General features: G+C 43.6%; 2 protein-coding genes across 2 annotated transcripts; one reads left to right on the top strand and one right to left on the bottom strand.

Annotated features, from left to right (window-relative positions):
• Window positions 1–22,265: 22,265 nt before the first annotated feature.
• On the bottom strand, window positions 22,266–32,979 carry FIS1 (fission, mitochondrial 1). The gene is made up of 5 exons (XM_075206368.1): window positions 32,873–32,979; window positions 26,284–26,416; window positions 26,075–26,151; window positions 25,718–25,823; window positions 22,266–24,978 (listed from the first exon to the last, which is right to left on the bottom strand). Exons 1-5 carry the CDS (start codon window positions 32,915–32,917, stop codon window positions 24,884–24,886), a joined length of 456 nt encoding a protein of 151 aa, XP_075062469.1. The 5' UTR covers window positions 32,918–32,979; the 3' UTR covers window positions 22,266–24,883.
• Window positions 32,980–36,069: 3,090 nt separating this feature from the next.
• Window positions 36,070–69,453, top strand: LOC142150512 (phospholipid scramblase 2-like). The gene is made up of 9 exons (XM_075205709.1): window positions 36,070–36,137; window positions 43,101–43,143; window positions 45,372–45,427; window positions 47,248–47,372; window positions 56,314–56,341; window positions 57,059–57,216; window positions 60,290–60,448; window positions 63,590–63,730; window positions 69,181–69,453. The coding sequence occupies exons 3-9, from the start codon at window positions 45,418–45,420 to the stop codon at window positions 69,451–69,453; spliced, it is 894 nt and encodes a 297-aa protein (XP_075061810.1). The 5' UTR covers window positions 36,070–36,137; window positions 43,101–43,143; window positions 45,372–45,417.
• Window positions 69,454–72,089: the final 2,636 nt, after the last annotated feature.

Here is a 72,089-nt window from a genome sequence, read left to right as displayed (position 1 = left end):
TTTACTGCACAAATTTTAAGAGTTTATTTAGAGATCAGTCTGCTGGAATTGTGTGCTGATTGATTGGGTGTCAACAAGGGAAGAGTAGACAAGCTGTGGCTACTGGTTGTAATAGTTTATTATAGTATATATAGTATAGACCTCTTTATTTACTATTTAGTGGAGAAAAAGCAGGGTGCTGTTTGATTCTAAGCAGCACACCCCAAAAAACAAATAGATTACTTGTTTTTAAAATCCCAAGTGTTTTAATCTGAAAGCAGTCATGTGAATGGCAGTATCACTAGTTAGTTGACCAAAATCAGGGTGCTCTTTGACTGCAGCCCCCTCCCCTGCTAGTGCAGCTGCTCTTGATTTTCTCTCGTTCCCATGCTGGGGGCATATCTGCCTGGTACCAATGTCTCCTGACAGCTCCGGATCATTGTAAGCTGCAAGTCCAGGTGCAATGGGAATCTGACTTTGGTAAACCCCTGTCGGATGAGCACTGGGATCATATCTTTAAGAACATTTACACAATGTCAAAATGTATTAACCATTTGGAGATGCTCATTTAAATGATTCATAGTCTACACTACACGCCAGACAAACTGCATAAAATATGGCATACACTGTCCCAGTCTTGCTGGAGGGAGTGTGGGGAAGCCTGTTCCCTTTTCCACATTTTCTGGACTTGTCCCAAAATTAAACTTCTATGGGATGAAGTGATTAATCCGACAAGTAACTTCAACAGCCATGACACCACAGCCTTCTCTGGCCCTCCTTCAATTATATCCGCCTGATTTCCCAGCTTACCACAGGTATGTTGCTGGACATATCTTAATTGCCACTAGAGCAACTATTGCTCAGTATTGGAAGAACCTGGCTCCTACACCTCTTTCCATAATTATAGTGAAAACTCAGTTCAGTTATGTGATGGAAATCATAGGTTTCAAGTACTCCACCTCAGTGTCCTCCTCCCTGATGAAGTGGTTCACCATATAATTACAGCCTCCCGCTCTAGTCCCAGTTAGAACTCATTCCCAGTGTCGGACTGGGGCATGAAGAGCCCACCGGGGGACTGCAACACTAGAGGCCCACCCAGTGGGGGTGTGGCCAGTCATCAAGGAGGCGAGACCAGCCACTAGAGGGAGAGTGGACAGCCCACGAAGGACAGCTAGCACCATAGTGTAGTATATAAAGAATGCGGTGTGTTTATAAAGAATACACAGTCTTGACCTGCCCCTTAGATTGGGCAGAACAGTCACCAAAAATCAGGATTGTCCGACTAGACTAAGAACATTTGACAGACTGTCCTACCTGTTCTTGTCACTTTCACCGCCTGTGGCTGCTGGTTTCTTTAGTTTGCGGCTTGTCTGGATCCTGGAATGTTGGGGGCCCTATTTGGAAAAATAAATGGGTACATTTAGAAAATTCCAACCAACCCCGGCGTTAAATCAATAGGACCCACAATTAATACTTAGGCCTTCCTCCAGCCCCAACATTAAAATAAAAGTATTCCCATTTAATAAATAAACCTATTTCCCTTCCTCCAGACAGCCCCAGCAATAAATTAATAGCATTTACGTATAATAAATATACCTATTTTCCGCAACCATTACTACCATTAAATAATTCATATTCACATTTAATAAAGAGACCTCTTGCTCCTCAAACATCAACCCACATTCAATTAATAGCGCCCAAACCACCCCATCTTAAATTATTAGTGCCCACTATAAAATTAAATTGCCCTACCATCACCCCACAAACAAAATAGTACCCATTATCACTACATACCACACACACATTACATTGCCACAAGTCCGCTGTGCCATCACACACACATTACTGTGCCCCTTCATCACCATGCTGTACCTCCTTATGATCCCACTGCGCCCTCCATGCTGCTTTTGCTCCCCCCTTCTCCTGGCTCCCATTTATCACACTGTGCCATGCTGCTTTGCCCCCCCTTCACACTCTGCCATGCTGCTTTGGTCCCCCTTCACACTCTGCCATGCTGCTTTGGCCCCCCTTCACACTCTGCCATGCTGCTTTGGCCCCCCTTCACTCTCTGCCATGCTGCCTTTGCCCCTTCTCACTCTCTGCCATGATGCCTTTGCCCCTTCTCACTCTCTGCCATGATGCATTTGCCCCTTATCACTCTCTGCCATACTGCCTTTGCCCCTTATAACTCTCTGCTATGTTGCCTTTGCCCCTTCACTTGCTGCCATGCTGTCTGTGCTTCCCCTTCACTCTCTGCCATGCTGCCTTTACTCCCTCTTGCTTCCGCTCTTGCACTTACCTTTTCTATCAGCTTCTTTCTTCTGTCTTTTCTCTTCTTACTGACTCCTCTCTGCGCCACTCCTCACTAAACGTCGGGCGTGATGACGTCATGCCTGACATTCAGTGCGAACGGAGCAGAGAGGAGTCGGCAAGAAGAGAGAAAACAGAAGACAGAAGAAGAGTTACCAGCTCCCCTCACCAACGAAGAAGGGAGCGATCAGGGTCGGGGCCTACTGTGGGATAGCCCGGGCCCCATGGTGGCCCAGTCCAATTCTGCTCATGCCACTTTCCACTACCCTCCCCTCTCAGAACGCTCATGGTGATGTCTCACCACTCCCCTTCTACCATCCCTGGCTCTCTCCTTTAGGTTGTAGCCCACCCCTGTTACTGTCATCCTTGGTTCTCTTTTTTGTTTCTTGTATATCCCTTTTTTCTGTTGTATTTATGTCTATTGTAACTGACATATTTAACTGCCATGTGAGAAGTGTTTATCTATGTATACTGTTTACTTTGGAAAATCTAATAAAAATCTTTTGAGTTAAAAAAATATATATATCGTGTATGGGGTCTCTCACCATTTGTCTTCTGGATATAGCTCACCTTCAGCTATCTACTTGTCTAAATGTCTACTGATGCCACTGCTGTCCGTCTAATGACCTCTGACTCTTATTGCTTCTTTACTTTCCATTATGCATGCTATCTAATGTTAAAATTATAGTGTCCGTGGTCTTTCTCCCATTATTTTTCTTCTGGGTGCAACCCACCTTCGGCTATCGACTTGTCTACAATGACCACACTATCAGCCAGTGCTATACCACTATGTTTCATAGGGATTGTAGCATGTTCTGCCACAAACTTGGTTGTTCAGATTTTCTTAAAACATTAGACGTCAGTGCAAGGGATGCTGTCTGTGGCCTGTAAAATATCTGGGCATTTTCGGCATTCAGCGACCGCACATAGATCATTGCAGCAGCTATAGAAAAAATTGACCTGCCATACCACCAACTGAAGAAAGAGGGTATGCGGTGGATGGCTAGACATTCATTTGGTCATTATTCAGAAAGTAGACAATATTTGAGTGTCGACACTAAAGATCAACAATTCACATGGTCAACAGTATTAGTATTTCGACAATTCAAATCTCGACAGTATCATTAGGTCGACAGTTCGGTCAACAATTCACATGGTGGACAGTATTATATGGTTGGTGTTAAGGTTAGTGTTAGGAATAGAGTTAGGGATATTATTGTCAATCTAAAAATACTGTCTACATTTGAAACGTCGACCTAATAATACTGTCAATGTCATTATTTGCTGACTTTCCAACCATGTCTATATTATGGGGTCGACCATATAAATGTCGATCATATAACTGTCGAACATATGTAACACACCCAGCAAGATGTAGTAACCAGGTGGAATTCCAAACTATATATGCTTCAGCGATTTTCTCAAACCATTTCAGTTGTGGGGTGGCAGTTGTAAAGAGATCTTTAGAAAATAGACTGTAAATTAATGCTAATGCTATAAACAGGAACAAAAACAGCTAAAAAAAAAATCACATGATTTTACCTATTTTTCCCAACGTTTAATTAAATCCAGATACAAAATCAAAATCAAAACCAAACTAAAACACATGAGGATTTTAAGGCCAAAACCAAAACACGAAGATGGTTTTAGAACCACAAACAAAAAGATGGGGGTCTGCACACATCTATTGTAAATATACAGATAAACCCCGTATCACTGTAAGATGACCTCAGTGGTGACTCAAGATTGTTGGAGATATTAAAGATACCCAAGAGCTTAGTTACGAAAATGAGGAAGTCTCGTCTGGTGTGCTTGGGTGCACTCGTTTGACATGGTCAGAGCACATATGAGTTACTATCTTCAACCTGTAAAGCAGCAATTTTGGAATGCCTAGAGAGTCATCCTGGCTGATGATGATGCCCAATTAATACACTATGCGGCTGATTTACGGGTGGACACTTTTGTATGTTTAACATACGTAGGTGCATATGTTCAGCCAGAAACATCTCAAGATGTGAAATAAAAGAGAAAAACATTGTGAAAATAGTGCAAAAAATGTTGAAAACACTACCACAGAAGGAGGAGCCAGAAAATTAGCTAGGGTATGTGTTCATCTATTATTAATTATCATGGTTCAAAAGATCGTCAACCCCTAATATGAATATGAAAGGGGGATATTGACGGACCAAAAGACTTTCAAAAATGATATAGATATGAGACCGGTTAATCCCTCAGTGGATATGATAAATAACTGGTCATGGAACAAATACCCTGCTAAATAAATTATGGTTAGATATACTAGTGCAATATGTATATGCAAGTAATGTTACTTGCTATAATTATCTCCCTCAAACATCAGTATAGCAGTTATCCAATATAGCCTTGACAAATGGACTATTGCTACCATTAAATATTAATAATTGTATCTTTAATTCACCAGAGCGCTAATGATAACAAATGGTTGTTTACATATTTGTAATATATCATTAGTTCACCAGAGCGTTAATGATAACAAATGGTTGCTTGCAAACAGCAAATATCAAAAAGTGACCTGTTTATAAAAATTCTGAGGTATAAAGAATATTGGGCCCTTTAATAATTTGCCCCATATTTATACTTTCACTTTATTATTGTATATTTATTGTTGGTTCATGAGAATACTGATAGTAGTGGGTAATCACTTGTAAACTAATAGTGTAGCAACTGCCCATTAGGACTTATATATATATATATATAGAGACTCAAAAATATGCCTAGAGAGTCATCCTGGCTGATGATGATGCCCAATTAATACACTATATGGCTGATTTACGGGTGGACACTTTTGTATTTTTAACATACGTAGGTGCATATGTTCAGCCAGACACATCTCAAGATGTAAATGCAAGAGTCACATTCACCATATTAAGTATAAATAATACACACATCGGCTGTATTTCTTTTTAAAAATCAAATGGGAGTGTTCTTTCCTCTTGCAGTCCAAACAGAAATATCACGTAATGGATAGTCTGTAATAGATGTGTGCAACTTCATATAACATGGTAGCCACACTTCATTGGTTATGTTGGCACCAATCCTCCACCACTCGCAAGAGATGTCTACCGACAGTGGTAACCATGTCTGCTTCCAGGTCTGAGTTGCATTCACGTGAACGTGGCCTTACTGTACTCAGCCTGCGTTTGCCCATCTGTGTCCTCCTCTCTAGGTGAAAGGAGATGTGAGTGAGTGATACACCAAAAAAACTATATAAGGACGTATACGTACGCCTTTTTGGTGTGCATGCGCAGAACGACAGTACGTACCTTATAAAAACGTATGTAAAACTCTTTATATCAACAAATAAAAATGTCCCAATTGCGCACGCAGTGAATGAATATTGTCTGATGCAACAAAAATATATATACTGAATGTTAAATGCTCTGACAACAGAGATGAATAACAGAATGTTTAAAACAATGGAGTGACTCAAGCTCATGAATACATTATATATTCATTTATGTGACACTTGCATTGTGCAATATTCATTTGCATCCTTTTTGTATAGAACATTTACAGGTCAGTAAATACTATATCCTACCTGAGCTTGAGTCACTCCATTGTTTTTAAAATTCTGTTATTCATCTCTGTTGTCAGAGCATTTAACATTCAGTATATATATTTTTGTTGCATCAGACGATATTCATTCACTGCGAGCGCAATTGGGATATTTTTATTTGTTGATTTGTTTGTTCAAGGAGGGATACCTTGGTCCCACTGCTGCTGCACTTTATCGCCCAGCCTGTTATTGAGCGCAGTGTGTATCCTTTGGTTAAAACTCTTTATATACTGAAGATTGTGGAACGCGTGAAACAAACTTTTCCACTTTTAGGTGGTCAACTGAAATGACTAATTCAGGGGATCCCAAACTTTTTCAGTTCAAGGCACCCTTAGGTTCTCCATAATTTTTTGAAGGCACCCCTAAGCCAAAATAATCACCAATTAGTCCCCCCGCCTTGCTTACCACTGGCCCTGGCTGAGGCACCCCAGGGAGCCTAGGCACACATATTGGGAACCACTGGACTAATTCATGGAAGACTCATTTCCTAAAATGTTGGTGGACTCTGCCATGGTTCATAGGACCTGCCCATTGTTCTAATATGTGACACCACATTGGTATAACAGTATAACTATAAGCATTGTAGCCCACACGAGTTGTGATTGCAATTGGGCGCAACAGTAAACAAAATATGCCCTGTTATAGGGTCCACCAGTTTCTAGTTACACCTCTGGCAGAGTAAACTGCAGATAGTCTGTATCACCGTAGCCTACACTGTACACAGTTACAGTGAGATATTCTGCACTGAGAACAGCCTCTTGCTCATTAATAATTGTTTGTACTTTTAGTGTGATGTCCCAAGGCCTCCAAATATTGATCGTAGCACATAGGCGTCACTAATTAGACACAGATAAGGGTGACTGGCAGTTTTCCTAAGGGGCCTCACTGAAACCCTTCCAAGCTATAGTACATTTACATTGCCCTCTTGTTTTGGTTACAGGTGACGTCCTGTCTCAGGAGCTAAACATTTACCGAGTGAACACTTATGTTTGCCCTTGTAAGCTTGGGCATAGCTCAAAAGCTACAAATAGATCTAACAAAAAAAATGAGGAAAGATTCCCAAAGCACAGACTGCCCACAATGGGCCTGATTCATCTACAAACACAACCTGGAAGCACATTTGCGAAACCAGCACGGAACCTAAGCACTTGCGCCCGTTTTCAAATCCAATTGGCTCTCAAGATACGTTTCCATTTAAATCTGGGTATAACTATGCTCTGCCTAAACAGTACTCATCGTATGTTAACAGAAAGAATAGATTGCAGGATAGGCACATGCATATGTGCTTTTATTGAAGAGTACACCTCCCCGGTCTACAGACATCAGTGATTCTCTGGGATGATTAAACTTTGCCCCGATAGTAATAGTAAAACCTATAGCTGCTGAAGCAGTCATTTCTATGACGGAACTTCCGTTTCTTTGTCCAGTGCATTCCAGTACACAGCTGCCTACTACTTTGCGTCTCTCGCCACCATATCCTAATAATATTGGATGTAAATTGTGTCCCCCTGGGCAAGTGCGCAGGGGGTCACAAGTTGCTTGTACACTGGTGTTAAACTACACATTTAATAGTATTTACTTTTTACCCCTGTACTATTTCCCATCCCTTTTATATGAGAACTCCTTATTTTACTCTGTATCTGCATGAGCATTGCTTTGGTTTTGCCAGTACTTCTCTTCTGAAGAACTCTGTTGGTCTCGGTGCTGGAGAACAATCATTGGAATGCTCATATCCACAGTTTCTGTGGTGTCTGTTTTGTGCCTGCCCCTCTATATTATTTTCAGGTTTTCAGTTTCAAAGCAATAGGACACCTCCCTTGACTCAACTGTGGAACCTCTTGCCCAGGATCAATTTAGTTCCTTGGTCATCTCGCATAGCAGATCTGACAATGAGCAGGGCCAAGAGGTGGTGGTGCGGTTGCTTAACATTGCGTGTATAGCCCCTTGTCAAGTACCCTCCCTGCTGATACGACCCTTACTGGCTTCTGACCCGGCTTCACCTGATTACCCCTTTGGACTCCGCTTCTGGCTGCACAAGCTCTCAGCATACGACCTTGCAGCTAAATCCAAACCTCCTTGCCGGTGTGCCTAGTGTAGACCGGGTGATCGTTAGACTCCGCGCCTCCAAGTTCAGTAGTGTCAATCGCAGCAAGTAGGTACCATCCAGTAACTTGTCCGTGACACCTTTGAAAATGCTGGTGCTCAACACATTGCCTAAGGGTCTGTGTTAATAGATGGACCCCATCCTAGGTTGTGTGCATGGCTTCATCAACAGCTTGCACTGTGCGAGGAGCCTAGGATGGGGATATAGTAGGACAGACAGGGCCAAATCACTCTCCGCACCACCATGATTGCCACTGCCAAGCCCCTAAGGGAGGCTCGGGCACTGTATACTCCATCTCCTTCTCGCACCTAATGATCCACAAGCACAGAGAGCTTACACCACCCATGGAGCAGAGAAGATATATTTAACCATCATAGATTAACTTGTAATGTGAGCTGTGTTCTGATGTGGTAATATTGAGAATACTGCATATGGTTGTAGCAGATTCAATTACAATCTCTTTAAGTAACCTAAATGTAATGGGAATTAAGATTATTATGTTGCACCACACTAATTCTTTTCTGCCTTTCTACTAATTTGCCATCTAATGTAGCTGTTACCAGAGCCTCTCATATTACTGAAAGGGAAGGAAAGTGGAGAACATATCAAAGATTGGTTAGTATAGATAGATAGATAGATTGATAGACAGATTGGCTTTTTGTTAATAGATGCTTTCCCTTCCAGAGATGACGTAAATGTTGTGAAATCCATCTTCCGCCCCTATAAATAGCTCCATTCACAGCTTCATAAATCAACGTCACTGTCACCAGCTCCCATCCTCTTCATTGTTTCCCAGTCTGGAGCTCAGCCCAGGATTGATGTGATTGCAAAACCACTTTTGCGGTGGTAGAGAATCTCTTGAGAATGTGAAGCTGTATAAGGTTGTCAGGCCAACACAGAAACGGAAAACCACACATGTCCATCGCCAAGAGTCTGACTGGCTAAACAGCTCTTCTAGGATCTTCTAGTGATTGTTCCTTCATTAGCTAGCATGATTGGCTGAGAAGACATTTGTATTAAAACACATGCATGTACCTAATAAAGTGGCCACTGAGTTTATAATAGCTGTTATTTTACCCTCCACACTCACATCTGCCTAATCTTTCAACACTGCCCTCCTCCAAACACACACACACACACACACACACACACACACACACACACACTTTTTTTAAAATTAATATAGGGCAAGGTGCAGAAAGTGGCTGTTAAAACTGCAACCAGAATCTTATAGGCTGCTATGGGCGATAGCACATTTATGTATATTGCATCATGTTATTGTCGGCAGCCACCGATGCGACTCTCTGTCCCCTGTTGGTGGCGTCTCGGCAGTCTCCATGGTGACCAGGGCGTCACTTCCGGTTACCTCGTCCCAGTTGCCTAGGCAACAACTGTGACGCTTCAGGCTCCGTGCCGCCGCGCCTGGCCAGCTTTCAAACAGCCGGGCGGGCGCTCGCTCCCAGGGCTGTTTAGGCTCAGCCAATTATGGCGCTGGTGAAGAGATGCGCTTAGGTTTGCAAGTAATCTCTTCAGAAAACTCCTAGTTAGTCCCTGCACGCCTAATCTTCAGAGATCATTCTACAGTTATGTCAGCCTTCCTCGAAAGTGGTGCAGCAGGTAACTTTCTGGATATCCACTTGGCTCAGACGCTTGGTATTCCTGATTTCAAATTGGGTTTGAGCATTACCGCCTGCGGCTTGGATGGTAACCCCTTCGTAGGGGGTAGAATACTCGCTAAGACTCCACTGGTTTATCTGTAGGAACCCTCCATACGGAGGAGCTCTCATTATTCCTGATCACCTGTCCCTTCGCTTCATTGAATCTGGGGTATCCTTGGCTGCAGACTCATAATCCCCTTATTAATTGGAAAAAGGGGGAAATCATCCATTGGAGTCCAGAGTGCTCTTCCACATGCTTGACCCTATCTCTTAGAGTTCTACAGTCTAATCCGGAATTGTTACCTGCACCATACCAGGACTTCGGTGATGTGTTCTGTAAAAAGAAGGCTGACTCTCTCCAACCTCATCGGGACTATGACTGTGCTATTGATCTCATACCTAGTTCTAAATTGCCCAAAGGGCGTCTGTATTCCTTATCTATCCCAGAGACCCAAGCTATGGAAGAGTACGTGTAGGAGAACCTGAAAAAAGGATTTATCCGCCCTTCCAAATCTCCAGTAGGAGCTGGATGTTTCTTTGTGGCAAAAAAAGATGACAATCTGAGACCCTGCAAAGATTACCGCGGCCTGAATAAAATCATGTTCAAAAACATATACCCCTTGCCGTTAATTTCCATTTTATTTGACCAGCTCAAATCTGTCAACATTTTCTCAAAGATTGACCTGCGAGGTACTTATAACCTTATACGTAGGGGAGGGAGACGAGTGGAAAACGGCCTTCAATACTCACTCCAGACATTATGAGTATCTGGTAATGCCGTTTGGGTTGTGCAACGCCCCGGCAGTCTTCCAAGACCTCATCAATGACCCTTTACGTGACTTCCTGGGAAAAACAGTGGTGGTTTATGTGGATGACATTTTCATTTTCTCTCAATCCTTGACTCAGCACCACTAACAAGTTCGGGAGGTTCTGGAGAAATTACGCCAACAGCATCTCTATGCAAAATTGGAAAAATGAGAGTTCTAGGTCTCCAGGGTGACTTTTCTAGGATATATTATCTCATCATCCGATTTTTCCATGGACCCCAGTAAAGTTAAAGCGATCCTGGACTGGGTCCTCCATACTAACTTGAAAGCAATTCAAAGATTCCTTGGCTTTGCCAACTACTACCGGAGGTTTATACGCTTGTATCTTCCCTGATGGCACCTATACCTGGTCTCACCCGGTCTCATCCCTGCGCATATCTGTCCAGGAAATTCTCGTCCGCTGAGATTAACTATGACGTTGGAAATCGAGAATTGTTGGCCATCAAGCGGGCCCTTGAAGAGTGGCGGCATTGGTTAGAAGGAGCAACCCATGTCACCACGATCATCACTAACCAGAAAAACCTCCAGTATATCCAGACTGCCAAAACCCTAAACCCCCGACAGGCCCGCTGGGTTTTATTTTTCACCCGGTTTAACTTCATCATCACATTTCGTCCAGGTTTAAAGAACACCAAAGCTTACTCTTTGTCTCCGAGTTTCATGGCATGCCATCCTCAGCCTCCTGACCCACAACCTCTAATTCCCTCATCCTCCATTCATATCGGTCTAACTCAAGATCTTGGGGCCACACTCCGCCAGTTCCAAAAGATTGCTCCAGCTCAGACTCCTACAAATAAATTGTTTGTTCTGGTTTATCTGAGGAAGTCAGTCCTCATTGAATGCCACGATAACCACTCAGCAGGTCATCCAGGAATCCACAGGACCATCAAAATATTTTCCCACTGGCTTTGGTGACCCACCTTGTCTTCGGATGTGGAGAAGTACGTCTGCACCTGCCCAGAATGTGCTGGACACAAATCCTCTAGGAACCGTCCTCCTGATCAACTACTTCCCTTGCCTACTCTGAGCAGGCCTTGGACACATCTTTCAGTGGACTTTATTGTCGATCTCTCATGGTCCTCGGGTCATAACACCATCTGGGTGGTCAAGCTACCGGATGCCACTAGCTTGGCCACTTTATTCATTGCATATATTTTCCGTCTCCACGGCCTTCCGGAAGACATTGTCTCCAACCGAGGGTCCCAGTTTATAGCACAGTTCTGGAGATCTTTTTGCAACTCTCTCGGGATCAAAATCAGTTTGTCTTCAGCTCACCACCCACAATCGAGTGGTCAGACGGAAAGAACCAATCAATCCCTGGAACAGTTCCTGCGCAAATAAGTGTCCAAGTTTCATGACAACTGTAAACTCTTACCTTGGGCAGAGTTTTCATATAACAATTCTTGCCATTCTGCAACACATACATCCCCGTTCTTCTGTAACCGCGGGTTCCGCCCGAAAGCGAACTATTTTTCCTCCGTTGTTTCCGCTGGTGATTCCGGGACTCCTGCCTTTACATCTCGGCTAAAGTCCATCTGGAAAAAGGTGCACTCCCCACTACGTCAAGCTTCTTGTAAGTCTATATGCTTCGCTGATTGTCATCATGGTCCGTGTTTATTGAAAGTGGGGGATCGAGTATGGTTGTCTACAAGAAAAATCAAATTGAGGCAACCCTGCAGGAAATTAGGACCCCAATTAATTGGACCCTTTACGATTGAGAAAAAGATTAACCCAGTGGCATTCAGACTTAAGCTACCACCTTCTTTAAAAATTCCCTGCACCTTCCATTGCTCTCTTCTAAAAAAAAAAGCTGTTTCTCCTATCAAGCTCAATCAGCCTCTTTTAAATAGGCGTCGGCCTCTGCTGGTAAATGGAGATCATGAGTTCATCGTGGAAAAATTCTGGACTCAAGAAAAGTTCAAAGGTCAGGTCTAGTTCCTAGTGCACTGCAAGGGTTATGGCCCAGAAGAGCGATGTTGGGTACAACAGATGCATCTCCACGCTGAAAGACTCATTAAGGCATTTTAAAAAAAATATCCCATGAAGCCTTGATGTTGGGGTTCCTTGACCCCTCCTCAAGGGGGGGTACGGTCAGCAGCCGTCGGGGCTGCAGGCACTGCCGCGACTCTCTGTCCCCTGTTTGTAGCGTCACTTCCGCCTCCCTCGTCCCGGTTTCCTAGACAACAACCGGGTGGCTTCAGGGTCCCTGCGCAGAGCTGTTTAGGCTCAGTCAATTATGGCTGATTAGATTTATACACAGCTGGGCACTCTGTTATTTCCATTGGCCCGCAGTACCAGTAATTAATTAAGCAAGCTCTGGGAGCACTTGCAGGGCTTTGCCCCGATTGGCTCTCGGTACTATTTAATGCAGTGAGGACTGAGCCTCACGGCCGGTTATAGCGTTTTGTTTCAATATTGCTGCCTGCTTATGTGCTGTGTTGGTGTTTAACCTTAGATTGCTTACCCGTGAATGACCTCTGTCTGTTCCTGGACTCAGAACCTTTGCCTGTGACCCTGATCTTCTGCCTGTACCCGAACTCTGAACCTTTGTCTGTGGCCCTGACCCACCTTGTACCAGACGTCTCCACCTGTGCTCTGTCCAGTCCACAGATCTCTGGCCTGTCCCTACTCCGTGTATTACCTCCTGTACCTGTGCGCTGCCGTGTGAGCATAAACTTGTACTACACTGAGTGTAAGTCCTGGGGGCATCCGAGTACCTGTGCGCATAACCAGTCTCTACGGGAAAGGCGGCTGCTAAAGGTGAAGACCTCTTCTGCTAAAGTTCTACAAGTTTATGCCGCACTGGTTGCCATAACAGTTATTAAAAATATTATTTGATGATAGCAATCCAAGAATGATCTACTTAATACCAAATTCTTTTTTTTTGGAGTTAAATGCAAAGATAAATGTGTTCACTCTCACTAATAAGATCACTTACATCATTTGCACTTCAAACACTTTTTAAAAATCTGGGTTTACCCAGAATTTTTTGCGTGCTTTGGCGTAGTGGAACACAGAATACATTTCACTGGTCCTGTACTGCACCCATTCTCTGAATCTGCTTAAACTCTACAGAGAATCCTCTATTGTTGAAACATACACCTAACTCTCATACCCTCTAAAATCCACAATTCTGTTCTGATACAACAACGGGGCGTGAGAAAAGGTGATCGTGACTCAGAAGGAAAAAATGTTTCAAAATAAGGTTTACTCCTGCATAGCTGAATTCAATAAGATGCAGGAGATACCGCTCAGTCACTTTCTATTATTCACTCACTCTTTCATATAACAACTGAGGTTATTAAATTAGATCATAGGGAACGTACTGTACAGTACAGTGACACCAAGTATTTACACATCGATAATGATCACATTGTACTGAGGAATACAGTAGTCTATAATCTGTATGGTATTTCTAATGAAAAAATGCTATCATCTGGTTTATAGAAGTCTATCTCTGAGTGATTCCAGTTTATTTCAGGTAAGATAAGACGTAGGTCTTACGAGAAGTAAATTAAGAAGGTGTTTATTAGAGGCATACCGTAGATAACATACTTGAAATGAAGACAAGTATTAAACAGGAAAAGAAGAGCTGAATGACTGGTACCCAATATCAAGAGGAGATAGCAAATAGAAACTCACGAAATATTGGTCTCGGAGGAGAAAATTGGAAGAACGGTCAGCCAAGATGAGAGTTTAGTAAAATTATAAAATATCCTAAAGAATTTGGGTAACAAAACACGAAGGAGAATATTCTAGAAAAGAGGACACATTGAATTTTGCCTTTTCTTTGTCCTCTGTCTTCTGTAACATTATACCATTATATAATACCAATATTATACCGTTCTTTAAAGCAACTCCCATCTCTTCTTGATTTAATGAGCAAAAGTCATATAAAAGTGTCTTAAGAGTTTACGGAATGACTAAAAAAGCTTCTATTTTCTTAAGAATACACAGGATAAAATCTGCTAAATAAGGTTAAAAAAAAGGACAATTTTGTACCCAAAGACTTAGAAGATGGTATAAAGTTGTATTAGCCGTTCCATCGAAGACAATTTTAAGTACATTTTCATACTCCCCCACATATAGTGTACCTCCCAGAGATTACAATGAAATAAGCTGTATAAAAGTTTTATTTTCAGGCATAAAACAAAATGAGATGCACCCGAGTTTCAAACCGCTTTGAAATTCAATCAAATTCAATTGGGGCAGCACAGTGGCCTAGTGGTTAGCACTTCTGCCTCACAGCACTGGGGTCATGAGTTCAATTCCCGACCATGGCCTTATCTGTGTGGAGTTTGTATGTTCTCCATGGATTTCCTCCGGGTGCTCTGGTTTCCTCTCACACTCCAAAAACATATTAGTAGGTTCATTGGCTGCTATCAAAATTGACCCTGGTCTCTTTCTCTGTCTATGTTAGGGAATTTAGACTGTAAGCTCCAATGGGACAGGGACTAATGTGAATGATGTCTCTGTACAGCGCTGCGGAATTAGTGGCACTATATAAATAACTGATTATGATGATTCCACACAGTAGCCAAACGGCATTAAAAACTTACTAAATATATATACATTTTATCTTGAACTTGGGAATAACAGTTTGCACATGTGTGAACGTGCTCAAAGTTGTTTGAATTTCTCAAATTTCGCTTGATTTTCAAAAACATTTTCTATCTATCTAAAATTTGAAAAATTCCAGCAAAGTTTTCTCATTTTAGAATAAATTCGAGAACCAATAAACTAGTTTGAGAACCTCAAAAAATGAATGTCACCAGAGACTTGTTTCTCTGACTACAATAAGATGGAAGACACACAATTTGATTGATAACCTGGAACAGGCTGTATATTTTATACCCGTTGACCAATTTTCTCCATTTTGTCAAAAGTTGTTTCTGCTCAATTTTCTAGAAAACAGATTATCTGATTCACATCTTTTATTTAGCTTTATTCTTTCCCATGCGAGGGCCCCCATTTTCGAAATAGAAAACGGATATGCACAGGATATTAAGAATTTCAGTGTACAAATACTAGTCCGTGTGACCTTTCGGATAGCAAGTTCAATAAATAATAAAAGTAAAGGCGTCTAATTCCACGAACCTTCAAGGCTTTGGCTTCTGCATTCTAAAGAAACAAGAACACTTTGTAGTAATAAATACAATAATAATTATAATATATCTCCGATATATGAAGAAACAGAAAAAAAAAAAATATCCTAATTTAAACCTTTTTGTTTTAAGCATGTCTCAAAAAATGCTCTATATAGTTTGTGGCTAATTAAATGCAAGTATTTAATTGCACTTATAATAGGCTACGTTCCAGCTAACACATTCCGCATCATTATGTTTAACATGATTATACTAATCAAAGGAGGTTGCAATTGTAAGAATAATACCGAGCATTAAAAACTGTACATTATCTACAATAAATTAACCTGGAACTTTATTGAAGTAAGTTGAGGTATGTTATCTATCCTTTAAACACTTGAAAATATATTGATTTTTAAAACATGACTATGGAGGTTCATTGACAATCAATAGCTTTGTTTAATTCGGAGACCAGTATAACGTAATTTTTTAAGACAAAGCAAAGAAAATCTAAGGGCGAGATTCAACTGCCGGCGAGATAGCGGTCTGACATCACGATGCGCACATTGCCAGGAATTTCGGTAGGAATATCCGCTGGTTTTTGAAAAATTAGGAGAATTTCCAGCCACAACATCGACGTGAGACACCGCATACCAAATGTTCCCCTAAGAAGTGGTTTGTCGTGTTGACACAAATGTTTTTTGTTTTTTTGAGGGGGTAGGGGGTGATAAATCGACGCAACCGTGCAATATTTCCTTATCGGCCTGAAACTGTGCCAGGGAATCATATTACAAGATAGCTCCATATTAGCTTTCTATAGAACTTGCAGTTTCGTACATAATTAAGCAGATTTATGACATCTCTGGTAACTAATTCCCCCCATAAATCTATAAAGCAGGGCAGATTCCTTCAACTGCGACTGCATGTTGCTACAATAGATTTATTGAGTGAGAGTTTTTGTTAGCTGGTCTTGTTAATAATTGATTGAGAGCAAGGAGAGTTTCTTCAGGTTAGTGCATTTGGTGTACTGGGGAGCTCAGTTCATGACAATATGTCAGAGACTCAGGGAGTTTATCTTTTCACAATTACCTCCTGGCACGTCCATAGCTTTACTTATAAATTACATTTATGTCAATTATTAGATGACCTTAGAGAAGTCATCTATTTTCACAACTATTTTATAGGTGATCTCTTCCCATAATGTATATGCAATGTCATAACTTCCAGCTGTCTGGATATGAACGGAATGTCCTGCGTAAAAGGACTTTTGTACCGATTCAGGGACAGTTGTTTAGACTTGGTGATTCTCCTAGTAAAACACACGTACGAGTGGCAAGTGCAAGCTGCATTGAAGGGGTGTTTTGATGAGAGACGAAGGGGACTGGGGGCTTACAAAGCTCATGACATGACCCCTTCTCTTGTGTGGCAGCATGTGCTCTCTCCAGTATCTATCTATCTCTCTATCTCTATCTATATATATATATATATATATCTATCTATCTACACACACCTTTATTAGGTGCACTTGCAGAATTGCTCTTTAAATCAAATGTCTAGTCATCCAAAGTGGTAACAGCAACTTACTGCATAAAAGCCTGCAGGCATGGTCAAGGGGTTCAGTTGTTGCTAAGACCAAACATCAGACTGTGGCAAAAATGTGATGCAAGTGACTACGACCACGAGATACAATATTTCCTAAATATTACCAGCGGCCACATCACAAGACACACGATGCGGCCGTGTCAGCGCACAGGCAGCCGCATCACATGACACGCGATGCAGCATCATCATCATCAATGACGTTGCCGCATGGCATGTCATGTGATGCGGCCGCCTGTGCACCCCGCGGGCTGAACTTTGCCAGCTCGCGCCTGGAAGCACCGGACATTCAGCACATGCTAACAGACTGGTGTAGGATGGAGGGAAAGTGTCAGAGTAGGTTCGCTGCTTGGTTTCAACATTATACTCTGCTGTGCTTCCATGACATATGGAAGCACTGCAGAGTATTTCAGGGGATTACAAAACCTCCTATTATAATATAATAGCATTTAGAAAGCACCAAACAGCTGCGACACTACAAACATTCATTGTGCTGAGCAGGTCCATACCCATTATGTTTCTATTAGCGCTGGAGCAGCGGTTTTTATTTTAGAACAGTACCGGTTTCATTTCCGCACATTTGCCACGATTCAAAGATTTACAAGTTATACAGTGAAAAACACTGGGCAAAGCTTATCACACATGGCAGCGGGTGCACGGCCTGAAGGAAGTACCTGATCCAGATAAGGGAAACACTGTGTGCCAACCTCTGAGCAGATTCCCACCCCAGATAAATACCAGACTTCAAAACTTGCAAAGATAGAGTTACCTGGACAATAGGGCAGTGTGAGTCTAATGTACGGATTATACATGAAAATCTGACTGAATGCCTAACACAACATGCTCAGTATTAACCACTGCTCAGTCATATACAACACTGCTGTGTATAATAATACAGAGTACACGCTGATAATGGTCACACTGCTGTGTATAATAATACAGAGTATACGCTGATAATGGTCACACTGCTGTGTATAATAATACAGAGTACACGCTGATAATGATCACACTGCTCTGTATAATAATAATAATAATACAGAGTACACGCTGATAATGATCACACTGCTCTGTATAATAATAATAATACAGAGTACACGCTGCTCTGTATAATAATAATAATACAGAGTACACGCTGCTCTGTATAATAATAATAATACAGAGTACACGCTGCTCTGTATAATAATAATAATACAGAGTACACGCTGCTCTGTATAATAATAATAATACAGAGTACACGCTGCTCTGTATAATAATAATAATACAGAGTACACGCTGCTCTGTATAATAATAATAATAATACAGAGTACACGCTGCTCTGTATAATAATAATAATAATACAGAGTACACGCTGCTCTGTATAATAATAATAATAATACAGAGTACACGCTGCTCTGTATAATAATAATAATAATACAGAGTACACGCTGCTCTGTATAATAATAATAATAATACAGAGTACACACTGCTCTGTATAATAATAATAATAATACAGAGTACACACTGCTCTGTATAATAATAATAATACAGAGTACACACTGCTCTGTATAATAATAATACAGAGTACACACTGCTCTGTATAATAATAATAATACAGAGTACACACTGCTCTGTATAATAATAATAATACAGAGTACACACTGCTCTGTATAATAATAATAATACAGAGTACACACTGCTCTGTATAATAATAATACAGAGTACACACTGCTCTGTATAATAATAATAATACAGAGTACACACTGCTCTGTATAATAATAATAATACAGAGTACACACTGCTCTGTATAATAATAATAATACAGAGTACACACTGCTCTGTATAATAATAATAATACAGAGTACACACTGCTCTGTATAATAATAATAATACAGAGTACACACTGCTCTGTATAATAATAATAATACAGAGTATACACTGCTGTGTATAATAATAATACAGAGTATACACTGCTGTGTATAATAATAATACAGAGTATACACTGCTGTGTATAATAATAATACAGAGCATACACTGCTGTGTATAATATTACAGAGCATACACTGCTGTGTATAATATTACAGAGCATACACTGCTGTGTATAATAATACAGAGCATACACTGCTGTGTATAATAATACAGAGCATACACTGCTGTGTATAATAATACAGAGCATACACTGCTGTGTATAATATTACAGAGCATACACTGCTGTGTATAATGACACAGAGCATACACTGCTGTGTATGACACAGAGCATACACTGCTGTGTATGACACAGAGCATACACTGCTGTGTATAATACTGAGTATACACTGATAATGATCACACTGTATAATACCGAGTATACACTGATAATGATCACACTGCATTGTACAATAATGAGTGTCTATACACTGAATGATTACATTAGTGTATAAATAGTGTATTATTGTACTATAACCTGAAAATTACAGAGAACAGACTGAAGACAAGTCAATAAACAACTGACAATATAAACTGCGCATTGGATTCTTGTTCAGCTCCTGTTTGAGATTTTTTTTTTTTTTTTCTTTGTAGTTATTTTCCAAAGAAATAAATCTGCTGTTTCACCCTCTCCTCACTGAGCTGCCAGTAACAGGCGGAGGGGCAGGGAAAAGCCGAACAGGCTGACATTTTATGGTCTTTGATGTATCCCTGTGGTTTGGTCTGTATCCAGCCATAACATTAGAAGATCCTGTTGAGGTGGAGGAGTGTGTGCAAGCTGGGTGTCTGGTGACAGGCTGGAGGGAATACTTTTGGAAAGTAGCTCTCAGTATCAGGCAACGTAGACTGGAATCCATCATTCCCGTCGACAGCTTTCCTAGGAAAACCTTTAGCATTTCTATGGTACCTGCACCAGAACAGAGGTGATGCAATGCCTGTCAGATCACTCCCAATATGCGAGATTAGTAGTATGTGTATCAGATGCAGAAGGGCCTATTGCTGTTACATGGAGCCAATTCCTGCTAAATGCTTCTATTATAGCACCATTTGCTTCCTGCCGCTACCATCTAAAGCCAACCCAACAGCCTGTCAACGCCTCCTGACCATCTCTCCACATCCCAGTGCCCTGTAACCAGTCCTCTACCCACAAATGCCTCGTAGCCGACTCTCCAAATGCCAACCTTTCACTAGGCTGTAATCATCCCTCCACCCCCCCCAGCCCCATACATCCACGTCCCAGCAGCCTGCCACTGCCCCGTACCCATACATCCACCCCCCAGCAGCCTGCCACTGCCCCGTACCCATACATCCATCCCCCAGCAGCCTGCCACTGCCCCGTACCCACACATCCACGTCCCAGCAGCCTGCCACTGCCCCGTAACCACACATCCACGTCCCAGCAGCCTGCCACTGCCCCGTAACCACACATCCACGTCCCAGCAGCCTGCCACTGCCCCGTAACCACACATCCACGTCCCAGCAGCCTGCCACTGCCCCGTAACCACACATCCACCCCCCAGCAGCCTGCCACTGCTCGTACCCATACATCCACGTCCCAGCAGCCTGCCACTGCCCCGTACCCATACATCCACGTCCCAGCAGCCTGCCACTGCCCCGTACCCATACATCCACGTCCCAGCAGCCTGCCACTGCCCCGTAACCACACATCCACCCCCCAGCAGCCTGCCACTGCCCCGTAACCATACATCCACGTCCCAGCAGCCTGCCACTGCTCGTACCCATACATCCACGTCCCAGCAGCCTGCCACTGCCCCGTAACCACACATCCACGTCCCAGCAGCCTGCCACTGCCCCGTACCCATACATCCACGTCCCAGCAGCCTGCCACTGCCCCGTAACCACACATCCACGTCCCAGCAGCCTGCCACGTACCCATACATCCACCCCCAGCAGCCTACCACTGCCCCGTAACCATACATCCACGTCCCAGCAGCCTGCCACTGCCCCGTAACCACACATCCACGTCCCAGCAGCCTGCCACTGCCCCGTAACCACACATCCACGTCCCAGCAGCCTGCCACTGCCCCGTAACCACACATCCACGTCCCAGCAGCCTGCCACGTACCCTACATCCACCCCCAGCAGCCTACCACTGCCCCGTAACCACACATCCACGTCCCAGCAGCCTGCCACTGCCCCGTAACCACACATCCACGTCCCAGCAGCCTGCCACGTACCCATACATCCACCCCCCAGCAGCCTACCACTGCCCCGTAACCATACATCCACGTCTCAGCAGCCTGCCACTGCCCCGTAACCACACATCCACGTCCCAGCAGCCTGCCACGTACCCATACATCCACCCCCAGCAGCCTACCACTGCCCCGTAACCACACATCCACGTCCCAGCAGCCTGCCACGTACCCATACATCCACCCCCCCAGCAGCCTACCACTGCCCCGTAACCATACATCCACGTCCCAGCAGCCTGCCACTGCCCCGTACCCATACATCCACGTCCCAGCAGCCTGCCACTGCCCCGTACCCATACATCCACGTCCCAGCAGCCTGCCACTGCCCCGTACCCATACATCCACGTCCCAGCAGCCTGCCACTGCCCCGTACCCATACATCCACCCCCCAGCAGCCTACCACTGCCCCGTAACCATACATCCACGTCCCAGCAGCCTGCCACTGCCCCGTACCCATACATCCACGTCCCAGCAGCCTGCCACTGCTCCGTACCCATACATCCACCCCCAGCAGCCTGCCACTGCCCCGTAACCATACATCCACGTCCAGCAGTCTGCCACCATGATGTAACCATCCCTCGAAACCACAGCCGCATGCCCCCACGCCCAACAGAGAATCCCATTAAGGCCTCTGATATCCAACCAAGTGCCAGTACATAACCAGGGCCACACACTAGCATAATGCTATTTACACTCTGCCGTATCCATCTACCAGACGCAGGCCTGCCCAATCCCTGGCTCGCCATGAGTGTGACACTACAACCACCAGCATGCTTTGCCAGTAGACAGCTGGCCGATAACTGGCGGGGAATGCTGGGACTTGTAGTTTCACAACACCTGGAGAGACACAGGTTGGCCGAGCCTGTAACTAGAGCCTTCACAGTCTACATTTACAAACATTGAAAGGAGTATATGTAAAAAAAATAATGAAATAAAATCAAATTAGAGCTGTGTCTTTGTTCAAACATTTTATTTACATTAGCTGTAAAATTAAATTTTATATAAATATAAGCAATATACGAGGTCAGCAGCTGAAAGCCACTTATTCAACCAGTCAGCAGTTATGTCACAGTCCCTTTATAAAACAGAAGACGCATAGGAAAAATAAAACATTATCTATGATTAATATTCCTGCTACTGACAAATGAGCAGCTAAGTCCACAGAATATTTTACCCAACAGAGATGGTTGTAAAGTTTTTCCATTCACGAGGAAACTATTTTTCCTCAGGTGCTGTAACAAGGATCCATAACAGAGCCGCTTTTGCAGTCACACTTTCCTGGCAGCCATTTTGTGTGCTGAACCAAGATTTGTGGCGCACCTTTGGCCATAACTCAATTCTCCAGTGTGGAGAGAGCTGCATTCAAGGCGTTATGGATTCAGCCTGCAAAAATGGAAGCCGATATGTCCACTGGTCTTTAAATTGGTAACTTTTTAAGCATAACATTTTCTTTTATGGTCTTGTGTTAAAGGATTCTATTCATTTCTCTACAGACAAAACAAAAAAAACCTGAACTCAATTTGGTATTGTTTTGTTGTACTTTGGGGATTTTTATTTTTATAACCAGCAGGGGTCACTGTTGCTAATGTAGATTCAGCCAGTGACTAAGTGTTCTGCACAGACATAACATACTAAAAAAGAAGAATATATCAGACAAAACACTTGCTCTAATGCATATGGCAAAGCTCAATTATCATATTATGCAAATATTTTAAAATGTGTAAAATTATATAATGGAAAAACCATCTATATCAAATATAGGTTGGAAACAGGGTCACAGCTTATATTAGAAACCTATATGTGCAATGATGCATGTGTGTACAAATCACTCAATTACAAAACAGCTTAGATCTGATGAACTTGATGTACTGAGCATGTGCAGAAAACATATCGGAATTATGACCAATCAATCTGCCTACGCACGTTACTGGGCAGTCAAAATACTCAAACATGAAAAGACTTCTGGGACGTCCATTCAAGGTTCCATCCTTAGGAAAACATGGTTAGTGTGAACGCTGGTTGGCCCCCACCAGCATCTTTTAGATCCGGTTGTTCAGCAATGTGGTGGAGAGACAGCATGGCACGGCTTTCACTAGACTCACTACGAAACATTTAGCTCAATATTTTGGAGTGTTACTAGAAGATCCTTATTATGAAACAAACAAAATATTAGGTTTAATATATAAAAAAAAAAAAAAAAAAGTATTGTAAATACCATTGAAGGCAAAATTTTACGACATCCGATTAGTTAACATTAAATAGCATCTAAATGCCAGAGAGCAGCCATCTTGTTCTTGGTAATTTGACCATTTTTTTTTTTTGCATCATCCTTTAAGTAGACTTGTAGCTACTTAAGTTCCTTAATGAATCAGGGCCTAAGTAAGAAATCTTACTCAATTTCTTGCCCAAGCTTTCTGGACCAAACCATGTTACAATTCAAGGGGTGAAAAGTAGTTTATAATTTTGCACATAAGTTAAATACTCTCTGTTTTTCATGTAGCACACAAATATCAACTTTAAATTTCAGTGTATTTGTGTGCTACATGAAAAAAAACAAAAAACAGACAGTATTTAACTTGTGTGCAAAATAATAGACTACTTTTCACCCCTTGAATTGTAACATGGTTTGGTCCACAAAGCTTGGGCAAGAAATTGAGTAAGATTTCTTACTTAAGTTCCTTAATGAATCAGGCCCAGTGTAGGCAGCCATATTGTGGGATGAATCAACATACAGACGTCAATTCAATAGGAAGGAGCGACATCACTGAGGAATCTCAGCATTGCCAAAAGGATTCTATTGAACAGATAGGAATTACTAAATATCATCTCAGCCCCAAAATGACAGCCCCCATATCTGAGGAGAAATATTCACCAATAGTGTGACTGGGGAGAAATTTCAGAATTAAATAATACATTTGTGCATTTCTGAGTCATTTTGAACTTTATAGACTTTACACTCTGCAATTTGTTGAACAAAACAATCTTTCATGGAGACGAGTTCACAACCAAGGTTTATCAATTCGTCAGCCAAAATGATCTCACCGAGTAAACAGAAAGTGACTCCGCTAGGCTTTGTCATTGTCTTAACACAATATGACGGGTCCTTAACAACCTAGGATCAACAAATCTCAAAATATTTATCTGGGGTCTAGAGACTCGATAAACAGGCCGGACAAACACATTGCTTGCACCTTCGTATTCCAAAAATGAAGTTACGAGACTTGAATTCGAGAGATGACTACATAGTGCCCCCTGCAGATTCCTTAGTATTACAATTCTGCAGCTAGTGCAATATAAAGGACAGAACGGTTATTTGGGAAAGGTGTCTGAGGAACACAGTAATAGTAAATATAGCATTGCTCGGCGTTCAGGCTTGGTTACATCTGTTACAGTCGGGTATCAGGAAGTGTCCAATAAACCAACTCTGGACAACAAATTAACTTAAATGCGACATTTATAGTAATAAAACAAAAAACAGGTTTGGATTTAGAGCCCCTGGGGCTTGTGTAAGTAGGAAGAGATGGTTATCAAGGTAAATTGTGCAAAGACTAAGGCCTTGGGTGCCAAAATTCTTTATTTGGACTTGGAGATGGCCAGACCGATGAGGCCAGCAAGACCTGCCACTCCCAGAGCCATCCCGCCGACGATCGCCATGCCGACCAATCCATCTGAAAGAGCAAGAAAGGTTCATTACTGGCTTCATGGTGCAGAATGGTCTTAAAAAGAGCAGCAGACACCTGGAGGAGGCCAACTCACAAGCTGAACCCACGTATGAGAAGGAATGTGCAATATCATTGAGATGCTTTGAGTGTCAGCAACGACACACTTTCTAGTCACTCTTCATGTTCTCACCCTTCCATTCCCCAACGCATCTACCCAGCCAGTCCCTGGTGCTTACATGTCAATAATCACAGTCCTTCTTTCTCACCCCCCCCCCATATCTACACCCACACGGCCCTGCCCTTCCCAGCTGCCCGAGCCCCACACGGCCCTGCCCTTCCCTGCTGCCCGAGCCCCACACGGCCCTGCCCTTCCCTGCTGCCCGAGCCCCACACGGCCCTGCCCTTCCCTGCTGCCCGAGCCCCACACGGCCCTGCCCTTCCCAGCTGCCCGAGCCCCACACGGCCCTGCCCTTCCCAGCTGCCCGAGCCCCACACGGCCCTGCCCTTCCCAGCTGCCCGAGCCCCACACGGCCATGCCCTTCCCAGCTGCCCGAGCCCCACACGGCCCTGCCCTTCCCAGCTGCCCGAGCCCCACACGGCCCTGCCCTTCCCAGCTGCCCGAGCCCCACACGGCCCTGCCCTTCCCAGCTCCTCTACCTCCCACATCCCTGCCCTACTGTCTCTACATGTCCCTGGCCTTTCTTTCCCTGCCGACTACCGCACACTTTCCTATCCTTCCACTTACCTTTTTGCATCTTTTTCTCTATCACTGTCTCCAGATCCTGGGCTTGTGTGTTTTTTGGTTCTTTGTTGAGAAGCGTTCTGACATATTTTAGAGCCTTTTCGTATTCCTGAAGACACAAAAATCATCATGTCAGGAAATACAAGCAAACAGTCTGTAAATAACATAAGTAGTTACACTCCCCAATGCTGTCACAACAGAGAAGTGCCATGTTTCTAATGTATCCGTGCGTAATAAATTGCCAGAACAAGAGATTCAGACTATGAATTGCCCAAGGATCTTGGTAACGTCCTGATCACCATAGAGGCAGAAGGGTCACTCCATCCAAAAGAACTTTGTAGATTCTCTCGGTTCTCTCACCTTTAACCTGTAATGAGCCACCGACAGATAAAACAGGTAGTCTCGCTGCTCATCTTTACCTCCCTTTGGCAAAAGATCTATACAAAAAGAAAACAAAACAGATGTAGAAATCCCAGGCCAATAGCTGTTGTTACATCACAGAACTAGCCCCAACATGGATGGATTCCCACAACGTGCAGAGTCACGGCCACGTCAGCTCAGCCGCTCACCTTCCAGAAGCACAGCGCCCTTTTGGATGTCGTCATTGTACTTGCTGCGGATCAAACACCAGGCGTATTCAAACTGGGTGCTCTTACTGAGTGAGCCAGCGTTGACTTCAGCCTTATACTTCTTCTCAAATCTCTGCAAACACACACAATGGTCAGCCTGATAATAAGCATCGTAGCAAGGAAGCAGACGGACTATCTGCCTGCACATTACCACCACCGAGCCTAAAATACAAGCCGATATAAAAGATTTACTGGAAGTGTGTGGGGAGTTAGACGTTTCAGGGCTACTCTGGGAGCTGCCCCCTACCAGTGGGTAGTGCCCATGGCACAGATCTAGTGTCTGCCCTGGTTCCAGGAGGCCAAACAATTACCAAAGCCCCCCTACCCCAATAAATAAACTATGAGCAGAGGACAGAAAAGTCACAGAAGAAGTTGGGGATGAAAAGGAATAATATATTCAATAAACTCCAGCTGGGGTGACTCAGAGGTCAGGAGCGCTGTATCTTCTTGCCAGGTCTGTGTGCCAACGCCGCCACAAGCGTGACAGACATCTCTGACACGTTGTAATATGTCATTCAAAAAACAGACACCATGACAGTTCAGGAGAGGATAAGAGTGTCAATGGACCACGTGGGATACTCTGCAAGTTCCTTCCATTCACACATGAAGGACTCATCTCTTTCTGCATTCTTCTTATGTTATTCCCCAGGCACTCCAGTTTCCATTCCCACACTCTCCTCTAATGGCATTCCCCAGACACTCACACATACTCTTATAGAACTCTTATTGAGGATTTTGCCTCAGGAGGATTCAATTTGCTAGCATAGGAGGTGTGTGATGCATGAGGCACCCGATTGGATGGTCGCTGCTCCTGGCCCAATCAGGTAACACATTCACAGAACACATTGTGCTACCACCTCAGTTCTCAGCTCCATCAGAGCATTACAGCCACTTAGCAGAAAAACATGCTATGGTATTATAGTACGGAGACATACTATACAATACTAAGAGTAAGAGCCTCCTACAAGGCAAAAACAACCGAGAGCTTGGAGTCCGACTTGTTAATATATACAAAGCTGTGACTACATGTGATAAATCCTTTAAACTAAGGCTTAACAAATCCCCAGACAGCCAGAAGGTAGCCTTGCCTAGAGCCCCAGCATCCTTCCAGTGCCACTAGGGTTAAGTGGTGAAAGGATTCCCACATGTAACACAACTGCCGATACATGTATGATCTGGGCTGCACAATCTTCTGACAAGTGTCTGAGAATAAAGAGTTGGCAGCAAGACGCTTCTCTGTATACATAGGGTGAGAGCACTTAGCAACGTATACAAAGGGAAGACAACTTGCTGCAATCGCAGATAAATGGAAGTGTGTGTGTGTGGCCAAAACTGAGCAGGCACACAGCGCCCTCTACAGGACATGTAACAGAGTGCCACTGACCAGCAACAAGAGAGAAACTGAAATCTGAAAGACAATTGTACAGATAACAGCGCACCATAATCAGTGCCCTATTACACATATAGTGATCAAATCAGAATTAAACGTAAAAGGGTGACATTTGCAGCTAAATCTAGTGTATAGTTTCCTCCACGTCTACTGTGCTCAATTTACATGTGAACTCCCTTCTCCAAGACGAAACGAGAACAACTAGAACGTTCAACTCAAATAACGGGCGTAAGTTGTGCGCATGCGCAAGGTGACACGTTTTATGCACATCAGTTATATTTAGCCCGGTCCAACTCGGAATCAGGCTCATTGTAATTATGCATGCAGAGTGCAAGCTTAACAACACTTCATTGTGTGGAAATCAACATGTATAAGCAATAAAGTATGTCTACCAATTGATTAAACCACAGAGAAACCTGTATATATCTATATAAAAATAGCGCTTGTAGGATGATTAGGCATCAGTAAGGGCGACCTCTAACACATACTGGGTTACAGAAAAACAGGCTACTATCTGACCTGGAACATTAACACCTTTATAATTGCAACCATGAAAACAAGTATTGTACTACAAGTTTTATGTGCAGAAGCAGAGGGCTGGAGTTCTGGCGCCATCTACTGGGACTTCAGAGGAAGCTCAGTCACTTGCAATGTACAAAGCTTATACATTTCAGACTAGGAAAAGGGGTCACATCCCAGAAAAGGGCAAACAGGTTCCCCTCATCCAACACTCCTTACGCTTGGTGCCAAATTTACAGGGACAGTGCTTGGTTTTAAAGCCATGTCCCTGAGACAGTTCCTATTTTTCAATAACGACCAACTGCACAATACAAATCCTAATGTTCAATGCAAAGCTTACATTCCACCCTTATTCTATGGCCATTAGAAGATTAAATTAAATTACTTATTGAATAGGAGCATTCTAAAAACGCAACAGTGCACAGTTATCCCATCCAGTAAACATGGCAAGAGGGGGATTGTAGTGCTCCAAGAGCCACTGAAACAGCAACGCTACGTGTGTGCTGGCACCGGCTCACCATTAATATTATATTGTTTGTAAACAATCTATGTGACAACTCCCTTCTTTAGAGTGTAAGCTCACCCGGGCAGTCACCTCTCTACCTCTTGTAGCAGCGGGTTTACCATTTGTACCGCAGCTTTCCCACAGTGTAAAGCTCGGTGTAATATGGTGGCACTATATAAATGCCAAGCAACATGAGGCACAGGGTATGGGTATAATAACTCGCAATTATGGAAACTGCAGGTGGGGAAAATCACGATAAATCAAGCCAGAACTTTTTCCACCTTTAATGTGAATTGCAAACAGCTGAGAAAAAGATACACAATGCTTAGAAAACATAAGTTAAAATAAAACGATACCCTGGTCACATAATTGTGCATTGCCCTAAACCAATACTGTGTGTTTACACACACACACACACACACACCAGCTACAGCTTAAACACTGACATGTGAAGTGAATAACACCGATTATCTCGTTTCTGTATCACCTGTCAAGGAGTGAGAAATATTACGCAGCAAGTGAACAGTTCTTGAAGTTGATGTGTTGTAAGCAGGAAAAATTGCCAAGCGTAAGGATCTGAGCGACTTTCACAATGGCCAAATTGCGAAGGCTGGACAACTGGGTCAAAGGATCTCCAAAACGGCAGGCCTTGTGGGGTGTTCACGGTAAGCAGTGATTAGCACCAACCAAAACTGGTCCAAGGAAGGACAATTGGCGACCCGGTGACAGGGTGAAGGGCACCCAAGGTTCATTGATGTGCTTGGGGAGTGAAGTCTACCAGTCTGGTCCAATCCAACAGAAGAGCTACCGTAGCACAAAATGTTCAAAAAGTTAATGCTGGCTGTGATAGAAAGGTGTCAGATCACACAGTGTATCGCAGCTTGCTGCGTATGGGGCTGCATAGCCGCAGACCGGTCAGAGTGCCCATGCTGACCCCTGTCCACCGCGGAAAGCACCTACAACGGGCACGTGAGCGCCAGAACTGGACCATGGAGCAATGGAAGAAGGTGGCCTTGTCTGATGGATCACGTTTTCCTTGACATCATGCAGACGCTGGGGGTGTGTGCGTCGTTTACCTGGGGAAGAGATGGCACCAGGATGCATTATGGGAAGAAGACAAGCTGGCGTAGGCAGTGCGATGCTCTTGGAAATATTCTGCTGGGAAACCTTGGGTCCTGGCATTCCTATGGATGTTACTATGACACGTACCACCTATCTAAACATTGGTGTAGCCCAAGTACACCCTTCATGGTAGCAGTATTCCCTGATGGCAGCGGCCTCTTTCAGCAATATAAGGCACCCTGCAAAAGTTTTTCAGGAACAGTTTGAGGAACATAATAAAGCTCAAGGTGTTGACTTGGCCTCCAAAATTCCCATGATCTTCATCCGATCGAGCATCTGTGAGATGTGCTGGAAAAACAAGTCCAAGCCATGGATGCCCCTCCTTGCAACTTACAGGATTTAAAGGATCTGCTGCTAAGGTCTTGGTGCCAGATACCACAGGGAGAAATATACATCCCTGTCAATATCAGTATAAACAGTCACTGAGTGTTAGGAGAACTTGTATCATTATACAGAATGATGGACACCCCCACCATACATTATGGAAATTAGATATCACCTTGGTTGTTATACTCCTTGATGACTTTATATATCCCTAGTAGGGAGTGCATTATGCTATATACAATACACAAGCATGAATACAACTCTTAAATACTCTGAAACATATTCCTATGACAGACAAGTGACAAGAACATATGTAAAATATTCTTATTTCTAGAGTAGTGATGTCACTGGGGTCACATGATGGAACACAGAACTAGAACATATGAATCACCTTACACAGATAACTTATGTTGAAGTGAAACTTGAGTATATTAAGGAATGATGAACCCCTAGAGCAAAACAGAAAGTTCTGTGACCTACATAAAACCACTAGATCCAAGCCACAGATCTCCTGTTATTGGTGCCACATTCTGAAAGAAGAATATATTTTGTCAACTCTGATTTCTAACGGCTCCATTGGTCCCAGGGGAGGTATGCGGCCATTAGCAGCTCCCCCAATGTGCGTTATATGTTGCATCACTACGAGAGCCCAGAAATGTGACCTAGTCACAAAACGAGAAGCCACTTTGAAGGTCCTAATTTCTATAAAATGGAAGATTCTGCGTCACGCACGCTAGAACATGGAAGAGATGTGATCATCACTATATACCACACCCGTGACTGAAGAGGACAGATAGATAGAACCACTCCCACGAGGAATCAGAGGGACAGTTCTGAAAAAGTATCCACAGATAGGGGGTAAGATCACATAAAAACCCTTACTAGAACTTCAACCTGCGGTCTCATACTTTATATGGTCATGTATCTCCACTTTAGTTCTTATACCCATATATTTCATAGTAGAGGTTACATTATCTCATATTTCAATTGGACCTATTACCAGGGTTGCACCTTATAAAAACACAGGTGTTATAATGTACATGAGGAATGCCAAGGACATTACACCCTATACAATCCAACACTGGTGTCCTGATAACCCTAGCATATATACATCCCAACACTGGTCCTATGATAATACTACACTGTACAGGGGATACATAGGGTATATACAGCCAGACACCAGCCCTATAATACTACACTGTACAGGGGATACATAGGGTATATACAGCCAGACACCAGTCCTATAATACTACTACTACACTGTACAGGGGATACATAGGATATATACAGCCAGACGCCAGTCCTATAATAATACTACTACACTGTACAGGGGATACATAGGGTATATACAGCCAGACACCAGCCCTATAATACTACACTGTACAGGGGGATACATAGGGTATATACAGCCAGACACCAGTCCTATAATAATACTACTACACTGTACAGGGGATACATAGGGTATATACAGCCAGACACCAGTCCTATAATACTACACTGTACAGGGGATACATAGGGTATATACAGCCAGACACCAGTCCTATAATAATACTACTACACTGTACAGGGGATACATAGGGTATATACAGCCAGACACCAGTCCTATTATAATACTACACTGTACAGGGGATACATAGGGTATATACAGCCAGACACCAGTCCTATAATAATACTACTACACTGTACAGGGGATACATAGGGTATATACAGCCAGACACCAGTCCTATAATAATACTACTACACTGTACAGGGGGTACATAGGATATATACAGACACCAGTCCTATAATAATACTACACTGTACAGGGGGTACATACAGACACCAGTCCTATAATACTACTACACTGTACAGGGGATACATAGGGTATATACAGCCAGACACCTGTCCTATAATACTACTACACTGTACAGGGGATACATAGGATATATACAGCCAGACACCAGTCCTATAATAATAATACTACACTGTACAGGGGGTACATAGGATATATACAGACACCAGTCCTATAATAATACTACACTGTACAGGGGGTACATACAGACACCAGTCCTATAATACTACTACACTGTACAGGGGATACATAGGGTATATACAGCCAGACACCTGTCCTATAATACTACTACACTGTACAGGGAATACATAGGGTATATACAGCCAGACACCTGTCCTATAATAATACTACACTGTACAGGGGATACATAGGATATATACAGCCAGACACCTGTCCTATAATAATACTACACTGTACAGGGGGTACATAGGATATATACAGACACCAGTCCTATAATAATACTACACTGTACAGGGGGTACATACAGACACCAGTCCTATAATACTACTACACTGTACAGGGGATACATAGGGTATATACAGCCAGACACCTGTCCTATAATACTACTACACTGTACAGGGAATACATAGGGTATATACAGCCAGACACCTGTCCTATAATACTACTACACTGTACAGGGAATACATAGGGTATATACAGCCAGACACCGGTCCTATAATACTACTACACTGTACAGGGGATACATAGGGTATATACAGCCAGACACCAGTGTACAGGGGATACATAGGATATATACAGACACCATGATATAGAGCACAGGGAATATATGGAGGTTACACACTACATGACGTCACTACACCTATAAATGCCTCCTCACCACCAGATCCTCCACAGCCACCAGGTCATTGAGCACGGCCTCCATCCTGCACGGAAGAGGAGTGATCAGACCCAGCCCTGCGGCCGTTATATCATGTGACCGACGTCATTATCTCAGAGCCCGGCGGCCGCCATCTCAGGTGTGGGAACTGTGACTGTGCGGCGCTGGCGGCCATTGTAAGTGTGGGCGCTGTGACTGACAACGTTGGCGGCCATTGTAAGTGTGGGCGCTCTAATGGCAGAACGTTGGGGGCTATCCTTGGATGGGAAGTTTAGGGTTGAGGCGGACATTTTGGTCTCTGGCAGATGTTTGCTAGAAATTATATTAATGGGGAATGCTAGTGTGACAGGTTTAAAGAAAAACTGCTCCCCTTAAATATCTTTTATTTCCCCAGTTTGCCAATGACTTTATAGCTCTGAGAGTGGCCTATCACCAAGTGCACAGTACCACTTCTCTTGTTTACGCTGCTTGTAATCCTCAGTATGTGACCTCATTCTGGGCCTGAGTCATTAACAAATGCAAAGTGAACTAACGTAATTTGCGTTTTAAAAATAAATAAAATACACATACATTGGGCACACCATACTTCATACTTACAAACTTTGAAATGTTGGTATCCAGGAGCCTGCGGGGGAGTTGGGCGTGATGGTGGGGCAGGCCTCCAAAATGCTCGTCATTTTGGACCCGCCCCCGTGATGTCATGACAGCGGGGGTGGGGCCAAACATCGCGATTCACCGGGAATCGCGGCGTTTGGGACCTAATTCTGCCCACTTCACTAGGAAGTGGGCACTTCCTAGTGAAGTGGCAGATCAGGGAGATTGCCACACTCTCCCGGGAGTCCGTGAGACTCTCGCAAAATGCGGGAGTTTCCCGAACATTCCGGGAGAGTTGGCAAGTATGCCATACTTGCCCACTCTCACAGAATGTCCTGCAGAGTGCTGAATATCGGGTAGGTCTCCCTGACTTGAGACAGATCAGCCTTTCTCCCGCAAACTTCCCATTTCTTAGTGAAGCGGGCAAGATGGGAGCCTCAATTACGCAATTTGTGGTCAATCGCGTTATTTTGCAGTAACCCCCGTGGCAAAATGACGCTTAGTTGTCATTGCGTTGCGGGGCCAAAATGACGCTATTCATCATGCCCCGCCCCCTTCCGCCCTCTCACTTCACTACAAAGTTGGTAAGTATGGCATAGACACATCCATATTCAACAAGGAGGGGGTGTGAAGATACGTCTGTTGATGAATTCAGGTCTAAGTCCGCTCTGCTCTAACAGACAATACACTGCAGGATACGTCTAATACATATGTGTATAATAAACTCCCAAAAGGATGCACTGAAAAAAAAGGTCACTTTTTAATAATATAGTCATTAATGATAAAACATTAAAAAATTAAGTTTTTCTTAATCATTTTTTCCCCAATAAAATACATTTATTAGGATCTTATTTTTGTCTACTGCACATAAAATGCATTTTCACAGCTGTTCCTGATTGCAAACACATGTCCTAGCATGCATACACAGCCGTCATCGCTAGTAATCACCACTTACACACGACCTGTAGCTGTAGAAAGTGATACGACAGAAAAACACGTTCCTACCTGTGACTGGATGACATATAAATAACGTATGGTATCAATGTATTTAAGGGAAATAGCGCAGGGCGCTTATTTATATAAATTGCCAATGCACTTATTTTTAATATTGTATATGTTTTGATATAGGGAAATCGTTATTTCTGAGACCAGGGTAGAAACAAGTTTTTCCTGTTTAACCTTGCTATAGGATATGTCTATTTCTGTTATTTCTGTAATGTCTAGTTATGTTCTGCATCTGGTTTTCAGATGCAGAACATCACAGCGTTTCTAGAATTTGGCATATAAGTGTAAATTTTGTTAGCTTTGCAGTGCATGTAAATCCATGTTTGTGTAAATAGGGTACATCCTGATGCTAAAAATAGTCTGTGTCTGAAATGTATAAAAGGCACTAATTTGTATTTGAAACTCATTCTTCTGATTTTCATCTGACCTGATCACACTGGTACCTTCCACCAGTGTGAGAGCAAATAAACATCTTGCTTCAAGACCTGCTTGAAAACATCTTCAATATTGCTGTATTCCTGTGATCTACAGATTAGACCCAAACTCTAATCCGTTCCCCGTCTGTTTCTGAGGTTTGGACCCAAGCTCTCCAGTACCAACGCTCTGCCTACTACCCATGCAGCCCTGGTCAGTGTGATAGGTCAGGGGGGGACCACAGCTTCCCTGATCCATAGTAAGAGGTCCGGAGTATCAGCCCATGTACACCAGCAACGAGATACGCTAGCAGCGTCAGTTACCCAGAAGAAACCCGGTTCTGGATGCCGGCAAGGACTTCAGTGGTGGCAGCTCATGTAAGCCCCTCCTCCTGCAGCAAGAGGACGCATTTGGGATAACGAAAGGGAACGGTGGCAAAGTAAGCACAGCCGGTTCCCAGCAACAACAGACAGGGTGGCATAGGCGGTCCATCCTGTCACACTACCCAAAGCTTGAATGGAATCTTACTGCCTGCATTTGAGCTTGGCACACCCTTACTGTACATTGACTATGTGTACATAGCTTCCAACATTCAGAATCCCGAAAGCGGGACAACATACTCCCCACCCACCCAAACGCCACTCAGTTACGCCCAAACTCACAAATGGCCAGCCTGCCCTCTTTGATGGTCAAGTCGATGGGTATGAATATGATATCCTGACCCACCCCCTGCTGTGATAGGCCGATATTGGTAACGTTTGACAGGGGTCGGGGCCTAATAACGCAATTCAGCAAGTATGGCCAACATTGGCAAGTGTAGCAGGGAACGTGGTGACACCATCGCATCACTTTAGCCCTGCCCTGTTGCATTTTGCAAAATTGCATGAAGGGCGGGGTTTAACAGCACAAATCACATTGTTAATAGGCAAGTATGAATTTTGTGCCTTCAGACAGTTCCTGGGATTCCAAGTAGAATTCTAATATCCATAATAATTTACAAAGGGAGTATATTATTCCTTATTGATGGAGAGATCTCCCCCTCTCAATAGTTTATGTTAAGTCACATCTTTCACAAACCAGTTTTTCGGGTTTAGTTAGTTGACCTGCACAGGCCATTGCTTGGCCAGGTCTCCTCCCACAGAGGCTTTTGTTATATTTCTCTTTCACTGACATGGATTCACTAAGAAACATCTCTTTATTCTTCCTGCTTCATGGAATTGCATAAATAATCCTGGCTTCAAAATTAGGCTGAGTATGAGCTATTATAATTCTTTAACACGGGGAACATAGGTAATTGTGTTGTGTTAGTTTGAGCTGTATGTAATATTGTTAGTAACTTAGGGCCTGATTCATTAAAGAAAGTAAGTAAAAAAATTGAGTAAGTGTTGTCCTGGACAAAACCATGTTACAATGCAAGGGGTGCAAATTAGTTTGTTATTTTGTATATGAAGAAAATACTGGCTGCTTTTTTCGTGTAGGACACAAATACATGATAGCTTTATTTTTACGCTGACATTTGAAGTTGATCTAGGACATGCCCCTACCCAACTATATATCTGTCCCCACATTTTAAATTTACCTCCCCCTCCAATGCAACAAGGTTCAAAATTATTCAATTTCTTTTTTGCTTTAATCTCCTTACAGAATCAGGCTCTTAGATGCATAGAAAATGGTTGTTTTGATTGGAAATGTTTACTTAGATGGGAAAGATAGTTTTTGGATTAGAAAGTGAAATTGTAAGTGATAAATAATAGTGTTTGATTACTTAGGAAAGATAACATGGTACTTGTAAAGACTGTTTGTAATGTGTGTTTTTGGCATAGTTGCCAACATTGGCAGGTTAAGTTCCGGGAGGTCCGGGGGTCAGGTGAGCGTGTGGGGGCGGGGCTCGAAGAAGAGCGCCGTTAGCCCTGCCCCCAAAGCTGTCACCACTTTTCCCGTCCAATAAAACAAGGGGGTGGGGCCACAATGACGCGTCCGTGACGCCGATAAGCTCCGTCTCCCCATTCAATTTCCACCGTCGCCCGGGAATCGGGAGAATTGCCCTCTCTCTGACCCAGATTTCGGGAGTCTCCCGGATATTCCGGGAGAGTTGGCAAGTATGGTTTTTGGTTCAAAGATGGCTAGATTGACGTAATGCTGTTTAGTTCTGGAGAAATTGAGTTAATGTAATGGCAAAAGTTTTCATGTGAAATAGGTGCATACTTGCCAACTCTCCCGGAATGTCCGGGAGACTCCCGAAATTCGGGTAGGTGTCCCGGACTCCCGGGAGAGCAGGCAAATATCCCGCAAACGGCATCTTGCTGTCAAAATGATGCTATTCGCGGTGAATTACGTCATTTTGACAACGCCCCCGTGACAAAAACGCCATCCAACCACGCCCCCCTGCCTGGGATCTCCCGGAAAGAAGTTTAAAAAGGTTGGCAAGTATAAATAGGTGTAATGTGGACAATATGTAATGGCTGCTAGACAAACATATTTCTGGTGGACTTGTAAGTATTACATTGTTACTTTTTTGTCTAATATATTCACTGTGTTGTGTAATATGCTTGTTACATGGTTTTACACAACCAGAGATCGCTATCCCACACTATGGAGAGGGAGACTGGTAACTACAGCAGTTTTGCTTATTGTTTTTGTGACCGTATCTCACCCCCCTCGCCATGTGTTGTATAGAATATGGCCGAAGCAGCCCAGGGTGTTAATGGCCATTCCCCCGGCGGTGCTATGTGCAGAATGTAGAAAATGTAAATCTTTAACGTTTTTTAAAATGATCTCAAAATGATTATATTCACTGTATGGCATTACTGCTGCAGGAGAAGCAGATTCCCGGTGCTACTAGCGCCGAAGGGGTAATGTACCGACGCTGAGCACCTGGGGGTAAATGTATCAAGCTGAGAGTTTTCTGGTGGGTTTGAAAAGTGGAGATGTTGCCTATAGCAACCAATCAGATTCTAGCTGTCATTTTGTACAATGTTCTAAATAAATGATAGCTAGAATCTGATTGGTTTTTCAAACCCGCTGGAATACTGTATAAAAATGTGTTTTAGAATGTATTTTACATAAAAGATGTGATTACATTTAACCATACTTACCAACTTTTCCTCATTGGCTTCAGGAAGATCCCTGGGGAGATGTTGGTGTGGGGGCTTGATGAATCACATAATTTTGGCCCCGCCCCCTAAACGATTGTCACAATTTTGGCCAATTACAGCAAGGGGTGGGGCTAAGATGACACAATATTTGCACCATTAAGCCCACCCCGCCACTTATCTATTGCGGGGGCGAGAACCGGGAGGTTGCCCTGCTCTCCCGGGAGCCCGGTAGGTCTCCCAGAAATGCGTGAGTCTCCCGGACATTTCGGGAGAGTAGGCAACTATGTGTTAAAGAAAAGCAGCTAATGAATCTCGACAGACTGAAGTGTCTTTTACATTTCTGTCTACATTATTGAAGTCATGTTGTCTTACCTGTCAGTCTTTGATTAAATCTTGGTCTCCATAAAAATGGCCACCTCCATAGGCATCAATACATGGACATAGGACACAATTTCTGAACTGTATCATCATGCCACAGATGGCGAAGCCAATTGCGTCTTGTACTGGTTCAGCATCAGGGAGAATGCCAGACTCTTCAGGGAGTGAGGGAGATCACCCCTATTTCAGGGAGAATCCCTGACATTCAGCGAGAGTTGGCGACCATTCATTTAACCCAGGGCTTCCTCTGGTAGTGTTTAGCCATGGGAACCAGAAAACCGTGGTGCTGGAGACTTTCCTTGGTGGTCCCTTGGGGCCTGTAGGAGCAGACCCTGAAACAAGCTGCTGAAAGTAGCTGCTGCACTTAATGAAGTGATTAAGAGAAAACCGTGCCATCCTTCCCTCCCCCTGCTGCTTTATACCACAAATTGCGGCATTGAGCGATGGGGTGCGGGTCTGCATTTACGCGATTCGCGTGGTCACATTTCCCACCCGGTTGGTACCAGGATCTTCCCCATACTTGCCAACTCTCCCGGAATGTCCGGGAGACTCCCGCATTTTGCGAGAGTCTCCCGGACTCCCGGGTGAGTGTGGCAATCTCCCGAATTCTGCCCACTTCACTAGGAAGTGCCCAACTTCCTAGTGAAGTGGGCAGGATTTGCTCCCAAACGCCGCGATTCCCGGGGAATCGCGACATTTGGCCCCGCCCCCGCGGTCAAATGACTCATTTTGCGTCATGCCGTCACGGGGACGGGTCCAAAATGACGCACATTTTGGAGCCCCACCCCGTCACGCCCACCTCCCATGACAGGCTCCCGGAAACCAACTATTCAAAGTTGGAATGTATGATCTTCCCTCCGGGATCTCCTGGCAAAATATTGGCAACAGTGCAATATGTGAGAACAGTAAGACTGATTCATGTGCAGGCTGAGTGGTGGATTGGTTAAAGGGGCAGAGGGCTGGATTACCCCCTGCCAACAGGTGTGTAAATAATATATATAAAAGGCATTTAAAGGGTGTACCATCTTGTACTTCTGTTGGGATCATCCCAGCCACAGGGGGTGTGTATCAGTCCTAGTAAGAGCACTGACCACCATTCTGCTTACAAGATGCTGCATGAGGTTTATTGCCTGTCATCTTGTGACCTACAGATAAGAGCGTACCCTCTAATCCATTTCCCGACTACCTGTGTTGAACCCAGTCAACGCTCTACCCGCTACCCTACAGTCCTGATCCACAGTAAGCGGTCAGGAGGAACTAGCAGCAGTTACTGGCAAAGAGGCGCTGCAGCAGCTACACACACCACCCAGAAGTAAGAGGTTCCAGGTGCCGGTGAAGGAGCCTTGTGGTGGCAGTAACTACTCTCCTACAACTAGGGCACAGTTGGCACTTGCAGTCGGTGAGTAAGACAAGGTCGCAGAGTCAGCCCACACTGTCACGTTATTATCACATTATTAATACTATTTTAGCTCCTTTAAGGTATGTTCTGTATTAAAAACAGGGAATGTTAGTTCCACATATTGCAATACATGCTGAGCTGACTAACTCACATCCAAGTCTTCCCCTTCTGGCCTACACTAAATATAAACATGAATTCAATCTAAATTTTAACCTGATTACTGCTCTGCTTTGTAACTGGGCTGAGTGAGTCTGGCATGCACACATCTTTTAAAGGCAAGTACTCCCCAAGCAATAGCAGCTATTAGACACTTATGGATTACCTGAAACAAATTGGATAAGGATTGTAATGCACCCAATCCCGTCCATATCCTCTCCAAATCGACAACATTTGTGTAAAACACCATCTCCGTTCTAGTAAGCTCCGCTTTTTTCAAAGCCGATATTCTGGACTGTCCTGCCAAAATAGGTAGAGTTGGGAAGTTTCGGGGAGCTAAACAATGACACAAATCAGTTAGGAGTGAATTTTCTATGGTCACCGCTTACATTATTTTTCCACACAAAACCTGTGATCATTTTCGTGGAGGAAATCTCCCAGCAGCATATTGCAAGAGGCTTCAACAAGCCTGCAGATTGTGCAGTTGGCTTTAAAGTAATTAAAGTACTGCATTTAAGTCATATGATTGGATTTAAAAATGGAGTCAAAAGTGGTCGGTGGTCAGAAATTATACACAAATGAAATCAGGTATGAAACATACTCTTTTTATTTGATGTATTTGCACTCTTCCTCTATCCCTCTGTACTCAACCACACTCCATTTAGCTGCTTTATTTCAAACGTTACTCCTCTCTCCTCTAGGAGATTTCAGAGGAAAAATTAAGTTGCAAATGCAGGGGGAGATAGTGACACAGCGATTCTTGTCAATTTGACCCCGCCCCGTGGCGCAAAGCCGGAATCTTGTCATCTTGCCACTGGGGTGGGTACAAAATGATTCAGTTTGCGTTATCGACGCCCCAGTCCCGCCTACTTCTCTAGGGAGTGGGCAGAATGCAGGAGGATGGTCTGCTCACCTGGGAATCCTGGAGAATTAAAAAAATTAGTAATGACGTGAAACATAATCACGAGTTGACAATGGAAAATGTACTTCTAATTGAATTGCACCCTCAGCTCACGCTTTTTCTTTTGTGTAATGTGCATTGTGCAGAGGATGGTGGGGCCATAACGCATATCTATTTACCAGAGGACGCCCCCTCTCCGCTCGAATGGCCACCAGTGTGGTTAGTGGTGATGTTGACCTTTCTTGAGTGGTCATTGATCAGATAAGGTGTATCAGATTAATCGGGCAGCTGGAGAGAAAGCAATACACACACAGTCTAGTAATTGCAAGAACTCTGATTTACTCAGATAAAAGATATCAGTTTTGAAGTTCGCCTTCTGTAGACCTATCACAATAACGCAGGCATATAATATATGGCATTATGCCAACGAATAGACAATACATATCTCAAGGCTAAGCAGAATACATTAGATATGGGTATAATGATATTATAACGTATTTCGTGCCATGACATCCACTTGACAATTGGAGAGGATGGTGACATGGAGTATGGAACGTCTAATGTTTCCATGCGAAAAATAAAAAGACTCTTCGCAATGACCCTATGGAGGGTAGGGGGAGAAGGCTGTTTCCAGATTTGTGCTATTGCCGCCATTGTGGCTAACATGATATGGCCCCATACATAACGGCGGTATTTTGGCAGTTGTTCAGGGTATAAATGAAGTAGAGCTAGAAATAGTGATGGCGTTAAGGTTATGGAGGTAACACTCCCGGCGAGGTCAAAGGGGCTGAATAATGGGGCACAACCAGAAAGCATGAATAAGGTCCCCCACAGCTCCACAAGTGCACCAACACAGATTCGAATGATTAGACCAAATTTTCTGAAGGCTGGCTGGAGTTAGGTAAGTACGATACAACAATTTATATAACATCTCCATGTGGTTTGTACGCTTAGACACAGTGCACAAATTAGAGGATTTCCCACTGATCCAGGGAGAAGGAAATATTGAGGTCTGTTTCCCACTTAGGTTGAGAGGTGTTTTTATGGATGGTGGAGATGGAAGAAAGGTTTTGGTAGCAGAAGGTGAATCCACCCTTGTAGTTACCCTTAGTCAGTTTAGTATAAAGATGGGGCGGAGGTGGACGCAGTGGTCCGTTTTGACGATGAAGGTCCCCAATCCAAAGCCGCAGCTTCAGGTATTTATAAAAGTCTTTAGAGAGAAGAGCATATGTGTCCTGCAACTGTGCAAAAGAGCAGAGCCCCCAAGGCCAAACAGATGGGCAAGGGAGGAGAGTCCTGTGTGAACCCAGCAAGAGATGTCACAATCCAGAAGTAGCGTAGACAGTGTGAGGATTGAGATGTTATTAGTCGGAAGGGTGAGGTCTGTAGAAGACTCTATGGTTCTATCCCAAATTTTCAGAGCATTCACCCTAGACATTAGGGAGTCAGGAGACTGAGGTCTCAGGGACTGTCAGGAGACTCCCTATATAGTGGGGAATCTTCTGGACTCCCGAGAGAGTTTGCAAATCTCCCTGATGCCGGGATGAGAAATGATGAGCGGAACCCATAGCGGTGACATAACCCGTGTCATTGCTCCGCCCACCGCGATATCACGTGCAGTGGGAAGCACACAGTTATATATTGCGTCATCAAGACTGCATCCCCCCTATTCGTATTTAGTAAAAATATTAACCACTTCTCTGCTGCCTCCTGCACAGATTCACGTGCAGCGAATCGTGTCATCATGCCTCCACCCATGCCCATTCCGGGGAGAGAGTAGGCCAGCATTCTGGAAATTGGTAGTTCTTATTCCTTTTAGAATAAAGTCACACACATTAATATGCATAACCACACCCTAAAATTATGCAGTGCAGTACTGTTTATTATCATTTACCGTGTCAGTTAGCTATTCCCCAGATAGGCGTCCGGATATTTTGCCCTAATGTTGGCAGCTATGCCCATTGCAGGACGAGTTCATCATTACTGTTAAATCTACTTTATATTGGAGTTTGTTTGCAACTGTTGCTGTAATGAAGCCTGCACTGTGATCCCTGGAAATATGCCACAACTGCGGTGTTATGACAGTTCTGGCAGTTGTACAAGTAATATGACGAAATGACACTTCATTGTGTATAGACGAAGAACAGAGCAGACAGTGGAGGGGGTACTGTACTGAGTGGCTGTTTTATTGGGCAGGAAATGGTTAGGAAAGGAGGGGGGTAATTATTCAGGGAGTGGTTACAGCAGGGACACAGAATAATCTCTGTATTTCTCATTGTTTCTCAGAGGACTGGGAGTCAGGATCAGAAGATCATTTCACTTCCTGCAGGTATTTATGTATCCATCTGTCTTTCACATACTAACTGATCCTATCTCCTAATCACTCACACACTGTGATAACAATGTAACAACAAGTGTCACCACTGTCACCTTACATGATACCTCTACTATAATATGTTAAAAGGGCTGCTCTTTTCAGACAAATTGTTGACCTTACATCTTCCATCTCCTGGCTAGCTGGTGAGTGGGTTCACCTGCACTTCTGCCTTATTACATAATAGCATTCATCCAGCAGAGATGGTTATTAGGCATAAGAGACACTTTCAAAACCGTTCTGTGAAATATTTGTCTTGTGGTGCATTTGACCCCAACATTTTTCACATTTTACTGGCAGAATTTGGACTTACTTCCTCTCAGTCCTCTCCCAATGACCCCACACAACAGAATGAACCGATCGTCGAAGCCAGCTCTACTCATAGACTATAAGCGCTGCAAAATGGGAATTGACAAATATAGTGTGGAGTTTATATGTTCTCCCCGTGTTTGTGTGGGTTTCCTCCGGGTGCTCTGTTTTCCTCCCACACTCCAAAAACTTACTAGTAGGTTAATTGGCTGCTATCAAATTCACCCTAGTCTGTGTGTGTCTTTGTTAGGGAATTTAGACTGTCATCTCCAATTGGGCAGGGCCTGATGTGAGTTCTTTGTACAGCGCTGCGGATTTAGTGGTGCTATATAAATAGCTGACTATGATGATGAAGTACGATAACGAAGTAAAAGCAGAACTTAAAGACATTATTAGAAGCACAGTGGTTTAGTGGTTAGCACTTCTGCCTCACAGCATTGGGGTCAGGAGTTCGCTTCCCTGACCATGACCTTATCTCTGTGGAATTTTGTATGTTCTTCCCGTGTTTGCGTGGATTTCCTCTTGGTGCTCTGGTTTCCTCCCACACTCCAAAAACATACCAGTAGGTTAATTGGCTGCTATTAAATTGACCCTAGCGTGTGAGTAGTAGGGAATTTAGACTGTCATCTCCAGTGGGGCAGGGACTGAGGTAAGTGAGTTCTCTTTACAGCTTATATTTATATGGCACCACCATATTACGCAGCGCTGTACAAAGAATATTTGTCATTCACATCAATACCTGCCCCATTGGAGCTTACAGTCTAAGATCCCTAACACACGCTATGTTCCACTCCAGTCAGCAGCCACTTAACCTACCAGTATGTTTTTGGAGTGTGGGAGGAAACCGGAGCACCTGGAGGAAAACCAAGCAAACACGGGGAGAACCATAAAACGCCACACAGATAGGGCCCTGGTAAACTCGTGACCCCAGCGTTGAGGAAGTAAACCAGTGTGCCACTGTGGGTGGAAACTTAAACCTGTGCAGGTGGCTTCTTACACTGTCAAACTCCATTTGTGCTAAACTTTGCCCTGATTTTGCTCACCATTACCCATTATATAATAATTTACTGTTTGCAAAAACAAGAGAAACAGGAAAATGAAGACTTGATGCTTCTACAAGTCTTTAGAATTTCCAGTCTTTTCCAAGCAACACCCTATGCAGATAAATGATACCATTTGGCCATGATTGTAAAGTGCAACTAACAAGCATCAATGGGATGTAATTAAATGTCTAACTCTTGGCTCAGTTATTATAACCTCAGAGGTATTATTTTATACTTGCCAACAGTATGAAATTGTGTGGGACTGTGATTTACATGAGCATTTACTACATACTTGCCAACTTTTCCTCGTTGGCTTCAGGGAGATCCCGGGGGTGGGGCTTGATGCATCACATCATTTTTGCCCCGCCCCCTAAACGATTGTCACAATTTTGGCCAATTACAGCAGGGTTAATATGATGTGATATTTGCGTTGTTAAGCCCCCCCACACACACACACTTATCTATTGCAGGGGCAAGAACCGGGAGGTTGTCCTGTTCTCCCAGGAGTTCTCCCAGAAATGTGGGAGTCTCCCGGACGTTCCGGGAGGGTAGGCAACTATGCATTAAAGAAAAGCCGCTAATGAATCTTCACAGACTGAAGTGTCTTTTACATTTCTGTCTCCATTACTGAAGTCATGTTGTCTTACCTGTCAGTCTTTGATTAAATCTTGGTCTCCATGAAAATGGCCACCTCCATTGTCCGTTGTCTGACCCTATTTCAGGGAGTCTCCCTGACATTCAGGGAGAGTTGGCAAGTATGATTTACTATAGTTTATGGCTGATAATAACACAATAATCAACAATTGCTAATTCCTGTTTATTTTTTATCAGTTTTACATAGGGGAATATATAATCCAGCATCTGTTGTTAGACAGCCATGGCTTCAGGTAAGAACTTCACTCTTCAGATGTTATCTGTGTATAACACTTGATTGATTTTATTATATCTGTAAAGCTCTGAAATTAATGGCTTTTTTAAATGATGTTTTATTATATTTTCACCTATACCAGGGGTAGGCAACCTGCAGCTCTCCAGGTGTTGTGAAACTACAAGTCCCAGCATGCTTTGCCAGTAGATAACAAGCAGATAAGTGGCAAGGCATGCTGGGATTTGTAGTTTCACAAACACCTGGAGAGCCACAGGTTGCCTACCCCTGACCTATACTAATTGAATTTTGATATAATTTCCTCACTTTTAATTCGGAACATACAGTATATATGTCTCTTAGGGGCAGATTCACAGTAACATAGTTGATGAGGTTGAAGAAAGACTCCAGTCCATCAAGTTCAACCTATATTGGATCACCTGCGATCCATCTCTTATATTTGAAATTGATCCAGATAAAGCAGCTGCTAATTTTAAAAATCCCTCCTTACCTAATATTGCAGTCTTATTTCTTCCTGGATCTACTACTGTCCTTCATTTTATTTAGTGGTCGTAACCCTGGATACCCTTTTCTGCTAAAAATTTATCTAACCCTTTCTTAAACATATCAATTGAATCTGCCATCACAACCTTCCCTGGCAGTGAATTCCATATCTTGACTGCCCTTACTGTAAAGAACCCCTTCCTTTGCTGGTTGTGAAACCTCCTCTCCTCTAACCTTAGGGGATGACCGCGTGTCCTGTGTATAGTCTTTGGGGTAAAAAGTTCTCATTAAAGTTCTCTGTATTGACCCTTAATGTATTTGTACATAGTAATCATATCTCCCCTTAGACGCCTCTTTTCTAAAGTAAACATGCCTAAACTGGCTAACCTTTCCTCATAACTTAATGACTCCATACCCTTTATCAATTTTGCCACCCTTCTCTGAACTCTTTCTAGTTCCAAAATGTTTATATTTTACAGTGATGTCCAGAACTGTTCTCCATATTGAAAATGAGGTCTAATCAACGATTTACATTGTGGAAAAATGACACTGTCTTCCCTTCCATCTATGCCCCTTTCAATTCAATTTTGCATTTTATGCCTCAACTTATACAAGATCCCACTTAAATTGCTTTTCATTGAACTTCTAACATGCGCAACTTTTGGCCTCAGCCGACGTCCTTCCAAGTTGGCACCGGCCGGCTCTGGAAAAAAAAAGATAATCCTCATTCATGGACTGATATAAAGATTGTCCCAAACCCAGTTAGGACCCCTTTCTTAACTTAAATTGTATGTTAATTTACAGTCAGGCTCAGCCCTCGATTGCTCAGTAGGACTCACTGATTGCATCCATGTAGCTTAAAAGAGCCAAGCAGTTGTTTGACCTCTTCTCCCCAATTGCACTGGGGAAAATAGCAAAAGTATGGGACCATTTCCCCAAAATGCCTGGGGATCATTCTTTAATGTTTCCTGTCCTTGTAGTTTCTATGCTCCTCACTCCCTACACACATTTAAAGCATTAAAAAGAAAGGAAATAATATATGTCCACATATTAAGCCCTCCAGATCTTTCCTTAATCTTATGTTTACGATGGGCTCCTAGTCTTCGATCAAAGCACACATATAGACTACCTTTGGCCGAATCAGATGAATCCCAGGATCCCTTAAGCTTTAAACTTACCCTTTACTCACTTATCCCCAGCTCAGTCATGTCTCCCGTGCCTGTATCTTCATTTGTTCCAGGACTCTCTATATAACCTATGATCTTATACCTAGGATTAATTTATATGTACTTGTGAATCTATTTATTATATACTGTGTTTTTTTTTTTGAATTTTCAGGGCACTATAACTCTAAACCCATCCAAACCCAACCTCAATGGCAAAATAAGTCCACATCTGCTTACCAGGACCAGCAGTCCGTACCCACAGCTGTGGTGCCCCCAGGACTTGAGTGCCTTGTAGAGGTAAGAGATCTCACAGTCTGTATGTCATAGAACCCTGTTCATTACTTGGGAGAAAGCATGTTTACACATTGGGAATAATTTGTGCCACAGAAGGTCAGTGTGGGTGGGGTGGGCTGGTAAGGTTTAGTTTTGTGGGCAAACACAACACTATTATTGGAGGGTCTACATGTTAGAACACACAATGATAGGCCGTATCCTTCTAAATGATGATTGTGGCTGTGCCCATTTCCTTTTCTGGTTCTCTATTGCAAAATCTATTTTGTGACCTTTGGTTTAAGAGAGGTTATATAAATGGGGGAAAATGAAAACATTAGAAAACGATACTAGATAAGAGTGTCACGGGCACTAGGAGTCTTTACCCAGGGATCACCAGATGGTAGGCTTACCAGAGCAATGTAGATGGTAATAGGGTACTCTGGTAGCTGGGTGATCACGGAACATGAAATGATGGCCGATGAGATGCTCAGGAAAGTCTATGACTAGCAACACTGGTAATAATGAGGTAATGATACACAAGGAACTGTATGGACAAGGACACGTGAAGGTAGTCAGTGGTCTGCGATAACAAGTTGTACCACTGCTATAGTGAGGAGGAATGTCCAACAGAAACAAGGAGGTGATGAGAGTCAGCGGTCTGCGGGTAGCAAGTTGTACCGCTGTCTGAGTGAAGGAATGGAATCCAAGTGGGGGTATCCAGGTAGTCAGTGGTCTGCGGTAGCAAGTTGTACCACTGCTATGTGAGAGGATAATGGAACAGGTGATACCGGAAACAGGGATCAGTGGTCTGACATCAGCAAGTTGTACCACTGCATATATATGTGAGGAGGTGCACGGGGGAAGACTGCAACACAGGATATACACAGGCACCTTATACACGATCCACAGTAATATGCACAATATAGGTATATATATATGTAAATGACTGATCAGGTCTGCAATCTAGAAAGTCTCTTGAAGTAGTCCAGCACAATGATAACACAGTCAATGATGGCAATAGACTCAGCGGATAGCAGACTCCAGAGAGAACCAAACACAGTCCAGCAAGATATGCAATACACAGCACAGTCAATGAGAAGTATGCATACCGTGGTTCAGCAGTAGCAGTCAGATGGGATTGCAGCGGTACCTGAGCGGCTGGAGGCCGACTGGATAGGAAGTCCCTGGATAGGTGAAGCAGCGGTCTAGCAGGTGCAGCGCACAGGTGAGTAGACCAACAGGGACACGAATCCACAGGAGTCAGCAACACGTGGAACTGGACTCATAGGGGACCCAGGAGAATGGAGATGATCCAGCAGAGGGTAGTAGATGAGATACAAATCCAATGCTGACAGGAGGGTAGAGACCAGTGGAACACGTGAAGGCGTGGAGAGTGGATCAGCAGGAGATGGACGATAGCGTTGACCACCGCAGCAGGACTCAGCGGCACACGGAGGTAACCAGTAGCAACCACAGGAACCAACAGCGATGGGAAACAGGAGTGCAGCGCAGGGCAGGAGCTGTTGATCACGAAGTGTAGCAGATGGTAATGAAAGCGGCAGTCTCCAGGAAGTCACAGCAAAGATGAGATGAGACTATAGTGCACGGAGGCAGAGGATAGCAATCAGCTGGCAGTCACGATGTTGAACACAGGCGAGTTGCAAGCAGGAGACTGTAGTGCACAGAGGCAGCGGATAGTAGTCAGCTGGCAGTCACGATGTTGAACACAGGCGAGTTGCAAGCAGGAGACTGTAGTGCACAGAGGCAGCGGATAGTAGTCAGCTGGCAGTCACGATGTTGAACACAGGCGAGTTGCAAGCAGGAGACTGTAGTGCACAGAGGCAGCGGATAGTAATCAGCAAACAGACTTGATGAGAAGCAGGTGAGTGAGGTAAAAGCTGGAGTGCACGGAGGCAGCGGATAGCGATGAGCAAACAGTCACATAGATATAAAATAACGTTGAAGTGGTATAGAAGACTGTAGTGCACGGAGGCAGCGGATAGGAATCAGCAAACAGTCATGATGATACAGTTGATGATAGAAGTGGTATGGAACCACAGTAGTAGAAGTGGTTAGGAAACCACAGGAATCAGCAGCGCTGAATACAAGAGTAATACAGGAACACCTTCAGAGACTCATGAGGAATGAGACTCCAAGATCAGGCAACGTGGTAGTGACCACAGGTGCTTAATATAGGGAGGTTGCCTGATCTGCCAATTAAGTTAAAGGGGTATACACTGAAGTATAGAAAAGGGCTGCGCATGCGCAGACCCTCAGGATGGTGGACGGCCACGGTTCCTAAATGTCCGGGAAGAGGCACTCACGGTCCGGTGAGTGACAGTACCCCCCCTTTTAAAGGTGGGCACAGAACGCCTGGAACCGGGCTTGTCCGGATTTTTGGAGTAAAACTTCTTCAAAAGGGCAGGAGCATTAAGATCTTCAGCTTTGATCCAAGAGCGCTCCTCAGGACCAAAGCCCTTCCAATGAACGAGGAAGTGGAGGACTCCTCGCGAAATTTTTGCATCTAGTACCTCGGTAATCTCAAAATCCTCCTCCTGATGGACTTGAACTGGCTGCGGAGCTGAGGGAGGAGTTGAAAAACGGTTGATAATAAGAGGTTTGAGCAAAGATACATGGAAGGCATTAGAAATCCGAAGACTCTTAGGAAGAAGGAGTTTCACACATACTGGATTGATAACTTGAATGATCCTATATGGACCAATAAAACGAGGGGCGAATTTCATGGATGGAACCTTCAAACGAATATTTTTTGTGGATAACCAGACACGATCTCCAATTTTTAGTGGTGGAATAGCCCGCCTCTTCTTATCAGCGAAAGATTTATATTTGACAGATGTCTTCTTTAAACAGGTTCTAACCTGAGACCAGATATTTTTAAAGGTCTGACAAACAGTCTCCACCGCAGGAACTTGGGTGGACGGGAGGGCAGGAAATTCCGGAAAAGACGGATGGTGACCGTGAACCACCAGGACTTGACTTTTTGAAGATGACTCCTGAGATCCATCTTCAACGTCCGATGACGTCATGAACGCCCGATGAGGAGGAAGGCGTTCAGACTGAACTTTATCACACACATCGGTAAATGAAGCATATTGAGGAGGGAGTCCCGGTGAAATAGCTGAGATGGAAGCTTGCTGTACCTTGAGAGGAATGACTTGGGAAAGGCAATGATGGTGACATTCAGACCCCCAAGACGTGACTTGAGGGGTGCGCCAGTCAATCTGGGGAGAGTGACACTGAAGCCATGGAAGGCCTAGGACAATCGGACTTGTCGTCACAGGAAGAATTAAAAACGATATCTCTTCATGATGCAGAGCACCAATCTGAAGGGTTACTGGAGACGTACTCTGGGTGATGAGACCGTTGATGAGACGTGATCCATCGATAGCCGTCACAGTAATGGGAGTTTTTAAGGTAATCACTGGTAGAGACCATTGATTTACTAACGATTTGGAAATAAAATTTCCTGCTGCTCCGGAATCAATCAATGCCTGTGACTCAAAGGTTTTGGTAGCAAAGGAAATAGTCACATCAAAAGCGCAGACTTTAGATTTCATGGAAGATGGAGAGGACTCCAGGAACCCTAACCTTATCTCCCCAGTATTGGTTAGAGCCCGGCATCTCCTGGGACAAGAATTGAGCATATGCGTAGAATCGGCACAATAGATACAAAGTCTATTCTTTATTCTTCGGTCCCTCTCCTCTAAAGTTAATTTGGAGCGACCTATCTCCATGGGTATCACCGGAGATGAAGCTGGGTGAAATTGAGGATTTGAGAGAGGAGGTGTTTTAACCGAAGTTGTTTTCTCAGGTTCTCTTTCACGAAACCTCAGGTCTACCCGATGGCAAAGGGAGATCAAATCTTCTAAAGAGGAGGGTAGTTCTTGTGAAGTCAGTGCGTTTTTAATTTTATCGGAAAGCCCCTGCCAGAAGGCGGCAACTAGTGCTTCAGTGTTCCACTGAAGTTCAGAGGCTAAGATCCTAAATCGAATGACGTACTGAGCCACAGTGCGAGATCCTTGGCGAAGACGGAGAATGCTGGATGCAGCGGAAATGACACGACCTGGTTCATCGAATACACTTCGGAACGTGGAAATAAACTCGGCACTATCCTGTAACAATGGATCGTTTCTTTCCCACAGAGGGGAAGCCCATGCGAGAGCTTGTCCAGAAAACAATGAAATAAGATAGGCCACTCTGGAACGATGGGTAGAAAAATTTTGAGGTTGGAGCTCAAAATGAACTGAGCATTGAGTAAGAAAACCCCTACAAGTTTTGGGGTCTCCATCGTATTTTGACGGAGTAGGCAGGTGAAGCGTGGAAGCTGTAAACACCTGGGATGGCACTGGGGAAACGGAGGAAGGCACAGGAGCATCAACAGTAGTTGTGGCATCTTGTACAGACGGTCTTTGGGAGGCTAAGGCCTGGTAACACCGCAGTAAATGCCGTTGGCGAACTTCCTGTTGCTCAATACGAGTAACCAGATGCCGCAGCATCTCTTTGGCTGTAGGTTCCGTATCTGGGTCTGTCATGGCCTGATCTTACTGTCACGGGCACTAGGAGTCTTTACCCAGGGATCACCAGATGGTAGGCTTACCAGAGCAATGTAGATGGTAATAGGGTACTCTGGTAGCTGGGTGATCACGGAACATGAAATGATGGCCGATGAGATGCTCAGGAAAGTCTATGACTAGCAACACTGGTAATAATGAGGTAATGATACACAAGGAACTGTATGGACAAGGACACGTGAAGGTAGTCAGTGGTCTGCGATAACAAGTTGTACCACTGCTATAGTGAGGAGGAATGTCCAACAGAAACAAGGAGGTGATGAGAGTCAGCGGTCTGCGGGTAGCAAGTTGTACCGCTGTCTGAGTGAAGGAATGGAATCCAAGTGGGGGTATCCAGGTAGTCAGTGGTCTGCGGTAGCAAGTTGTACCACTGCTATGTGAGAGGATAATGGAACAGGTGATACCGGAAACAGGGATCAGTGGTCTGACATCAGCAAGTTGTACCACTGCATATATATGTGAGGAGGTGCACGGGGGAAGACTGCAACACAGGATATACACAGGCACCTTATACACGATCCACAGTAATATGCACAATATAGGTATATATATATGTAAATGACTGATCAGGTCTGCAATCTAGAAAGTCTCTTGAAGTAGTCCAGCACAATGATAACACAGTCAATGATGGCAATAGACTCAGCGGATAGCAGACTCCAGAGAGAACCAAACACAGTCCAGCAAGATATGCAATACACAGCACAGTCAATGAGAAGTATGCATACCGTGGTTCAGCAGTAGCAGTCAGATGGGATTGCAGCGGTACCTGAGCGGCTGGAGGCCGACTGGATAGGAAGTCCCTGGATAGGTGAAGCAGCGGTCTAGCAGGTGCAGCGCACAGGTGAGTAGACCAACAGGGACACGAATCCACAGGAGTCAGCAACACGTGGAACTGGACTCATAGGGGACCCAGGAGAATGGAGATGATCCAGCAGAGGGTAGTAGATGAGATACAAATCCAATGCTGACAGGAGGGTAGAGACCAGTGGAACACGTGAAGGCGTGGAGAGTGGATCAGCAGGAGATGGACGATAGCGTTGACCACCGCAGCAGGACTCAGCGGCACACGGAGGTAACCAGTAGCAACCACAGGAACCAACAGCGATGGGAAACAGGAGTGCAGCGCAGGGCAGGAGCTGTTGATCACGAAGTGTAGCAGATGGTAATGAAAGCGGCAGTCTCCAGGAAGTCACAGCAAAGATGAGATGAGACTATAGTGCACGGAGGCAGAGGATAGCAATCAGCTGGCAGTCACGATGTTGAACACAGGCGAGTTGCAAGCAGGAGACTGTAGTGCACAGAGGCAGCGGATAGTAGTCAGCTGGCAGTCACGATGTTGAACACAGGCGAGTTGCAAGCAGGAGACTGTAGTGCACAGAGGCAGCGGATAGTAGTCAGCTGGCAGTCACGATGTTGAACACAGGCGAGTTGCAAGCAGGAGACTGTAGTGCACAGAGGCAGCGGATAGTAATCAGCAAACAGACTTGATGAGAAGCAGGTGAGTGAGGTAAAAGCTGGAGTGCACGGAGGCAGCGGATAGCGATGAGCAAACAGTCACATAGATATAAAATAACGTTGAAGTGGTATAGAAGACTGTAGTGCACGGAGGCAGCGGATAGGAATCAGCAAACAGTCATGATGATACAGTTGATGATAGAAGTGGTATGGAACCACAGTAGTAGAAGTGGTTAGGAAACCACAGGAATCAGCAGCGCTGAATACAAGAGTAATACAGGAACACCTTCAGAGACTCATGAGGAATGAGACTCCAAGATCAGGCAACGTGGTAGTGACCACAGGTGCTTAATATAGGGAGGTTGCCTGATCTGCCAATTAAGTTAAAGGGGTATACACTGAAGTATAGAAAAGGGCTGCGCATGCGCAGACCCTCAGGATGGTGGACGGCCACGGTTCCTAAATGTCCGGGAAGAGGCACTCACGGTCCGGTGAGTGACAAAGAGTCTCACATGTTTTTGAGGGTTGGAAAAGTAATGGAGATAAAATGTCATTAATGGGTGATAGAGAGGCATAAAAATGTTTTCTCAAAGAAATGATTAACTATTAGACAGAATGGGCCTGAGTCATTAAGGAGAGTAAAGCATAAAAAAGGAGTAACATTTGCACCTGGGCAAAACCATGTTGTATTGGAGGGGGAGGTAAATTTAAAATGTGAGGCAGATTTATAGTTTGGGTAGGGCATGTCCTAGATCAACTTTATATTTCAATGTAATAATAAAGCTAGCAAGTATTTGTGTGCTAGATGAAAAAAACAGCCAGTATTTAACTTATGTACAAAATAATAAACTGATTTGCACCCCTTACATTGTAACATGGTTTGTCCCAGAGAACATTTACTCCTTTACTTGCCTTAATGACTCAGGCCCAATGCCATTTAAAAATAAGAGTTTCCAGGAAGTCCTTGATCAAACTACATTTGTTAATGTTATACATATATCTAGGGAGCTCAATACAGTAATCAGCTACAAATTATTATTAAACAATATACAGAAGACACTCTGTAAAAGAGGAACTAGAAGACTGTATAGGTCATTCCATTGGAGGGACTGACATTGTTTGAGATGTGTTATGCTGGCGGTCTGATCACCAACTCAAAGAACAAGATGGCGGAGGTCTTCACCTATAGCAGCCGCCTTTCCCTTAGAGCTTTATATGCTCACCGGTACTCAGATGCCCCCAGGGCTTAACTCCAGGCGTAGTGTGAGTTGGTAATACCGGCCCGTAGCAGCAGGCCAGGAAGCTGAATAGAAGGCAGCGGATAGTCAGACAGTAGCCGAGCTCAAGGGTCACAGGAATGCAGGGTAGTCAGTAAACACACCAAGGGTCAGGGCCAGAGCCGTAACTTAGAATTCTAGCGCCCTGGGTGAGAAAGACAAATGCCGCCCCCCTAGTCCTCAATTTTAACCAAATTAACCTAAAATATTCCTAAATTGCGCCCCCCTTCAGCGTTGCGCCCTGGGCTGTCGCCCCTGTCGCTCAGCCTTAGTTACGGCCCTGGTCAGGGCCACAGGCAAAGTAGCGGAGTCCAAAGTACAGGCCAAAGGGTCAGGGTCACCCGGCAAACAGGCAAAGTCAAAAGTCCAGGCAGAAGGTCACAACAGAAAATCCGACAGGCAGAGTATCCACAGGACAGGATCCAACAACAAACAGCACGTCAGCAAACTGGGTCAGAAGCGCTATAATCGGCAAGAAGGCTTAGCCCTCCCAGGCTTAAATACTAAGACCAACCAATCAGGGCTCGTCCTCGAAATTACACACAGGCCAGTTTTAATAAAGTAAATTGCACATTAATCAGCCCACAGGCTGGGGAAAGATCAGCATATGCGCCCAGCAGTACTATTTGCCGGGGCGCGCTGTTAGAGATACACGGCGTCTGGCCGTTGCCTTGGCAATGGTCGGACCAGCTGCAGGAAGTGAAGTCCCGAGTCGTCCGGGAGACGGCCGGGACGCCAGGCGGGGCAAGAGTTGTGTCGCTGCGGTGCCCCGTGGCCGCCGCGGCTCCTAACAGGATGAACCAGTTATTACTTGCGCTCCCTTTGTTTTATCTAAATTCAATCTCTTAATGTTCGTGCTAATTGGTATCTTGCAGGTGAGAAGGGGCAGATAGTTGCACTAATCCCTATATTCCACATATGACACTTGATGACAATACCCACCTTTTATATCCCTGCCCCTGAGCCTTAGCATTGCTATTAATGAACAAATACATGGGAACAAAATACATGCCATCAAAAAGCTGCACCAACATACATCTCCTCTCATCTCAAAATATCTCCCAACTCTGCAACTCCGTTCTGCACAAGATCTGCGTCTCTCATCCACCCTCATTACATCCTCCCATTCCCGGTTACAGGACTTTTTTTGGGCTGCACCCACTCTGTGGAATTCTCTACCTCGCACAATAAGACTCTCCTCTGGTCTACAAATTTTCAAGCATTCTCTGAAAACCCACCTCTTCAGACAAGCTTATAATATTCCTCAACCACCCTCTTAACCTCAGTACATTACCCTATTACCACCCATTACACAGTTTCACACAAGACAACTACCCCTGACCAACATTGTTGTGTGACGGGATCATTTAGCTTATGAGTCACTTTTACCTTTGCAGTCTGGCTTAACCGAAATGCAAAATGTAGACTTAACCTCATGTATTAAACTCTCATTGTCCCATAGATTGTAAGCTTGCGAGCAGGACCTTCTCACCTCTTTGTCTGTTTTACCCAAATTGTTTATTACTTTACTGTGTTTGTCCCCAATTGTAAAGCGCTACGGAATATGTTGGCGCTAAATAAATAAATGATGATGATGATGGGAAAACTAATGTACATCAACATTTGTTCTTATATTTGTAGGTGGAGGAAGTTATATTGAAGAACAAAGGTAAGAAAAATGTAGCAATGAGAGTATTTACTCTATAAGTATAGACTAAAAGAAACTGTAAATGATCAAGCAGACAAAGGCCAGGAGTTGTTGTCACCTCTCTAGTGGTCCAGGGTCTGAATTACAAGCAGAGATCCTCACAGTGGTGGACCTACCGCCAAGGCATGGTTAGCTGCCACTATAAGGCCTGGATGTGAGGGAGCCTAGCAATGTGGACTCGCCTCCTCTACGAGGTCCCCAATTCTCTCCGAAGCCTCCACTCTGCTCTCAAAAGAGGCCTCTTCTGAGTATGGTTGAGTCTGGCGCTGGCACAGTAGAGCCACAGTCGGAGTCATTTTCTTGAATGCATTTGTTAATAATAAATACTAGTATTAATTATAGCAGAATTTGGTTTCCTTAAACTATTGCCGGGGTGTGTGTACAATGAGGTAACCTGAGTCAGCTGTCTGTTCTGCAGGCAGCACCATGATCGTTAGTTTTTGAAATACTGAAATCTACTTTATGTCTACATTAGTGGTGTTGGCCATATCGGTAGATGTAATAATAATATTTGGCTTGTAAAGTGCACAAAACTCATACACAGATCTGATGCTATAGTTACCATTTCAGGGACTCTCATTGTCTGAGCACCAGTATAATATAATACACAGGTATTTTGAGAGGAAGAGCCACATGTGTGCAGAGTTTGGTTGTGGGGCTCACTGACCTGTCATTCAGTTTTTCAGACAAACTCCGGGCAGACTCTCTTCTTAATTCGTCGGGAGACAGAATGTTGTGGACCAGCTCTGAACCTGAAGCTCAGAGATCCCTACAAGAGAGATGTGGTTTCGCTGTATTTGGTCTCAAGTGGCGACTGTTGTGGAGGACAAACATATGTAAGCCCCTCGCTCCGTAAAACCCTTTTGTCCTCAATAAACCAGAGCCCGGGGCCTAACCTCACAATGACTTGTGGGTATTGAGTTTCATTGTTACACTGGATGTAGTTTACTCTTAACAGATCCTGGCATAAGACTCATCAATATGCTTACTCATTAGAAACAAATTTTGTCAGTCAGCTGCACAATTTTAAAAGGAGCATTTAAAGGGCCGTTGTGAAGATACATGGTTCCCAAATCACTCAGACACTGTAGTAGAGGATTAATAGAAGGATGATTTATCCTGCAGAACAGGATTAAATACAGCACGGCCCTCTTAACGATAGCAGGTCCAACAAGTGAGGAAATCAGTACAAATAAATCCAGTGAGATAGGTTCCACAGCACCTCTCTGGCAGAGCATCACCTCTTGGCCAAAGTCAGTCACATCCGTGTCCAGCTCCCAGGGTAGCCTCTGTTATCACCTCATACTCACACCTTGGGAAATGCCTGCCATGGGGAATTGCAAAAGGTCTCGATTGGTGGGCTTCTCACACTATCCAAGTCCCTCCCCTACCTCCCATGGTGTCCTCCCTCTGGAGACCCCTGCTGGGTCCGGCTCCTGGCTGTCTGTAGAGCTCACTAGTTGACAATAGGTAGCAAATAGAAATAACAATGGTAGCTTAATTCACTCAACTCCTGAGTGTTCCCTGTGGAGGTGGCATTTAACCCCTGAAGTACATTTCCAAGGAGATGTTATAGTTCCATCACTGATACTTCCTGATATCAACATGGCTAAAAAGTGCAGTCCGGGTATGGATTAGATTAAGGGGTTCCATACACCATGCCCGTTTTTTTACAGCCGTAAAATCTAGAATAAAAACTACTGTTAATTTAGCTATCACCTTTATCACATTTTATTATACAATTTGTACCCTGTGCTAAATACTGGATGTTCAAACCATTTTCCCAACCAATTTAAAGGGTAATTGTCACGACTGAGTAAGGCGTACCTGCTATAGTTGGCACTACTCGAAGGAAAGTGCGGAGTCTAACGTGCCCCTGGTATTCACCAGGGACCCCCGCAAGGAGGTATGGACTCAGCTGCAGAGAACACGTAGGTCGCGGTCCTTCCACGAGTCAGATAGCGAAGCACGAGAGGATATGTCAGACAGGCCGGTTCAGCAATGGTGCGGGCAATGCAGGTACACCAGGAGAATCCGAAGGGGTGGTGAGTCAAGCCGGGTCGGTAGCGTTCTGACAGCAAGGTACAAAAGGGAGATCCAAAAGAGTAGTAGAGGCAATCCGGGTCACGAGGGTCACAGGCAAACAGCAATAATCAGGAGGCAGGCAAAGGGTCAGGAGATAGGATATCATAGGAACACACTGGAAACGCTGGAGGACAGGAAGACCTGAAACTCTGGCACAGGAGGTGGGATCCAGAGAGGCTTAAATACGTCTGGTAGCCAATAAGCCTCAGTGCCGTCATAATACTAGCGCCGTAGCGCTTCCTTCATGCAGCGTCCCGTTGCCTAGCTTTCTGAACTTGTAGCCGGGCGGCCGAGCGGGGGCGGAAGTGACGCGCTGAACGGCACAGCGGGACATCCATCCCGATCTCACAGGCAGTGCCTGACAGTAATTCTTTTGTATGATATTTTGTAACTACGGAAACAAACTATGGACTGGTCTGATTGTTTCCATAAATACATAAATTGTTTCCCCCCTGGTTACCTCCTCCCATGCTCGCATCCAAGACTTCTCCCGCGCTGCCCCCCTCCACTGGAACCAGCTCCCCCGCTCCATCAGAACATCCCCCAACATGTCCAGCTTCAAACGAGCCTTAAAAACCCACCTCTTCCTTAAAGCCTTCCAGTTCCCCACCTAATTTACCTCCTCCCTGTCTCCCCCTACCCCCTCCCACTCCTGCCCTCCTTCCTGTCCCCGCTCCTACCTCCCTCCTTATCATTCTCCTCTCCCCCCCTCTGTCTCTGCCTCCGTTCTCCCCCTTTCCTCCTCCTACCATTACGTCTCTGTCCGTCCTACCCTCCCCTTAGATTGTACGCTCCTGCGAGCAGGGCCTCCTCTACTCCTGTTCTCCACCACCTTAACTCTGCTCTCCAGCTCCTTGTCTCCTCCGTGAGGTCCTCCTGTTCTTCTACCCCTCTCTCTACCCCGCTGGGGGCTCTCACCTCTCATCTAGCTGTACGTTGAGCTTCCGAGTTACTGTGCTTTTTGTTAACTGTACCGTGCTGTCTCACCCGGTATCGTGTTTCTGTCTGTCCCTGTACGACGCTACGGACACCTAGTGGCGCCCTATAAATAAAAATTAATAATAATAATAATAATAATAATACAGCTGTTGCTAAGGAAATTCATTTTGACACAACCTGTTAAAAGACTGCAACAGTTAATTTTTGAGTTATTGACAGGGGTTTTCATGTAGAAGTCTTATTTGAAGTATCAGGAGTTATTCCAGTATATTTCAGCACCACGGATAATGAATATAATTTGGCTAAATAATTTTTTAGTGGAGTTGCCCTTTAAAATGAAAGTGTATGTTTGGTGTTTAGAACACACAGCAATAGGATCACAAAATAGTTTATCAAAATCACAAAGAGCTGAGAGAGAAATTAAATTAGTGTGTCAAGAAGCTGACATATGATCCAATTTTGTCCTCTTTAGTCCCATAAGTCCGCTGTGTCATAGTTTTTGTGGTCAGTGTACTTAGCCATTGAACCACTCCATGCAATTTCTCTCTAAATGAAACCCAAAGTGATTACTTAAAAACTGTTATGTATTATTTTAAACTTTCATTAACCATAAAATGACATTTACTACTCAGTAACTGGAAAGAGTATAATCGCACCGGTGTTTTTAGCGGCATTACATTCACTGAAAGAAGACTTACAAAAACAATTTTTAGGCCTAGTAATCCATTAAATAATGACTCATCTCTTTATTATAATTGTTAAAACAGCTGTTTCTATCATTTAGTTGCTCAAAAATAACCAATAACCAGAAATCAAGATAATTTGCAGAAGTTTATAAATTCAGAAAAATTGCACAAATTTTAACAATTGTTTCCCTCCGTCCAGCTGAGGATTGAGACTCTGCTCCAGCGCGGCTTAGGGTACGTCACAATTGACAACACTTCTAGAGAGTTGAACGTCTCAATCCAGATGGCAAATAAAGAACCTGTGTTCACAGCTCGGATGCCTGTATACATGGACCCGCGTCGTGACAATACTATTGAGGTGAGCACTGTACTCGTTATTGAAAATTAGGAAAATATAACGCACCCGTACTGTAAAATATAAGAATATTGGAAGAAACAGATTTTTTTCCATGATTAAATAAATGCACAAACCAAAAGGACAACAGTTTTTTTGTTATTCAGTTCATGGTAATCTGAGGTGACTTCTAATATACATATTAAATTACACTATGGGGTGCGTCACTTCTTATAAAATGTTATCAGGGCTTGGCCTGACTGTTCAGCTGTTCAGAGGGGCTTTCATCAAGCTCCATGGTAGATTTAAATAATCCAGATCTACCATAATTTAGAGTTCTTTAATCCATCAGAGAACCCTTGTCAATGACTCTTTTCCCATTGGCTTTCCTGATTTATGTCTCATTTGTACAGCAATATTGCTCCTACCAGTGGATGTCTTGTGTGGCCTGCGGGCCAAGCACGAGACCTCTTAATTCCCGTGGCCTGACTGAGTGACAAACATCAACAACTATTTAAATAGTAATTTCCACTTTCTGTAACCCAACAGTGTTTGGAGTACACCAGATTTTCATATATAATCAGGAGTCACAGGGCTAGCAGCAGACAAAGAGTCGGCTCCCTTGTTTCATAATAGAGTGACCCAGTCACAAGGCAATTAAATCCGGGGCCTCAACTGCCTCCGATCACCAAGATTATGATCCCTTGAGGATGATCAATATAGCCGAGGCCTGAAGTCCCTGTCTCCTATTGTACAGTTTCCTCATTATACCAGCCGGTGCACTTCCGCCATTTCTAGTTGCCAATGCTCCAGCCTCATTTTATTTTTCACAATAAATCAGCCATGCTAAATAACCATAATAATAAGTAAAGAATTCTTGTGATTCCTTGCAGACATCTCCTATGTTTTGAGACCTCTACTCTTTTCTTTACAGTACATATGGTACCGCATTCAAACAAGTGGGTAGAGACAACATGTTCACCACCAATCCACTGACAAGTCATCAGACTAAACTCTTTTTCAGTGAAGTTCTCCCACCTCGGGGAATATGATAATGGCTACTTCCCATCTTACCCTCTGCTGGAGGTCAGCCTTTGGTGCTAACCCTCTTATTTCACTTCAGTTTCTAATTTCACCTATGCACCTAACCAACTAACTACTTGTGCTACCTAGTTTACACCTCTCAACTCCATGGTAATAATACACTGCCCGCCTTCTGCCAATAGGACTCAATTTTTCATTTGTAGAATAAAAACACATGATACAAAATAAACATATACAAGTATAACATAATGCAGAAAAGAGAGCTAAGCATTTAAGGTTCATGAAAGTAGAGGTGCTTTATAGAAATGGTTGAGTAACAGGGAAGACTTGAAACTGTTTTTCAAGATTTCTAGAGTTGAGACCTCTCGGACTATCTGAGATGGTGATAACAGAACAGGTATTGCAGTGGTACCAGTACCACCGTAATACTTGTTACACGGATAAACCTCTGCTGGTGAAAGTTGTCAAATCTTACAGACAGGCAGGGTTATCGCTGACTTTTATATCCATTTTTTTCACTTTCAATAAATCTGTTTCTTAGTGCATGCAAAATCCTCAATGAAGAATCCCTGACCACCATTGAATCAACACCCCATTTGTCCATGTATTAATTGGGTTTTGAGCATGATGAATAGGACCCATAATATATGGGTCCTATTCATCATATTAAAAGTTGACCATTCAGACCCTCAGCAAAAATAATTTCCGAAGATTATGCTTACCTTCCATCCGTAGGTTCAGCTGTGTGGTGTTGGATATGGTGGTGCACACAGCAAAAAATGGTCAGTGGGAGCAATTAGTAGAAGAAGGTGGGGAGATAGATGTGATAAGAAACATAAAGGAGGACAAACACACAAAGGGGGGAGAAACGAAGGACAAATACCCACAATGCAGAGACAGACAAACAGGGGGGGATAGCAATGAGAAACAGTTGGGAAGGCAGAGGTGCACATACAAAATTAGAGACATCCACACAAAGAGGAGAAAGAAAAGAAAGACAGATAGAGATGCGAACAGACAGAGGAGGAGAGGTACACTTACAAAATTGGAGACAGAGAGCTAAACATTCAGAGGGGGAAACAAAAGCGACCTGATCTGTCACACTAAACCTTCAGCCAGCCTAAGATCTCTCCTCATCTGGACTTGAGGAAAATCTCTTAATCCATTTTGCTGGACCGTCTAGAGATCTACATCTACTTTTTATTCACTCCCCCTTAGGTAGGACATAGATCTGTTTCACATAATTATTACAATAGATATCACACTTCCAATCTGCCATACCATTAATTAACATTATATAACAACACAGTACTTTCCAACTATTTTATAATAATAAATCACACCTCTCCCATTATGGGAGTTTTTCCAACATAGATGGGAGCTGAAACTTTTCATACATTTGGTTCAGCCTGTTGGTTCTGCCTAAGGGTTGCGCAAACCTTCCATCCCCCAGTCTTCACAGCTTGAATTGTGGCGCAGTGTCTATGGTAAAATGATCGCAATTGTGATCACTTTACTCCAGGTTCTGACCTCACCTATGCACTGTGCATGCATGGCCGTCAGGCCGCACATGCTCAGGAAACAATGAGTAAAAGGAGGGAAGAGAGTAGCATGAAACCTGCAGGGGAGGGTTCAGTAGATCCCTGTCGCTCCACATAGGCTGGAATTGCTGACGCCATCTTCAGATGGCGGTAGCTATTGGGGTCAAGGTCCTTGATAAATTGGTCCAGAGAGCAGTTCTGTTTCCGTATAGTTCAAGGCTTGATAAATAGGCCACGTGAGGGTATAATCATTTTGATAAGGGATACCATGGGCTCCCTCCGGGATTAACCCTGGGTCATGTTTTGGGCAGCAGACACTCTCCAGACCTACCTCAATTTTGGTGGGAATTACAAGATCGCTAAAGCACATATTCCCGCTATATGAAGTGGTAGTGGTCATTTTGTGTGAGGCTAGTTGGCTTGACATAGGGCTATGGACTGCTTTCCTAAGAGCTGACACTCGCCTACTGCTTAACATGCATGTTCTACTTCACTGTCTCAGTACTCTTGACATGATGTGTTGGAAAATGTCTTATATGTGCTGCTGATGTAACTGCTACTCTCATAATCTGATTTTCAGATACTAAGTGTAAGTGGGAGTCATCCTGTGGTCCAAATACAGAAAGAGAGAGATCACAAATCTTCCAAAGTCATCTTCCGGTTTCCCTTGAACTTGGACGCTTCACTGAAAGCTGTAATACTGGCCGCATTCCTGTACATGGTGAGTTGTATATACCAGACTAGATTTAGGGTTAACACCAGATGTTCCCCAGAATCGTCCAAGGTTCCAGTACAAGGTCTATCATGTTAGACATGTCACCCTCTTCTAACCTGTTCTATGACTATTCCACTAGATGGCGCTCCTCAACAACCGTGTTTCAGGCAGTACTGGTTCATCTGCTTTCAAAATTCAAATTGAGTAGAGTTTATTGCAGATTGCAGAATGTTTTTTTGTTTAAGAATTGACTCAAATTGCTCTTTAAAGCTAAATATAGATCTTTCTCTACACCAGATATTCCATCTTACCCTTAGCCCGGTGGCGATTACCACCATTCCGACACCGAAGTCACCTACATTCCGATACAGACCTGTTTAGCAGGAAACTCTGATGTGACTGCGACCTGACAAAATCTTAATTTAAAGCGGCAAGGTCAGGTTAAGTGTTTATACACTTAACCTGAGGGGTCCCGCCATTGCCGCTTCAATCTAAGATTTAGTGGTGTCCTTGTCATTCCTCCCATAGGTCAGTGTAATACTTTATTATAGGGCATACTGAGTGTAACACCCCCTTATACCAGCTCTGAGAGGGGTGTTGTAGGTTTGTTATGTGTGTGTGTGGGGTTCTACTCACTTGTTGTTGATGACTCAGTGCTTCCATCCAAGTCTTCTTCTATATTCTGTATAGGGATGCACAGTCGTGTTACACCTGTGGGTGACTTGGGAAAATTCCTTTCACCAACACAGACCTCTCAGAAACAACACTGCACAGAAAATATTTAAAAACCACCATGGTAATTAAGTGGTAAAACAAGTAAAGGGATAGGTATTAAATGAACTGGTGGTGTGGCATAGAGAAGTTCACAACATACAACAGTATAATAGGGAATATAGATTCAAGAAAATTACTTCAGAGTAACAGAATCAATCAAGCAATGTGTCAGGGATCCTATTTTTAAATGTAGGACTCAGTATTTAACTCTTTCTGCACAACATGGCAAGAACATCTGATGGAAGTTTACTGTGTTGCAATCAGTATATAAACCTGCTCTTACTGTCATTCCCTTCCATGGTATCAGTATTGCTGTTCTGAACTACTGTGCATGTTCATCTGTGTGTTGCTTGATTCCTAATGATTGACCTGGAAAATTGGATTTGACGTTTCCTTACTATTCCTCTGCTTACTGATTCTGTTAGCTGAAAAATGCTGTCCTTGGCTTGTTTGACTGTTCTGCCTCCAGAGCTTCATACCTCTGCCCACCACTCTTAGGTACAGTTCACTGGACAGCGCCTTGGTTGTTATACGCATCCAAATCCATCCTGCTTTGCCACCAACTCTGATAAATACCGGTAGTAACTTAGACTTTACACCACGGTCTCTGACTTTGTGAATCTTAGCTAATATTAATACAATGATTCTTAAACAGTATAGCAGACATGATAAAACATTGATGGACAGCTAAATTCTAAATCTATACATATAGACCACTTTAATGATTACAAGTTCTAACACTCCTACCACAGTCATAACTAGACACACAAATCATAGATGGTAATTATAGCTCACAGTAAAGGGTGGTGTCTTACAAAACTATATAAATCCCAAAGACTATAGGGAGTTTGGAATAATAAAATGAGATTAGACTGGATGATCAATTGTTAAGCAGACACTTGAACGATAGCATGCAGTGTGCTAACTTGAATCAAATATTCCTATAACCTTACTCCACTGACCTAATGCCCAACAATAACTCCCACACAGGTGACAGATAGGGCTAGGTGACACCACAACTCAATAAATTAGAATTTAAATCCCCTAAGTCTCTAAAATAATGTGAAACACTCTCTCACAATAGCTAGTGAATGCAGTCACTATACTAGCAATTTTAATGTTGAGTAACATTGGTGCACTTTGTTGGTTACCTAAATTTGGCAGATGAGGAAATTATCATTATTACAACATTAGCAGTAGACAAATAAGCAGATGCAGTCTGATGCAACCTCATATGAGGAGACCAAATGTAAAGAGTGCCCTCTGCGTTTATTTTGTGGCCTTCTGTGTGCATATGATTATGTGTGGCTATGTCCCTGAATGTAGCAGACAATTTACCAGCAAATACTAATACACTCATCTGTTATCAGCAAGATCAACGTAGGTGGGCTTAGCAGCACCAAGCACAGGCAAGACCTCCTCTTGCTTGTAGTCCTCTCTGCTCACCTGCAATTCACCTAGGCCAGGAGATTCCCTCTCTGACCATGGTCTATCTGTAAATGTCAACTGTATTAAGAAATCACAGGGCTGCCATGGAAGATTTCTTGTGCTAGCTTCAGTTAAAACACTCCCCTCATTCAGAGCTGATGTGCAGTCTCCATCTGTAAGACTCTCACAACCCTTCGGATCGCTGGTACTGTGGGATTCCTCTCCTCTATAGGGATAGAAGCTCCTTCTCTCTCTTGCTGGCTCGCTCTCTATAAGAGTGTTCCCCCTTTTCAGTGGTAGGGCTTTCCACGATGGCACTTGGGGACTCCACTCTTTCATTCCTAGTTGGTTGGACTCTCCATACACAAAGCCTCAGTCCTTCTTTACCACGGTTCTCCTTCTTCTCAGGCAGGAGACTCTGTCCCCTTTTTATAATCTTGGAGCTCCCCGTACTTAGTTTCTTTCCTGTGCGTGGGCTCTGCTTCTTCTTCTGTTGCTCTTCACCGGACTCTTCCCTTCTGCAGGAATTGTACTCCTGGCCACTATGATAGCACAGGTGACCCCCCACCACTGTACCAGCCGCAGCTGAGTTACATGAGCAATATATATAAAACCAGTGCAGAGACCAAACATAGAGCAGCGCGAGTGTCTTTGAAACTGCATAATATTATAAACTGTGCCTTATTTATAAAGTTAAAATAATAATGGTGTTTGAAGTTACCCCGTGGTAGCAGCATCTTTGGGGAGACTCCATGCTCAGTGCCAGATTAAGGGCCACATGGGACTGAAGCAGGAAATGATGAAGGGCCTATTGTGAGCAGCATCGTGCTGCCAGAAGGGGTTTGGCCACCATGAAGGCATGGGTAGTGTCAACTACATCCATGTCTCCCTCCTCTTCCCTTACATGATGCACACACCACTAACTGGTTTACAGAGCATTTAAGCACAGTGGCGAGTGGCAAATACCTGTAAACATTTTCTCAAGTGCCTGGTTGAGCAGGACAGTCCCCCAAAATCAGAATAATCAGAACAGTTGAGTGGTAAAATTATGTTACTTTACTGACCATGAATGATGACAACACAGAATCTTTATAAAAGAGAACAGCATATAAATGGGCCTATTTGTGAGAGGCGGCCTGGAGCTGAAGCTCTGTCACGCCCATTGTTGATATGACCATACCCACAATTTTCTCCTCCTTCCGAAATTTCCACTACTTAGTCTGTGAGCGCTGTGGTGGCAGCAACACTTTTAGTAGGGGGCGCATCCTTTAACAACATTTTTTTGACAAACAAATAAACAAGAAAACAACAATTAAAACAATCATTTCCAAGATGATGATGATGACTGGCATACACACATGATGATGACACATGCAGTTACGCCTATAGACTGATTAGCATGGATCTCGAGATCTGTACAGCTCAGCATATTCAATATTCAGAGGGGTAGAGTTTATTGTCAACAAAATATAAATTGGTTAAAAATAAAATTAGTGGTTCTGAGAAAGGAATCTGATTTTTATCCAAAAAATTAAAAAAAGGGGAGCTCTGATGGATTTAATATGATGTAATAGAACATATATTTAAACTAATGTACAGCTTAGAGAGCATTGAGGAAATAGTGAGTATATGAATATGAGTAAGGAATATGGAGTCAGAGGAGAGCTGATAGGCTTGAATCAAGATATGAATATTAAGAGCACGCTTGAAGACTTGAAGAGTAGATTGGATATGGTAGATCATTCCACAGGTGAGGAGCAACACGGGTAAAGTTCTGGAGGTGGGAATGGGAATGGATATTCAGAATGGTATGTGGTTGCAGTCACTGGCAGAGTGGAGGGATCGGGAAGGATTGTGAGAAGAGATGAGGTTAAATTGTAGAGGGGGAATTGGTTGAGGACTTTGTAGGTGAAGGTGAGGAGTTTAAACTTAATTCTGTAGGACACGGGGAGCCAGTGTATCGACTGGCAGAGAGGGATAGCAGAGAGAGGAGCGGTGGGAGAGGAAAATAAGGTGGGCAGTGCCTTTGAGGATAGACTGAAAGGCACTGCCCAAATGCAGGCAGACATTGACTTGGCTAGAGTGGAGGAAGATACATTAATCAAGAGTAAGAGTTTTGTTAACTTCTTTGGTGAGAAAGAAAAGGATCTTGAATATGGTCTGAAGGTGGAAGTGTCAGAACTTGGAGAGAGACTGAATGTGAGAAGTGAAGGAGAGGGAGGAGTGGAAGATGACCCCTAGTGAGTGGACATTAGTGACAGAGAAGAGGGCAGTATTATCAACAGAAAGAGAGAGAGAAGGAGATGAGGGAGCCCTGGATGCGGGTGGGTTAATGATTTCAGTTTTAGAAATATTGAGTTTCAGAAAGCATTACACCATCAAAAATGAGATGGGCCAGTAGGAGTCACGAGATGAGCGAAGGCGAGAGGTCAAGAAAAGAGATAGATTTGGGTATAATCAGAATACAGGTGGTCCTGGAGGCCAAAGAAGTTGTTGAGGTCACTATGAAAGGAGGTGTAGGGGGAGAAGAGCAATAGGCCATGAATGGATCCTTGGAGATCTCCGATTGGTAATGCACGAGTGGTGAGATGTATGGAGACTGAAAGGAGTTCTTAGCGAGATAAGAGGAAAACCAGGAGAGGTCAGTGTTATGGAGGCTAAAGAATGAAGAGTTTGCAAAAGGAAGTGGGTGGTTAATGGTATAGAGGGCAGCGGGGAAGTTGAGAAGAGAATAGAGTTATTTAGATTTAGCAGAGAGAAGATTGTTAGTGACTTTAGTGAGTGCAGTTTTAGTGTAGTGAATTGAACAAAAGTCAAAATGAAGTGTGTGAAGGAGATAGTGAGAGAAGAGAAAGAAAGTGAGACGGTTGTAAAAAACCCTTTCGAGAAGGTTAGAGGCAAAGGGGAGATGGGCAATTGGGCTGTAATTAGATACAGAGGCAGGATTTTTTGAGTATGGTGTATACTAGATAGACTAAATTGAATTTTAAAAAAGAAATAAAAGAATTACTTTTAAAAATACATACCTTATAGCAGTGACATTTATAGGAAGTAAAGGCCGCCAGTTTGGTTTAAGAAAATAATATTGGAGGTAATATAGGAAAAAGATCTTTTAAATTGTTAAAACAAGTTGGCACTGACAAATTGTGGAAATACAACAAATGTAGCCAAATATGTAAAAAGTAAATCATGTTACCAACGACTGATTTTTAACTATATTGTGTTTGTTTCTTTTGTTTTGTATTTTTATACAGACTTTCCGAGTGAACCAAATTACAAGCAGCAGTTCCACCAGTGATGACAGTGGGTGGGCCACCTCTGGTGGTGTTGCATTAAGTGGTGGTGGTATGCACTATGGAGTTAGTGATTGGGGTCATGATAGTGGGCATTGTGGAGGTGGGGACTGGGGTGGTGGAAGTGGGGGCTGTGGAGGTGGTGGTGGAGACTCTGGAGGTGGTGGTGGAGACTGTGGAGGTGGAGGTGGTGGTGGAGACTGTGGAGGCGGTGGTGGATGTGGCGGTGAATAATCTTTGTCACCCCTCCTAAAATGTTAGGTTGATCTTGTTTTCCAGTATTGCACACTTATCAGGATATATTCTCAGGACTCTTAAGCTTTGTCATGTTGGATCCGGGTAAAATTCTCTGCCTTAAACATCGGATCTCTTTGATTCAGTGAAATGTCTTTGCACCTCTCTGGACTCCCAGCCACTGTCGTCTCACTGCAGTTTGAACTACATGTTGATGTCCTGCACCTCTTTACATGGTTAGGCCTCTTTAAGGACTATTCTTCAAGCAGTTTACATAAGCCCAGGAAGCCAACGTTTTACAACTCTTATTTCTATGCAGCAAGTTGGAGGGAGAGGACAGTCGCCAGGGAGGTGTTGGTGTTCCATCGGATCACTGGAGTCCTGATTTTTCATTATGTAATCCCCACTGTTCATGATTGATTCTAGGTGGTAAAGTTTATGTGTAGGACTTTTCAATATATGGTTCAGTTTTAAATGCATATGTATGAGTGTACAGTCATATTAAAATTATAGATATATGTTTAAATTGTCAATTATAAGGGGAACCTTGCACTGTGAAACTGACGCATTTCGATATGTTATACGTTTACCTAAACAGGTTTGAGTAGGAGAAAAGTCCAGTTTATTAGGGAATACTTGTGGGTCTACCGTTGGGTCATTGTAACTTAAGATTGAGAAAACACTTGTATGAATATAATAATAAATATATTATTTCTAAACAGTGAGTTGTCTGTTACTATTTCCCATTGAAATGTGGTACGAGGGTAATTTCCCCTTGAACAGAGCATGATGGGCATGGTGTATTCCCTAGGGATGCTGTCTGTAACTATAAATACAGAAATCTTTGGAGCTTTTGGGAAACATAATTCCTTATGGTTGTTGTATGCAGGTGCATATATATAAAAATCTCCTAAGTGTGGCACTATTCTTCATATTATATATATCAGACTTGCTGACTTTTCAAGGAAGCTGTCCGGGAGGGGGTCTGTAAAGGGGCCGTGGCCATGTTTAGTATGTTGTTAGGCCCCACCCCACTGTCTTTGACAATTTTGGCCAATCGCAATGGGGGCGTGGTCACGATTACACTTATAGCTCCGCCCCCATCCAATTTACCAATGGAGATAGCTGGATCCGGGAGGTTTGCCTGCTTTCTCGGGAGTTCGGGAGAACTCCCAAAAATTCTGGAGTCTCCCAGACATTTCGGGAGAGTAGGCAACTATGATATATATAGATATAGATGTATGTGTGTGTGTGTGTATATAATGTAGCTATATTTTGTCGATATCCAATCTGTCGGCCAGAATGGAGCTCTGAGTACCTTAGTCATCTATTGCGAAATCTAACAGCGCAAATTTTAATATCAACTTAATCAGGGCAACAAGTATTAAAAGTACATTGAAATAGTACCAGTGCTTCGTTGAGCCACCTCCCGTACATGAGACATGCTGATTACCAAGGATACAGAACACATTTGTTGCCAAATTATGTGTTTGTAATATTTGATGCTATTATGTTGTGTAATGCAAGTTGACATTCTGTGACTTGTGACTGTAATCCCCACTACCCTCCCTGCATGGATGGGAACAGTAATGTGTAAGCAGGTACATTAGGGGCTAGATTTACTAAGCTGCGGGTTCAAAGAAGTGGCGATGTTGCCTATAGCAACCAATCAGATTCTAGCTTTCATTTTGTAGAATGTACTAAATAAATGACAGCTAGAATCTGATTGGTTGCTATAGACAACATCTCCACTTTGCCAAAGCCGCAGTTTAGTAAATATACCCCTAAGTGTAAGGGGCCGCAAGGCTAACATACGCACAAATCCTATGTATTTTGTCATGCATGCACAGTACAAAAATATGGACGTCACAAAAAACTGACATACGCTCCCTCTGGGAGAGGGAGGGAACTGCATTTTGTGCAAATGAAATTATTCGATCATATAGGTATAGCCCTTTGCCACTGATAGAGTCAATGTAGGTTCATCAGTGAGTGTTAACATTGCTTGTTGACTGTTAGCGTGAAATCCCATACAGTGATACTTCACATACTACTAGATGGAGCTTTCACTTTTCACTGATATAAGTGTATTCTGATCTATATATATATATATAGTACTTTTACGGCAGACTGGGTATACCATCGCAATTTTGTGGTTGTTTATATATACTTTTTTGGGGTGCAGATCCCCAGCGTTGGTACCTAGTCTGAGCAGTCTATTTTAGTACCGGATAAGATTTACATTTATTGTTGATCTATATATATCATATTACATTTCTATGTTCTTTATCAGCTTCTTACTATTCTATCCACTTCATTTCCCTGACATTTCCCTGACACATTTCCCATTATTTATTTCCACCACAAGGTGGCTTTCTACCCAAACACTGGTGTAATTACTGTGCATAGAAGAGTCAGGCAGGAGTTTCCTGAGACAACCCCAGATAAGAGTTACACCCTTCTGTTATCCAGTGAGTCATGTGAAGATTCAGGAGACACTGTGCCAAGAGAGACTGCTGCATACACACCCCTTGTAAGACATGGGGCATGGGGTTACAGTGCCTCAGGGCCGTAACAAGGGTGTTGCGGACGGTGCCGTCGCCCAGGGCGCAAGGCCAAGGGGGCGCAGCAGCCGC

Source organism: Mixophyes fleayi, chromosome 4 (genome assembly GCF_038048845.1).
Source record: "Mixophyes fleayi isolate aMixFle1 chromosome 4, aMixFle1.hap1, whole genome shotgun sequence".
In the NCBI taxonomy this organism is placed as follows: domain Eukaryota; kingdom Metazoa; phylum Chordata; class Amphibia; order Anura; family Limnodynastidae; genus Mixophyes; species Mixophyes fleayi.
Note: the sequence above shows the minus strand (reverse complement) of the source record. Positions and strands in the feature narration are given on the sequence as shown.

Coding starts and splice junctions, on each gene's coding strand:
- FIS1 (XM_075206368.1), bottom strand. CDS start 32,917: ATGGAGGCCGTGCTCAATGACCTGGTGGCTGTGGAGGATCTGGTG. Junction 25,824..26,074: donor TGGCTCATTACAGGTTAAAG/GTGAGAGAACCG, acceptor TTGTGTCTTCAG/GAATACGAAAAGGCTCTAAA. Junction 24,979..25,717: donor AGAGAAAAAGATGCAAAAAG/GTAAGTGGAAGG, acceptor TTGCTCTTTCAG/ATGGATTGGTCGGCATGGCG.
- LOC142150512 (XM_075205709.1), top strand. Junction 60,449..63,589: donor GTCGTGACAATACTATTGAG/GTGAGCACTGTA, acceptor TCTGATTTTCAG/ATACTAAGTGTAAGTGGGAG. Junction 63,731..69,180: donor TGGCCGCATTCCTGTACATG/GTGAGTTGTATA, acceptor ATTTTTATACAG/ACTTTCCGAGTGAACCAAAT.